This window comes from Neopsephotus bourkii, unplaced genomic scaffold (genome assembly GCF_033783945.1).
Source record: "Neopsephotus bourkii isolate Nb327-2 ecotype Australia unplaced genomic scaffold, CSIRO-AGI_Nbou_v1 NB_1820, whole genome shotgun sequence".
In the NCBI taxonomy this organism is placed as follows: Eukaryota; Metazoa; Chordata; class Aves; order Psittaciformes; family Psittacidae; genus Neopsephotus; species Neopsephotus bourkii.
This window is the reverse complement of record NW_026902293.1, coordinates 307,240-379,328: the sequence shown is the minus strand read 5'-3', so window position 1 is coordinate 379,328 and position 72,089 is coordinate 307,240. Positions and strand designations below refer to the sequence as shown.

The 72,089-nt window shown below is 38.3% G+C and overlaps 1 protein-coding gene across 3 annotated transcripts; it reads left to right on the top strand.

The window, feature by feature from the left end:
- Positions 1–14,750: 14,750 nt before the first annotated feature.
- PCMTD1 (protein-L-isoaspartate (D-aspartate) O-methyltransferase domain containing 1) lies at positions 14,751–58,268 on the top strand. 3 transcript variants are annotated; one of them, XM_061342944.1, is made up of 6 exons: positions 14,751–15,022; positions 33,683–34,109; positions 37,642–37,744; positions 49,385–49,556; positions 51,138–51,261; positions 55,601–58,268. In XM_061342944.1, the coding sequence occupies exons 2-6, from the start codon at positions 33,803–33,805 to the stop codon at positions 55,969–55,971; spliced, it is 1,077 nt and encodes a 358-aa protein (XP_061198928.1). In that variant the 5' UTR covers positions 14,751–15,022; positions 33,683–33,802; the 3' UTR covers positions 55,972–58,268. The 3 variants fall into 3 exon arrangements, with proteins under 3 accessions (XP_061198928.1, XP_061198930.1, XP_061198929.1); XM_061342946.1 differs by lacking the exons at positions 33,683–34,109; positions 37,642–37,744 and having other exon boundaries at positions 14,910–15,022; XM_061342945.1 differs by lacking the exons at positions 14,751–15,022; positions 33,683–34,109; positions 37,642–37,744 and adding an exon at positions 41,284–41,432.
- The last annotated feature ends 13,821 nt before the right edge of the window (positions 58,269–72,089 follow it).

Sequence of the window (72,089 nt, the reverse complement as noted above, 5' to 3'; positions counted from 1 at the left end):
CTGCTAGCACAGGGATGTCAGCAATGCAAAAAACCAGATTCATGCAGTTTGGCCAGCCTCTTGCCGGGGTTGTCAGACTCTTGAGTGATGGTGTGGGCTTTGCCACTATCAGCTGCTTCCAAAGGATCAATATACCACAACAAATGTTCCTTTTCCAGCCTTTCAAAAGAAGTCTTTATCAATGTGACTTTTTTTTTTTTTTTCCAAGAAGAGCAGATGAGGATGCTCTTGTGAAGAAAAAAAAAAAAAGAAAAAAAAGGCACAATTCTTAAGACTGGAAAATGCATACTGTCTAGGGATCAGAAAGGATACTTTGATCATTCTTGCCAATTACATACCTGTTAGAGGCAAGTATATTTACATATTTAATATTCAGCTATTCTCCAAAAACTTCTTTGATCAAATAGACATGCTGTTTATCCTCAAATGCTGTGCCAAAATCTCATCTCTAGATAGCCTAATGTGTGAAGTGATGAATTTGTTTTCAAGTCTTTTACAGAATGCCTTCCATTTTTCACTTCAGATTAAAACACCTACCCTTTTAACAACTTTATTGCCTCTCCTGAACACTATCTTTAAATATAAAAGACATCATACCAGAATGGTTCCCTTAGGGTTTTGCCTTTTGACATTTCTCTATTTATAAAATATCTAAGAAGGAAAACTAATGGCATTATGCTTGCAGCAGTCCTTTTCTAAATGAATAGAAATGTCTACATATTCCTCTGTGACAAATTTGAGTGTGCCTTACAGACACAGATCCTGACTGACCTTCACTAAGTCCCTGTAGCAGTGGACTTGGAAGCTTGACTAGCCCTAGAATGGCAAGTTCTGATTTAGGGCTTCTGCACTCATTGAAAATGGAAAGATGACTTCATAAGTTTGCAGAAAAAAGTACATATGTTTTGACAGAAGCCAGTCCAGCAGCAGAGGTTTTGCAGCAGAATCGACCCATGTCTGTTACTCAGAGTTAGACATGACAAATTCCAACGAAAAATGTCATATTTCTGTGATCAGATTCTCACTGAATACATGCTTTCCAAGCAGTATCTAAGCTTTTAATTCATTTCTTCTTCTTTTGTACCACACTTTCTCTTAAGTTTCTTCAAAAAATTCTTTCCCAAAATGAAAATCCACCCAAGAGTGTATTATACAAGAGACACGAACACAGCATCACGATTTCTTTATGTATTTAGAATATAGTATTTGCTTTGAAACTCAGGCTGGATCCATGTTTACTGAGGAAGTAACTGGACATTCCTTTCCTTACAGTACTATGCATTATAACAGTAGAAGGTTAAGACGATTTGTGAGTATGGCATACAATACAAACTGATAACTAAACTGTAGTATATCCAGAGTTGCTGTCAGCAAAACACTTCTTGCTTACAGCCCTACAACTGAAGTATGATAATAGAGTCTCTCAGAAAAAAATACAATAAAAACCACAAGTAAAAAAAAAAAAAAAACCAAAAAACCCCCAAAACAAAAACCACACACACACACAAAAACCCTAAACAAAAACAACAAAACAACCGCCCCCCCAAAACACAAAAATCACAAAAAAAACCCAACAAAACAAAACATAGCCCCCCCCCAAAAAAAAACCTCCCCCAGAAAAAAAACACAAAAACCAAAACCCAACCCCTTAGAATTGCAGTAAGATTTTATTTTCAAATCCTACAGAATAACTTTAGTATTCTTCCAGAATACTCCTCAGTAATGTCACTTCTGGGAGAAGAGGCTTTGTACACAGGCAGATCTGGTCTATCACAGCACAGTAGGCTGGGTCCACCCATCAGCGGGGTGCCTCATTAGGACTTGAAGGAATAACTTAACTTGTACAAATCAGCAAATAGTAGAACTTACTACAGGGATACAAATAATAGAAATTTTAAAAAATACATCTAATTGCATTTAGAAAACCTTCACAATTTACAAAGATAAAATCAAACAGCCTTCAGCAAGGAGGTTTTTTAGGGCTTTCTTTCCATTTTTTTCTTTTTGCCTTTAGTCAAAAGACTCATTTTCTTTGCAAAAATGTTCTTTTCTACCTGGGACAAATTTGTAGAAACAGATTTACTGAGAAGAATTCTGACACTTTCCTGGCAACTTGCAGTGATGCCTGGTGAAAGTAGCTAAATTTTGCTGTAGAAGAAATCTGCAAAAATTCATGAAAACAGCTTTTGAACTCATCCAAATGTCATTCCCCTAAAGACAAATCTAAATAGAAATTTCAGGATTGTAATTTTTACTCACTTTAGGAACCCCACTTGTATACTGCCTATACAGGTTAATATTAAAGTATTTAGTGTTTATATTAAAGTGTTAATAATAATGGCTTGGTGTCCCCGTCCCCCCCCCCCACACACACACACAGAGGAAAAACATTGAGATCAATGGTTGATGATTTTTCTTTTAAAGCTGCCCAAACTGGTTATCTATCATAGAATTTTGCCAGGGGGCTGTTTTGCTTCTAGCAATTTCACCTTGAAGTTTCCAAAATCTGTTAGATCTATGGAAGAATGAAGAAAACCAATATGGTGGGTATCCCTGTTTTGCCCAACTCCCTGTAATCAGACACAGGCAAGTAAAAGAGGGGGTCCAAAGAAAAGGTAAAAGCTGTGCCCCTGCATATCATGAATTACAGATTAGTCTCCTTTGCTTTGTAAAAAGTGTAAGGCATGTAGTGCAAAAGCTACCAGAGGACATTACCAGTATTTCAGGTGCCCTACAATAGCAGGAAACTTACTCTGCTTAAAGGAACCAAGCAGGACCACACACTAGCAATTTCGTCTATATAATGACATTTTGGGGGGCTTTCTGGCGAGTGATTCAGTCATGCAAAGAAAGTCCACAAGAAATTTGCAGCAAAGCAGCATGATGGGGACTTCAAGCTGTCCCCATCCCCAAAACTCATCTTTAGTGCAATGCTTTTTATATCCAGTCTTGATAATTCATGTCCTAAATGAACTTTAGCTGCCTCTCATTTAAATTCTTCATGCGTACAGCCTGTTTAAAGGTGCTTCAGATGACAACTTAACAAAGGCTGATCTTGTGAAAACAGAACAGAACAAAATTACAAGAAATTAAAGTACTATTCTTGGGTTATTTTTTTGTACTTCTGAGAAATTTATTTAACCTTGCTGTGCTTCATTGTACTCTCTATAAAATAAGGATAATGATATGTGCCCATGCTATAGAGATCTGGGAAAATAATTATCTTTACATTGAAAAGCTATGGAAATGAAAAATATCATTACTTCATTGTTACTTCATTGTATCAAAAAAAAATTATCCTTCAACTTCCATTAAAGTCTTTAGAAATAAATATAATGAGAGTGCACAAAAGTAATGAAGCCATAGCCCTTTATTTTCTCTGTGGGTAAAGGTGTTTATGTATATGAATTGACTGGCAGATTTAAGTCCTTTCAGGAAAACACTATCTTCTGTTTGAAGGAAGAGGAATCCCTAACAAATTGCTATCACCAATTTAAGTTCTTCCCAGACATTTTGTAGTGTTTCAGGTATGGGATCCTTGGGGTTTTGCTAGCATTGCAATGCTGCTCTAGTGATTACACTTTGAAGAAATAATAAACTGCAAATAAGCAAAGGATATCAATCTCTCTGGTGTTAATGTCCCAGATGGGAGGAGAACAACAGTAGGACACTGACAAAACACAAATCTCAGCTTTTTAATGAACTTTGCTCACTACAGTGCTGACATAAATAAGGTGTTTTCTTTTTGTTAACTATTATTTTATGACAGAACCAAGGTCCCACTGAAAATCAGTAATAATCAAGAATAATGTAACATAACATCCTCCTTCCTTTGCACTAACCAATGTCTGTGTTTCTAAAAGCAACTCTTGCAAAATCATAAGTTGTCAGCAGAAAGATTAGTACATAATATCATAAGGTCAGAAGGTATTTGATCCATAAAAGGGAGTGTTGTAAGAGCTGAGCTACACAGGTGAGACACAGTAACAAAACCATATAATAACATTCCCTGTTACCAAAGAATTTATGCTCTATTATTAGGCAGAGGAAATAATGAGGCTATTTTGTAGGTTACTGACTTTTGCAATAACACCACCTTTGGGCATTACTGACCACCTATGACTATGTGCAAGAACAAGCTGAAGAATCTTTAGAGGGTGCTTAAATAATAGCCATCAAGGAAGTTTACCAGAGTTATTTATTTTTACATACATATATATGTATATATATTTAATAAGCAGTTATGGCTTTGGATAAAATGTAGGTATTGTGTGAGTCTGAAGCTTTGGAAACTGGTTATAGATGCTGGAAAGTCTACATCTTGTCCCACTAAGAATGCAATTGGCATTATTTGAACACTGGGTCTTTAACTTTCCATGCTTTCATGTCTTTTACTTTTCGTGAAATAAGGATCATATTCCATCCTGCAACTGTAAAAGTCTTCAGACATTACAGTTCCCTGCAGCTCTGAGTCACAAATCGGGTACTTATTACAGTCTGGACATTCAGTATCTGATTATGTTTTGAATCCCAAGTTCTGATTGGGAATGCTGTTGCTCTTCAGCAACAGCTAAATTTGTTTTAAAAGGCCACACAAACACTATATACTTAGTTTGTTTCTGTTGCAGAAAACTGATTAGCCTGTGATAAAATAAATTAATTCTAATGTTTGAAGGGGGTCATTGAATTAAAAGAAGGTTCTGTTAGACTTCTCTTACATTTAATCCCTAGAATAAAGAAGAGCTACTGTTATCTTCTGAAATTATCCTTCCCGGCTGCAGGGTATAAAATCAGTATAAAGAAAGGTAATACACTAACTTTATTAATGTCAGTGATGCTAAAGATAGTACCAAATGAAAGGCCACAAAAAAAGCCTCAGGGTCACTCAGCTCAATGAACTTGCAGCAGCAGCATACCCACATTATACAAGCTATCCTGACAGAGTCTGAAGAGCCCAAAAGTTCTAAGCAAGAAATTTCACAGAAATTTTTAAGGATCTGGGATAAAGCTGGATTGAACAATGCCTACAGCAGCTTCTCTCATAACAGAGAACAGCAACAACAAAAAAAAAAAATAAATCCTATACTAGAATCCAAGACAGTGCCATTTGTAAAATTATTCAGAAAACTTTTAGCTGTCTATGATGCATCTTTCATTGTGGCTTTCTAAAATCTGTGTCTAGTGAAATATTCCAGCAAATAAGATCCTTCAACCCTTTCTTCTTCACAGCTGAGGGAAAATTACTGCAATTCCTTTCTCTTTTCTCGTAGAATCATTGAACACCAGGTTAGAAGGGACCTCAAGAAACATCTGGTCCAACCTTTCTAGGCAAAACGACCTAGACTAGATAGTCAAGCACCTTGTCTGGCCAAATATTAAAAAGTGTCCAGCACTGGGGAGTCCATCACTTCCCTGGGCTGATTGTTCTGTGAAAAATTTTCCTCTGTGTCCAACTGGAATCTCCCCAGGAGCAACTTGTAACCTTAGTTGTGTCTGATCTTTTTGTTTTGTGTACCTATTTTTTACGTAAGTGCATAAATTCACCCTTAATACAGATGTATATGAAGAAACCCCATGAACCCCATTGGATATCAAACAATTTCATTTGTCATACAAGCTTTAGCTAAGTACTTATTTACTTACTGGGCAGTTTCTTGTGGCTTCTACTGCCCTAAGGATTTGAAACCATTTGGATACTTTTTATAAGTAGGTTGTAATCACTAACTTTGGGTTTATGGGTTAAGATTAAAGTGAAATTTAATTTTTGTTTTGCTGTATTCTCATTTTCTCATTAGGTGCTTTCTGCAGCCTTCTGTAAATTCTCAGAACCCAGTTTCATATCATATACTTTTAGTCTCTTCAATTCTTTGTTTCCGGTCTTGTCCTTTTATCCCTCATCCTTCCTTCACTCTTCACTTAATCTTCTCCTACCTACCTTTACATGCTGCAAATTGTGAAAATAATGCAATGCTTGCTCCTGCCATATAGTTCACTCATATGCATATTGTTCCCCATAGACATATTCAATTATATAATTTCAAAGGCAGTATTTTGTCTAGCTAATTTCTGATCTAGTCTCATGTTTACCTTACTCACCATTGCTTCAAAAGCTGAAGGAATAAACCAGGGGAGAATATTCAGTCCATTTAATTTCTTCTACTAAATACCTAAAGGTGTAGTGTACAATCACAGATGAGGAACTCTGGGAAAGTACTTTGATTAGCTGAGACCAGATCCACCCCAGAGATTCTGTACATCTCTCTTAACAATCTAGTTTCATATAATTTACTAAATAATGTGCTCCTCAGACACAGTTATGAAGTTTCACTTTTACTGCCCCAGCCATCTGCACATATATCAAAGACTTAATAATAGTCAACTACATCATCCAAAAAGCAAAAACACAAAAAAAAAGTGTAAAACTCCTGCCAAATTTGGAGAAAAATATTATTTTTTCTTCCCCCCCCCCTTTTTTGTAGAAAGCATCAAGAGTTTGGAGGAGGCTAAAAGAAAATATTATGTTCTGTTAGAAGACCTTTAAAAAGCAACCTGCATGTTGCATATTAAGCACAAATCCCTTAATAAGTCTGCTGGATCTAATGTATTATTTCTCTGTTTCTTATAAAAATTGTTTAAAATGTAGAATATTATATCCTATAAACTTAAAAAAATTGCATGATAATTGTAATGACCTCTATAGCAGAAATGACTGCTTCCCTGCCTTTTTGGTAGCCTGTTGGTAAAAGGTAGTTTTATACAGTCCAAAGGAAAATTAAATTAATGTTTATAACACTCAATCCTATTGCTTAAGAGATTTGAATACTTACAAAAAAAATCATATAAAATTATCCTTTGCACTTTGCCAAAATATTAAATATGTTAGAAATTAAAATAGAGACATTTTGATTTTTGACATATTTGCAACATGCATAATTTTTCTCATCTTTCCTACTCACAGATGAAAGCAGCTATAAAAATGATCAGAGGAATGGAGCACCTTTCCCATAAGAAAAGGCTAAAAGAGTCATGGTTGTTCAGCCTGGAGAAGAGTCCAGGAAGATCTTATTGCAGCCTTTAGATTTTAAAAGGGGCCTATAAGAAAGATGGTGAAAAACTTTTTATCAGGGCCTACTGTGATAGGATGAGGGGTAATGTCTCATAAATTAAAGAAAGAAAGGAGATTCAGGCTCAATGTGAGGAAAAAATTCTTTACAGTGAGGGTGCTAAAACACTTGGAACAGGTTCTGCAGAGGTGGTAGATGTACCATCCCCGAAGACATTTAAGGCCACTTTGGATGTGGTTCTAGGCAACCTGATCTCATTGCAGGGGGGCTGAACTACACGACCTTTCAAAGTCCCTTCTAACCCATACTGTTCTGTGGTTCCACAATTCTATGTAAGAAAGATACCTAGTAGATTGTCCTTCCAAGTAAGTGGTTGGTCTTAAAAGCCTCTGAAATTATTGCACATAGGCCAGCTGACTATCAGTAACAGAACTAATGATAGTGTATTATCAGCCCATATACAGAAGGCTCTACAAGTTAAATGTTAATTCATGTAAGTTAAATTACATATTTTTCCATATTTGATTAACAAAACCAGACAAAATTACAGGCAAAATCCTGACATTTATCTACATCAGAACAAAATTTTTGCTATTATTTAAGATACAAAATACAGTAACTTCCTTTAACATGACTCATTCAAGAAGAGACTGTTTGGCTTCAAACTATTAATCATGGTGGCATATGATTTTTCTCAGTTCAAAGGACTATGCTGCTTCTAAAAATACATCATTATAAATTTAGCAAAACACCCTATTGATTTAAGAAAAGAATGACAAAGAGAGTCTGTTGTTGAGTCACTGTCAGCTACAGCCAGAGACAAATCAACATATTTCCATGGAGAATCTCTCATGCTTGCAGTTTACAATCAATGAGTAGGACAGAGGTGATAATATATGACACTTTCTGCTGACATATTCATTTTGTACCCTAATATACCTCTGAGATAATTTTCAAATAGTTGAAAGCAAAAACACTAAAGGAAGACATTTATTTTTCCATCATGGGTCATGGGAAAAAAAAGTAATGAAAATGAAAACCTTTCAAAAGAGAAGAATTGTGTAATATACCCTATTACTTGTAAAATATCATGACAGATAAACAGGTTGCTTCTATAAATGACAAACACTTGTCTTGATACAAAATTCTAAGATTTTTTTTTATATTTGAATGCATAACTACGTTTTGCAATATGTCAACCATTCTCTAGATGTGATTAGTTTATTATGTCTATGAACAACATTTAGTTACACATTTATCAGTGACTACAGACCACTGGAACCCTTCCATTGCTACAATCTCAGGTTTGTTCTTAACACGAAAATCACAAGCAGTAAACTGGAAAAGTAATGTGAAGACCAGACAGCCGATCATGAGAAACACATCCTTAAGACCTGTGTCTATGGCCACAGACTCCATTTATTTCATTTTCCAGTTAATTTCAGTCATTTTTATCTTTAATATTTTTTCTTCTAGCATGTGTTTTGAATGTTTAAAAATATGAACTGAGCATAGCTTATGTTGTGACGCTAAAATAACACTGTTGTCTCTGTGCCAAGCTTTGTTGGCAGCCAGGAGCACTCCCAACATAGCTGCTCCAGGAGGCCTTAGAGTGCTAATACTGACCTAGTAGAGGATTTCACAGCCAGAGAAGAAAAGCCTCCTACACTTCTCCTAGCCAGATGTATGAGGCACATCACTTTTGGTAATTATCATGCTATTCTTGCTTACTCAGGGCAACAAAAGAAGCTACTATTGTATTACATTTTGCCTGATAAAGCATGTAAGAGTTGTGATCACTTAAATGGGGCATAAGAGGTGGAATGAACTGACAGATTACAGGTATTCCAAATATATGCATGTGACTCAAGCCCCAACACATTTTCCTTGGAACTGATTCTGTGTGCTTCAGAGGAGCGTGATCATGATCTACATACAGCATGTGTAACACTGTTCAATTGCTTAATGCAATTCATGTCTGAAAAGAGTGTATTTCAAAATCTACAGAAAGAAAAACTCTATCCCTACCTTAGCAAGGTTACAGTACCAACTGCCTTTCTGAAGTGGACAGGAGAGGGACAGTGTGCAGTTCTAAAAGAAAATTAAAGTGGCAAACAAGTCTTACAGACCAGTAGCAATATTCTGTGAAGTAATGTGACACATAGACATGGCCTGGAGTAAATGATGATATAGTCCTTTTTGAAGATGCCTTTTTCAATTAACTAGCTCTGGCACTTTTGGGAAATCTTATTCTGATCTAAAGTTTGATAAACATACAACCACTTTTATCTAAGACAGTTATGCTGAGTTTGTTTATCCAAATTGCAAATTAACAAGGCCAAAGGTGCAGAGACACTAGAACTTGAATACGTAGATCCTATTGGTCGTGAAATCTTTCAAGTCTCACCTGTTAAAGCAACACCATATAAATGTGACTAAATTACTTCCAGAGCCAGGTCACACCTGAAAGGAGCACAGCTACATAGCTGTGTAGGCAGCTTCAGAAATCCGCATCAACAGCCTTTGAAGCCTGCTTGCTATTTCTCTGCTCTTCAAAGCTGGGGGTTACAGTGTGACACACGGCTGTGTAGTCAGACTACCGCATTACATATTCATATATCTATGTGTGGGTTGGTGCTGTATGCGCAACTGAATGCACTCAGCTTGGGTTTGGCACTCTAGCTGGGGGCTGATCCAGTTCTCTTCCTGGGAACTTGAACACTACTTACTATAAAGCTTTGGAAATAACACGGTGGCTGCTGGGCTACAGATGAGAGTCACAGATGAGAAGGTACACTCCAGTATCTCAGAGCAAAGAATGCAAAAATAAAACATTTTAAAAGTACGATAGGCATGCCAAACATTCAGACTAAAGGAAACTGCTTCCCAGCAGTTATTTAATTAATTTTCCCTTTGTGTTACTTATAATTTTCTCAGTAATACAGTATTTCTTGCTCTGAGACAAATGTCAGTGTGGGAAGACCAAGTCTGCACTTCCTCATTTCAGAGCCCTCTACCTGAAACAAGCTATACCAATGACAACATATGACACAGTGTTAAGTGCATGCTCACTGTATTCACCTGAATCACAGAATGCTTTGGGTTGGAAGGGAAAGCTCAGCCAGTTCCAATTAACCTGCCACAGGCAGGGACACCGTCCACTATTAAATTAATTGCTCAAAGTCCCATCCAAATTGGCCTTGAACGCTGACAGAAATGGGGTAGCCAGAGCTTCTCTGGACAACCTGTTCCAGTGCTCACCACCCTCACAGTAAATTTCTTCTTAAACCTAAATCTGAATCTACCCTCTATTCAATTTAAAGCCATTACCTCCTGACCTATCACTACAGGCCCTTGCAGAAAATCTCTCGAGGTTTCTTGTAATCCCCCTTTGGGTGCTGGAAGGCTGCTCTAAGGTCTTTCTGAAGCCTTCTCTTCTCCAGGCTGAACAACCCCAGCTCTCCCAGCCTGTCTTCATAGGAGAGGTGCTCCAGCCCTCTAATCATCTTCATGGCCTCCTCTGAACTCGCTTGAGCAGGTTTATGTCCCTCTTGTGTCAGGGACCCCAGAGCTGAATGCAGTTTTGCAAGTGGGATCTCACGAGAGCAGAACAGAGGGGGAGCTCTCTTTAACCTGCTGGCCATGATCCTTTAGATGCAGCCCATGATATGGTTTGCTTTCTGGGATTCAAATGCACATTGATGGGTTATGTTTTGCTTCTTGTCAACCAACACCTACAAGTCCTTCTCCCCAGGGCTGCTCTCAATCCATTCTCCACACAGCTTGTGTTTGTGCTTGGGATTCCGCTGACCCATGTGCAGGACCTTGCACAAAACTGCCAGGAGCGATATCTATTGTAGAGAGCAGAGTTGCAGAAAACTGCAACTGCTACTTATATAGCATATATTTTTTGTACTCAACACCTGTATAACTGACCAATCAAAGCTTGTCAAGAAAGAAAATCCACTAAAGGAAAAGAAAGAAGACAACTAAAAGAAAAATTAAGAGACAGAAGAGCTCAATGCATATATTGCATGAAGACAAGAATAATCAGGAAGATATCAGTCTGAGAAGGCATGCAAAACAGGCATAGTAAATCAACTAAAAATAAGTTTTCAAGAAAAATACTTGTTTTGTATATATTTTCTGCAGCATTTGAAAATACTTTAGAAGCTATTCAGTAACACTGAACGTAAAGTTGAAACTGACTGAAATCAAGCCAACTGAAATGCAGTGATACCTAACTGGTTTTAATTAACTAAACTGAGATACGCAAAAAATATAAGCAGTGTAAATTATATGTTGTTATTTTTTATGTTAACAGGATTATATTCAACACATGCAGTTTGCACCACTACTTTTAAGCTAATGTCAATTCCAGGGCCAAAATGCTGGTTTAGTCAAAACCCCATTTTTTTTCCTGCATAAATAAGAAAATAAATACACACAACTACTCAACTTATATGACATCTTTATTTGGAAATTGTTGTACACATATAATTTTCTGCTCAATACCCTATCAGTTTAGTTTCAGTGCTTAACTTTAATGATCACTAGTAGCACTTTCAAATTTATCTAAAAAATGGCAGCCTTGATTACATACTTTTCTATTAGGCATCTGAATGCCAAAACCTTCACAAACAGCACAGAACGAAGACAAACTGGAGTCATTCATCTAGTTCAGCCTTTCTTTATTTGCATGAGAAGAAGCTATCAGGACAAAGTATCAAAAGAGTAAATAATGCTTAAATCTACACAGGCAGTAAAAAACTCCCAAACTTTTACAGAATAATGAAATTTTGGGAGCATGTTAGCCTAGGCAATCCATTGTTTTCTGAGGGTGAAAGGATGTTCACTGTACTTCAACTAAGTAGTGCTGCACATGGGTTTTGAACTCAAGTATTTTATACAGAGCTGTCATGTAATACTGAGGCTGAAATAACATTTTTGTTAAGAATATTAACTTACACTAAAAAAAAGGCTTATCCACATTATGCAGATCTCTAAAATACTGTGACAGCGAATATCTTTCACATCAAGAGGCAGAATTTACATATTGCAACAGAAAACATGAATCTTACTTCTAGTTTGACAATGAACACAAGTTAAGAGATTCGGAGAATCATACATGCTTTGAGTAGAATTCTTTTCTAGACCTGATTGTGGAAGCTTCTTTTCAGCTCTGAGAGAAGGCAGCAGAACGATCTTCCAAACTGGATGACCATGTCCACTGTAAATGGAAGAAAAAAAACTGCATCAGTTCAAGCATTACACAGTAACATACAGGGAAAAAAAAATACCTGAAAAGTTCTCTTAAAATTAAAGGAGCAAAATACGGTCATAACTCCTGTCCTGAGTGAATATTAAGTGCACTTTGCCAAGTAACGAGTGTGTGTTGGTCATGCAGAAGATCTAGATGTGATGAAAGAGAGAGGGAATGAAACCCAGGAAATCCTCATACGTACAATAGGTAGGGAATTACACACTTATTACATCTCTCTAAAAATTCTTAATAGGAAAAAATATTCAATACTCAAATCCAGCAAAAATTATTTAAGTTTACTATCTGAGGGCAATGCATATATTAATGTAAAAATGAAATTTGTTTCGCTTGCCCTCCATTTCTCGCATGCAAGAAGGCATCAGTTACAGAAGTAACAGCATGGCAACTTGTAGGACTATGTTAATCCTTCAGTCCAGCTAAAAAAAGAATTGTCAGACATTGCCTAGCAGAAATTCTCCCCCTTATGTTGCAAATTAGCTCCACCTCAGTTGTTGCCATCTATAACCATTGTGTCCCATAGGTATTAACTAATTCCACCCCACAGCAGAGTAATACTTATTCCTGGCCACTTACCAGCTACATTTATGTGCACCTCATTTCTCAGGGATTTCACTTAGAAATCCTGTTCCACCAGTACTCAGACTTTGGCTAGAGCTCAAAACTTTATGCCTCTCAGCTGCATTTCGTAAAACTCTCACTGCTTAAATCATTCCAGATAAATTATCATTGTAAATGCCACCAAGTTACTTAAATTGCTGTTTTTATTATAAAATCCACTCTAGGTCTTTAGGCTTCTGTATCCGGTAGCCTGAAATCCATAAAGACTGCACCTTTTGCTTGATCATTTCATGAATATGAATTTACTGCTCCACAAATGTAAACATAATCCATTTTCTGATACTGATCTCTGGTGTTTCTCATTCCTTTCCTCAATGGAAAGCTGATTAGCCACACTGCTGCAAGTCCTGACGCCTGTGTGTGTACTTTCAACTTTTCAAACACCAGAAGCAGCCTACTTTCCCTACTCTCTGACTTCCCAAAACTCATGTCGTTCTTCCAGTCCCCTTTCACACCAAACATGAGATGATGACTTTAGAAACCTCACTTCAGAGCTCAGCATGACTCAATACTTTTGATCACCTGGCCTTCACCTACTTGCACAGAGGCTCCAGGGTAGCTTGAACTCTTCTTACTCCTGTCTATTCCATTCCACAGTACTTCCTTCTTCCCAAAATTCCTCTGAGCTTTCTCTGGGATCTCTCTTCCTCCCGTAGTTTTTCAAACTATCTCATCTTTCAAAGCATTGGCAACACTGAAGCCTCAAGGCCTTTCTCCAGGGAGAGGCAGTGCCACCACCATTGTGAGAGGCCTTACAGAAGTGGCACCTGAAGAGATGCTGGCCTCCCCCTTGCCTCTGCTTGTTGGAGGAGGGCAAAAATGCCATAAAACGAGGAGGCAAGGTGAAAACAAAGCCATTTAAAAGAATCACAGAATCAACCAGGTTGGAAAACACCTTTAAGATCATGAAGTCCTGCCTTTACCCCAGTCTGCCAAGCTCACCACTAAACCGTGTCAGTAAAAGCCCCATCTATGTGCTTCCTGAACACTTCCAAGGACAGCAATTCCACCACTTCCCTGGAAGCCTCTTCCAATGCCTAACCACCCTTCTCGTGAAGAGATTTTTCCTAATAACCAATCTAAACCTCCCCGGCACAGTTTGACGCCGTTTCCACTTGTCCTAGCATTTGTTAATTGTGTGAAAAGGCCAGCCACCTCCTCTCTCCATCCTCCTTGTGGAGAGTGATAACGTCCTCCCCCGAGCCTTCTCTTCTCCAGACTAAACAACCCTTACTTCCTTCAGCCGCTCCTCATCACACTTGTGCGCTAAGCCCTTCACCAGCTTCGTTGCCCTTCTTTGGACCCGCTGCATTAACTCGTTATCTCTCTTGTAGTGAGGGGCCGAGAAATGAACTCAGTACTCGAGACGCGGCCTTAGTAGTGCCAAATACATGGGAATGATCACTTTCCTCGCCCTGCCGGGCACCAGGCACCTTAAGCGTTTTCTAACGCTTTCTAACGAGTGTCCCCCTCTGCCCTCCCGCAGCGTTACCGCTCTGCTCCCCGCGGCCTGCCCCCACCCCCAGCCGCAAGTGTCCTTCCTCAGCTGCCCTCAGGAGCACCTCTGGCCGCCGCGACACGGGCGACGCGACCCGCCCCGAGGGAGGGGCGAGCCTGTGGCCGAGCGCTATCGCTAGCGCAAGGATCCCTGCGTCCCCGGGAGACTGATGACAAATACCGTGAACGCCGCCCCCTCATTGGCTCTCAGGCTCACAACGCGCAGCCAACCACGGCTGGACGCGGAGCGGCTCACCTCCCCCTCCTCCCGCTTTCAAAGCCGCCCAGTGGCGCGGAGTGGGACCGGCCGTTCGCGGCAAGGTCACGTGACCGTCTGTTTACATCCTCTCAGCTGTTGGGGCCCCTCCTCTCTCCCGCCGTCTCTCACACCGACACCAGCGGCCCGCGGGCCCCTCCGCTAGGCCAGGATAACGCCGGGGGCACGCAGCCCTTCCCTCCCTCGACGATCGCCTGCGCTGCCGTTCCCGTCTGCGTTTCCCCACAGGGCGGATCTCGCTGCTGCTACCCCGCGCAGGGTCCGGGATCCGCTGCAGAACGGGTGAGTGTCCCGCGGGAAGGAGGAGGAGGAAAGAGGGAAGAAAGGGGGGGAATGGGGCCGCAGAACAGCGTTCCCCGCCTGGGCTTTGCGGCGCTGGGGGGAGCAGCCGGGACGGTGAGTAGCGGCTATGGGGTGATGTGGGGAGCGCGGGAGCCTGACCCCTGCCCTCCCCTTACCCCCTTCCGCTCGCTCCGGTTGCCATTGTCCGGTTGGCCCCTCACGCAGGCGCGCGCTGAGGCGCGGGGGGGTGGAGAGGGGGAGGGAAAGGGAGGTTGTTTTCGTGCAGCCGGGACAGGGCGATGGCTTGGTGCCGCTCGCCTCTGCAGGGTGGGGAGAGCGGGCGGGTGGGGGCCCTTGGTAGCCCTCTCCTCCTTTACCCGGCTTCCCTCTCCATCCCCGCATCCTTTTGCCGCTTGAGTAATAAATAGTTTCTGGACCAAAAAGGGTTGGGAGGAGAGGCGGTTGGTGTAGTTATAGAGGTCCGGGGCAGGTGTGAGGGGACGGGGAGTGGGACGAGGTCGAGGGGGGCGGGAGGGCTCCAGCCTTGAGATCTGGAGGCGGGGGGAGTGGGAGGGTGTCGAGTTAGAGGTAAGGTGGAGGCAGCGCTCGGCCCCCGCTGCGGCTGTGAGCCCTGCCCGCCTACTCCTCCTGACGGCTGGGGGTTTGCCTTTGAGGGAGTGCACTGAGAAATGGATTTTCCTCCGAATTCTAGTAACCTCAGGGCCTGGTTGGGACTGCATCTTCCAGGCCGAGACGTTTTGGAGGAGGCAAGAGGGGTGTGAGGCAATGTGTTGTTTTGATTTGTTCCAAGAAAACCCTGAGGGCTAAGGAAGGGTATTTCGGGAGAAGAGGTGGTGTGGCAGCAGCGAGGGAAAAATATGTTGTTTACGTAAGTCAAGTGTGTGAGGCGCAGGGTAACTTTGCTCGCCGCCCCCCACACAGCGGTGGGCGATAATGGCTGCTGCTGCAGGAAAGGAGGAGGCTGCCCCTGGCCCCCGCTTTGCCATAAACGCACGTTTTCTCTGTTTACATTGTGGTCTCTTGTTTTGGCTGGGAGCAGCGTAAGGGGAGGAGCAGGAACTCGCTGCGGGGCGGCTACCTCCTCCCCTCTGTTTTCTTTGTTATTAGCTGTTTGGGGGAGGCGTTCTGGGGTCACGTCGGCCTGTAGCTGAGCTGCGGACTGCGGTTAATGTGATTCCTCGTTGGCCCGAGATATCGGGTCGCCTCCTGTGCATGTGTAGGCCTTGTCTCTCCCCCGTCGTTCCCCTCCTTCCCCCGGCTTCGGCAGTTGTCAGCTGCTCCGAGTGAAGTTGGAGGAAGGGGAAGGGCGGAGGGGGGAAGGAATCTTGGCATTTATTTGAAACGCAGGCAGCAGCCTAGGCCTGCTTTGTGCAGCTCTGTCGGCTTTGACAGCAAAAAGGAAAAAGAAAACTCTCCTGTGGTGGAAGGGTGTGCGTTGTGCGCAGTTTTCTTTGTGGAAGACGAAGGAAAGCATCTTTAGGGTCTGCAGGAGAGACGAGCTGGAAGTACTAAATTGCTGCAGTGTGCAGCGAATGCTTGTGTCCTTGTGGCACTTAACCAGTGCCCACGTAGCTGCTATTGTCCTAATGGGTGGGTATTTTTTTATTCCTGTCAAGTAAAAGTCAGGCATAGTTGAACTGCAGACTTTAGTAAGGAAGTAAGGTTTCTTCTGAAAGTGAGCAGTAGGTTGAGACACACACAAAAAAAGACATACGGGTATAGGGCTAGTCAAGTACTTGGGGGAATTAAGGGAAATACCCAGTTCCTCTTGACCGTATGCCCTCTGTATTAAGGATAATGCTTTTAAGTGAAAAAAAATAATATAAAATCCTTAATGTTAGTAAACAGTGAGAATAAGAATTCCTTTGTAACCATAATTTCTTATTCATCGTGGTGTTTCCCCCCCCTTCTTCCATGCCCCACAAGACCCTTACTTTACTCTGGGCAGACCCCTTCTGGAAGGAGTTAAGCTTGGATAAATGGAGCTGTCTGCTTTAGAACTCCTGCCTGATTTGTTGGGAAAGTTTGAAGAATACTGTGAATGTGTAGGTGGACAAATGCATAAAAAGAATCTGTTTGTACTTCAACTGACTTTGGGTGAATAGATATAATATATGAATGTAAAAAGTGTGTGAGTGAGGTCAGAGTCACAATGCGGCCTTTGGAGATGGACACTTAGCCAGATGTTGTTGCAACAGTCAGTGTCCCTCAGAAAGGCAAGGAAAAACAATTTGACGTTGTTGGGAGGACCACACTGAGGAGAATGTCATGCAATCATAGAAACAGAAAAGAGTTTATAATGCTAGACAGCCTTGGATGGCCAGGTGTTATCACTGGGTCTGTGCAGGATTAAGTTCCTTCCTTCCATAATCTCCAGTCTTCAGAATTCTTGTAAAAAAATAGTTCTGCCTCTCCTAATCTGCATTTTCTTTGTGTTTTCTTTAGTCAGAGTTTGCACTGACTTGCTTTAGATAATCGATCACCCAGTTTCAATTTTGCAATATTCTTATTTATAATCTATGAAGTCTTGCCATTTTTATGGTCCTGATCTTGGCAGATGAGTGATTTGTATTGCTTAGTCTTCTGTTTGACTGTCAGTGACTGCCCCAAGCTGAAATAGCTCCTTTTGAAGAGGAGCAGACTGCCAGCTATCTAATTTTCCATGTCAGTGCTGAGCCATACCGGAGCAGTCACTTGACTGTATTTCTGTAAACTTGAAATGCAGTTGCTTTGAGATGGTGTGTATTCTGAAACTGCAGGTACGTTTAGGCATGATGCCAGTGCAGGTGGAAGTTCCTGAAGAGAATATTTGTCTGTGACTTACTTATTTTTAAGCAACTTGAAGAAGAAACAATAACACAGAGATCAAATTTGAAGTTCCTGCTTCAAGACATGATCAGTAATACAGTTTCGCTTGTTTGTTTTTTTCCCCAGAGATATTCCTAAAACTCAGTAACAGGGAAAATGATTTTTCTGTGCAGTGTTCCAGAAAGGTTTATGCCAGGGTTTTTAAGTGTCCCCCAAACCAAATACGTTAAAAGCAATCCTGAAAAAGGCATTATGGGAATGCTTATCTCAGTCTTCATGGTGAGAAACACCTGAGAATCCAGTAATTGTTTCGGGATGAGAAGTGTATTTACACATGCCTGTTGTTTCCATTTCCTGCTTTGTTCCCATTTTCAGCAGGAGTGTCATAGAGATCTGCTGACCTGAAAGTGATGCTCTGTAACTGATCATTAGCTCTCTGTGTAAGAAAAGTGCCTTGAAGTCTACAACACTTGACGCTCCTGCATGCAAAAATCATTGAATATTATCATATTTATTACAATAATCAGGTGTATGACTTGCCTGAGGCGTTCCAGGAGTCTTCTGGTAGGGTCAGAAGTTGATGTGTATGCTGCTTCTTCTCCAGGCAATGAGTGTGGGTTTTTTTGGTTGGAGAATTCTTTTAGCATGTCTCCTCTGCCAGTTGTTTTGGGGGACTCTTAAAACTGTTCCACTTCTTTCTTTTATGGAGTTCTAGGGAGTAAAGTAGTTTATATTAAATATTATGGGTATAATTACATGAAAACATCAGGAAGTAACTACTGTGCTCCAGTTCATTTGGGACTTATTTGTGTGCACTGGAGGTTAATGAGAGCCTTCAGATCTTCTTAATGCAAGCTCTTAAAGTAGTTGCTGCTGCTGTGTTGTTTCAAGAAAATCAGGCTGGACATACAGGCCTTAAAGAAAGGATACTGTTTGTATCAGCTTAGGATGCTGAATACGTTTTTTTTTGCAGGGCTGAAAGATTAGCTGACTTCTGTTTAGAACAGTAGTGTTAGTTCTCTATCCTTTTTCGTCCAGTTATATCATTCCAACTTCATGTTCCAAAGTTGGTGTTCCTGCTGTAGAGTTGACAGTGATGTTAACTAATCGCAAGGCGCTTGAAATTCTGACGAATGTATGTGTTTGGATTCCTGTTAAATGTACTTCTGATAAGAAGCTTATTGGAAATGTTGAAAATACAAAGTAGAGTAAAAGTAAACTGAAGGCTGAGATGTCTTTAAAAATGGCAGTTAGTCCTGAGAAACTGAGAACTGAAAGCAAAAAGCATTAGAAGCTGTATGTAGAGAGAAATTGCGGTGTCCATCACTTGTGCATTGTGACTGTAATTGGTATGTAACTTTTTTATTGACAAATTTCATCAATCCTTTAAATTGGAGCGCAGAAATATAAGTAGTCCTTCATTGTGATGAAAAATCATGGGTTTAGAAGTTGTCTTAGCTTTAAAGAAAAAGGGAAAGGAAAAAAAAAAAAAAACAAAAACAACAAACACCCAAATTCCACACTCCTAAAATAGTTTAGGTATGATAGCAGGAGTCACCGTGGTAACTGTCAAGCTACAGATTCTGGTGTACTCTCATGTAGGGGAGTTTTGGAGTGGGAAGGTGACTGTGGAGCAGGGGTAAACTTTGCTGGTTGGAGGGCTGTCCTGCGGCAGAAGAGTCTTAGAGCTTACTGCTTAAAAGAAGGATTTAATGATGGCTAATTCTGGAGTTCTGGCTTTGTTTTGTGTTATATTCAGTGAAGAAAGGATATGAAGTTTGTTAAAAGTGCAGAATGTTGAGTTCTGTGAGTTGCAGAATTGGAGACTTAAGGTATTGTGAGTGTTGTTAAGGTGATGAGAGAAATTCTAAGCCTCAATATTCTACAAGTATTGCAGTTCACTCCAGATTGTCTCAAAGTAGTATTTGCTGAATTTAGATTTGCAGTGTTTCTAGGAAGTAAAAGATGACAAATGGAATTAATGTTTAAAAACTTGTTTGAGGAAACAATCTGGAACTTGCCAAAACACCTTAGAATTAGGTTTAAAAAGTTACAGGCTTAGAGCAAGTGGTTTGATAGTGATGTGGGATGTCTCAAATCTTGTGTGAAGGACATTTGTATGAAGGTGGTATAGTTAGGGCATCTGAGCTGTCAGCATGGAGCTGTTAGGTATGAGAGTTTACTGGAGGCCTACATTCTTCCGAAGTGGAAAAAAAAGATAGCAGACAGGATAAATCTTAAGTAGAGGTAGCCAAACAGTATGAGAAGGGACAGCCTTTGTCTCTGTTGTTAATGTGCAGCTTTGCTGGAGATTATGTGTGTTTATATGCCCACACGCACAAAGCATACCTGCACAACCAACCTGTTATGTGGCAGTGTAGTGACTGAACAAGTTCTGTCCTGAGGGTTTTTACAACCTGGTGATGTCAGACTCTGCATTCAGTTGAGGTTACAAGTTAATCTCCCATGTTTGGTCTCTTTCCTGGGTCTTTTGACCAACAATACCTTAATTTTTATCTGCTTGCTTTTCAAGTCCCAACTGTTGGAATTCCTTTCAAAGGACATACCCCACAGCTTCTGTGTGGCTTAAATCGCACAACAGCAGCAGTTCTTCTTGCTTATTTGCAGGGAAGCAAGGATAGGATGTGGGCAAAAGAGTTTTATGGTGTGTTACTTGACACTAATTGTTACCATATCATAGGCCAAGTAGCCTGTAGTTAGCATGAGCACCTAAAATAGCACTAGAGGTCTGTGTTAAAGCACCTGAGTCACATCCCAAGTACCAAAGGCTTGCTGTTATTACTACAAAAACTTTGTTGCATGATTGCTCAATAGATAGTGCTTATTAAAGCTGTCAGTAATCATGATTGTCTTCCTTTAAAAGAAAAAACAAAACCAAAAAAAATCCCAAACCAACCAATTGGCTTGTTAAAGTCTTAAATGATAGGCACATATTTTTAATTAAGCAGTCTTGAAAACTGTTCTCAGGATGCATAGCTGCATATTTGTGATCCTTCAGAATGTTCCACGAGGAGGCATCTAACTGTTAATGGGAAGATTTTTCTAGTTTTCTAGATGTTAATCTAAAACTGTTTTTATAGATTTAATGGTGGGAAAGTCAAATCAGAGTTCTTGCACAATAGTAGTTTAAGGTGTAGTGAAAGGAAGTATGCACTAATACAGTAATCACAAAATACATCTACTCCTGAATGTAATTGTTCAATATATGTGTACTGGTACTATCTTTCAGGTAAATCAAATGTTATTTGTCATCAGTTTCTGTTATCTTCAGGAGTGAAAGGGAACAAAATTTCAAAGAAAACATCTTGGAGACGACATGTCTTAATTATTTGTTCCTATAAAAAAAAAAAAAGAGAGACAAAAAGGTGCTTCTCCAAAAAGAGATGCCTGCATCAATGTATGGCTTCCATAAGTGAACTGGATGAAGTCACTGAAATTGTTTATGGTAACAGTCAGCTTGTGAATCGCATTCAGCAGCTGATAGCCTATAGTGTCCCTGTCCCAAATGAAATGCTTAATTCCCATAAATTTTAACACTGAAAACATTGAAAGAGGAATTGGGATCATGTGGTTGGGAGAAAATTAGAAGTGGTTACTATTTTGAGAATTTGTTAGTGTTATTTCTGTAGCAAATGCTTTCAAAGGTATTCAGGAATTACCATGTGGTTTTTTTTTCGATAAATACTTGAAAGAAAAAGCCAAATGGTACTCGTCAGCCCAGTCAGGATCACTGTGCTTTGTAACAATCTATATATTGAAGTTAAAGAGTTGGAACCAGTATTCTGGTAATCATAATTTCAACACAATTGGTTTTGCTTGATAGGTATGGCTAAAAAGTATGCAAGTTAGCACTGCTGTAAGAATGAACTCTTGAAGTGCACTAAATGAGGTTCTCAATTTCAGCAGATAAAGCAAAAGGTTAGTATTCCTGCAGTACTAATAATTTCAAGTAATTGGGAATCAAAGAAGCCTAGAACCATGGAACGGTTTGGGTTGGAAGGGACCTTAAAGCTCATCTAGTTCCAACCCCCCCTGCCATGGGCAGGGATACCTTCCACTAGACCAGGTTGCTCAAAGCCCCATCTAGCCTGGCCTTGAACAAGGATGGCGATGAAAGCACTGTGTATTTCTAGTAGGACATCAGTTTGCCATTAAAGGGTTTCATTTCCATCTGAAAATGTTTACTCTTGTGTTCATGTTTGAATCTGTCAGGTGGAATTTTGCTGGATCTTCTGCTGGAGGATGTGACTGCTGTTTATTTGCAAAACTCTCCACTTTACTTTTTTGAGAATGAACTGTGGTTTTGTTTCCATTCAATATAGTTGCCTGCTGTCCAGTTTATTAAGCTTTGCTGTGTTCTTCCTTAAAGAAACTCTAAAGTTGGTATTACTGCAGTGAGGAGGTCAGTGAAACTGGAAGGACACAGGAAAAAGAATGAGTTGCTGAGTTTCTTTATAACTCCTGTTGAGCTGACAGTTGCAACATTATAAATCACATAGGCCTTAGTCTCCGCTTATTTACTTCATTTAATTATGCATTCATTATGACTAAGACTCATTACTGCCAAGTTTCCTGAGATTCTGTGGTAATGTCTGGAGTAACCCAGTTGTGCAGAAAAACTCAGCGTAGGATTTGGTTTACCAATTCTGGGGTGCTCTGGATAAGCTGGTGTTTTTCGGTATATAAATACAGTAGGTTATGCGACTGTAGCAGCCTCTTGTGTTATATCTATAGACTATGCTTCTCTCAGGTGAAAACTATCTGCTTTGTATGACTGAAAAAACTTGATGAGGTGGGATTATGGGAATGAAGATATGCTTACACTATGCATCTGCACAGCTGCTACCTAAGCAATAATAAAATGTGCTCAGCCTCCATTTCTTGGTGAAGTATTTGCACGAATATTTTGAAATGGTCACTGAAGCTTTCCTAGATGCTTCAAATACCCTCCACAATATATCTGCTGTTGTTTGTACTGTCAGTATATTTTAACTTTGGAGCTGTATTTGCAATAGTGCTTGATTCATACCTGGGAACAAAAACAATGGTGCAGAGTCATTTTCAAGTTAGAAATGTGCTTATGTGTTTTGATTTTGCTTTTAAAGAAGGCCATAAAGGGGTTTTGTTCAAGTATTTCTAGTCCTTAGTTTAGGCATGCATGGCCCCAGGTCCAACCAGTAGTGAGGCTGTGCACCGAGCCTCACTAGCACAGAAACACACGTATTCAGCATGTATGTGTATAAATACATAGTTGGCCACCACATTAACACAGAAAACACTAATGCAAGCATAGCCAATGCAAATGGCCTTACCCTGTTGCCATTTCTGTATGGTAGAGCTGAATGTCTACTAGTGGCAAAAAGGTGCATGTATATAGTATGGGTCTTTCAGTTACTGGGTTTAAACATTCTTTCTGCCCTGGAGCTAGCCCTTTGCTTCCTTTATCCCCCATTGCCTTGTGCACACGCTTGCATACATTCACGCTCAGCCACTAATCCCAACCACCACAGTTTGTCCAGCAGCTCACTTGGACCCACCTATTCTTCCAACAGCCAGCTTCTTCAGTTACCACACTTGGACAGTCTGCCCTGTTCCTGGTTCCCAGGCCACACTGTTGGTTTGCTTGCTAGTCGAGCTTGGTACTCTGCGATCACATCCTGACTTGCAAAAGCTCACCTGTGCTGTTGTTTGTATTCAGGCCTCTGTGATCCATGAACTACTTGCCTTACTTGTAGATGGGCATATACACTGAAGAGAGCCCCAGGGAAAGAGCTATGGAAGGAGACTAATGTACAGACAGGACAGGCAGCAGTGATTTGGGGGAGAGCACAGCTAGGCATGCATATACTGACTTACAACCTGTTCACAGGTGGTCTGTGCTTCTTGTCGCCATTGTCTGTTTTCCCATGCTTGTTCCTCTCCAAGTCATTTTGATTCCTCCCTTTCCTCACCTTTGGTTTCTCCCCTGAGCATTCTATAACAAGATTTGTGCAATCCCCATATGCTTTTCCCCTGCACCCTGTGATAAACCTGGTAGCCCTGTAAGCAGTCTCAATCTGAAAAATATCCTGGAGAAGGCCAGTGGTGGTGGGGATATGAGAAGAGCCCATAGTTTCCCTGTGATCATCCTCGGAGCAGCTGATAAGGGTGTTTTGATGGTTTCCCCTGACCAGGTGTGACTCTCTGTGCCTTTTTGTGTGCAGAACAGCTTTTTATTGCATGATCTAATAGGGTTAACTTTGATAGCAAATCATTTGCAAGGCCAGTTGAAAATGCATGGTAGAAGTTACTGGCTAGCCACAGAGGTGTGAATTAAAGTGACACCATTAGAAACTCAGTACTTCTGAAATGTTACTTCAAAGTAATGTATTTTAATAGCAGCAAGAACTGGGAGAATGCTAGAATGATTGCATGAATCTTTCTGGAACAGGCTTTGATAACAGGCTTTGGTAAGAGTGTTAATACTATAACCTTCTTGCAATTGTATAGAGACTCCTTTGGTAGATTTTAAAAGGAAATTTAGTTCATACTTGTACGTTGAAACATACTTGAACGTATGTTCATCTGTATGTTGAAAGTTTTGATAAACCCTCACTTTCCTTCAGTAAGAATCATGAAGGGATAGTTAATCTCTGATACATAAAGTAAGCATTGGACATCTTAAGAAATAGGGGTTTATGGACAAGGTCACATCACTTTAGGACATGCTGTTTATGGTTTTATAGTATGTCTGGAGAATGAGGCAGATAATGGGTCTTAAAGTGTGAGATAGTTGGTGATATGCAGGATTTGGGGATTAAAAAGAAAGGTGCGAGTAGATATTCATGGTTTTCTTTGACAAGATAAAAGTAACTGCTAGTGTGCGGTGTTTTGGTAAAGAAATTACATTTGAAGAAATGGTAAATCCAGAATGATGCTTCTGGAGAGCTGCATCAGTAAAATAATTTTGTCATGGTTCTGAGGAAGAGAAGCTGGCCTACTCATTCTTCTCTCTTGAGGATTACAGGCCCAAGTAATAAAATAATTTCTCCAAAACATACTGTTATGTTGCACTGTACTATTTTAAGAAACTAGTAAACAGGATCAGGACTTGATTTTATTTATTTATTTATTTTTTAAAATGTTATAAAAGAATGCATAATAAATAAAAGTTGAGATTCTCAGGCTGAAAGTAAATATTCTGATAATACAATATTAAAAGTTATTTGTTGTGTTTATTGCATGCTATTTTGTTGTTTTTAAATATATCTCTAAAGATCATAAAATCCACAGATTTTAACAGCACTGGGAACTTGATAAAGTTGGTTAATACTTTTGTTTATTTAGCCCCGGTGTTTTGTTGTGGGTTTTTTTTGTTTTTTTTTTTTTTTTTTTAGAGACTGCAGTAAATGCATAGCTCAGAGATGAGGTTTCAAGTGTCAGGAATGTAAGTATCTTCTATTTTTACAGTTGACCTCATTTCTGTTTTCTTTTGCTAAAGGCAACAGGCATATGTTTTGTTGCTGCTGGGAGCAAGTTATTTAAATAACTTCAAATGTTTGTGTGAAGTAAGCTTTTGAACTTTGGCACTGGTTGAAATAGTCAATATTTTGTCATGGGCCACATGTTGCCTACAGAAAATAATACGAAATGTGACTGGATCTGCTTAAGAGCTGTAGCTGCAAAAACTACGTTTGTGGTAAAAGGAAAGTGTTCTTCAGTTCTTGTACTAAACTTGCTTTGTATTTCATTATAAAAGAGGATTCTCCCTCCCTGGTTGTTACTGGTTACTCTCTGAAGGTGATAAAGTAAAGGAGTATCACATTTTACTGTGGTTTGTTACCATTTGGTCATCACAAACTAAATTATTAAGCCTTTCCTGAAGAAGAAACAGGTTTTGTTTCAAAAATACTGAATACTTGGCTTGTTCTTTATGTCAAGGTGTCTTAGTTTACTGATGATTAGCATAATGTTAAAATTTGCAGAAATGTTTGTTACTTTCATGCCTTTTGTGTTTTCAGACTAAACACATTAGATTTTTGTTTGTTTGTTTGTTTTTTAAAAGCATCTTTTCCAGTGCTTAACGTATTACTGTAATGGCTTATATAAACCTGCTTGAAATGAGTATTCTGTTAAATACTCTTGTACAAAGCTGTGTATTGTGGCAATGAGTTTTGCAGTCTGGTCACTCTTTAGCTCACTAATTCCTGTGAAATATGTGCACAGACAACACTTATTTTTCTGAAAAAAACAGGTGCGCAGTACCAACTTGGTGAATATCAGACATCTGTATCTATTAAGCATCACTGATTCATACCTGTCTTATGAAGTCCTGATATTTTAAGCTTGATAGCAAAGAAGCTGCTATTACCTTTTAACTGCTCTTTGTCTTTATAGAAAAGCTTCTCATCTTTTGCCTTTCTCTCAGCCAGTCTGTGATAAACGAGTATTTGACTTGTTTATACTGGACAGACTTAAAATAGTTGTAGCCTGGAAATAGACAGAGCTCTAGGCACACCCCTGAGGAGCCAAGACCTTTAAAATGTGTGCTATAAGAGGACTGCCAGGTTCTCTCATGGACACTGCTATTTGAGGAAGGATGGGGATCTTGTGTTATATTGGACATTGGGTAAAGCTGACATCGTTTGCTTATGAGATCTTTTAGTGGAACTTCAACAAGTTACTAAGCCACTTTGGGCTACCCTGGGGTGAGACCATTTTATGCAGTATCCTACAAATAAAGCACCACCAAATGTTTTCAACTGTTGTGGGTATAAAAACAATATTAATTAAAATCTGTAGTTGATGGGGTACTTTAAGGTACACAGTTCTCTTATAAAGGTATGCATACAGCCTCTTGAGATGTAATCACTAATTTGCATATAGCTGGTCTCTAATGATAAGCAAGAGACTGGCAACTATTGCATTGTTAACATCTGTCACTGGGGAAAAAAAAAGCATGCTGTGCAGCTTAGCTCAAGTATTACAAGCAGGAACTGTCTAATTCCATCACTCAAGCTGCATCATACGCTGCAATAGACACTGTCAGTCAGGTATTCAGACTTTTGTTAGCAGTTAACACTGCTCTCTGAAATCCTTAAAATAATCCAGCTTTTTGTGTTTGTTGGCTTTGTTTTTTAAATCTTACTGACAGTATCAGTAGACTAACACATAAGTTTCAGTTTTTCTGATGATACTAGCTAACAGTATCTTGCTGCTTTGGAAAATGATTTTCAGAGCACATAAAGGGCTATTATCGGCATTGCCATTTATTTGCTTCAGAATATGACAGAGAACTGGTTATTAGTATTGTCCATCAGTAATGGATAAACTTTATGCCTGACAGACTAAAGTCTTCACATGTTAATAATGTCAAGTGCTTAAAATCTCATGAGACTTTAGGAAAGGTGGGCTAATCTGAGATTCTGGAGCTGTCTATATCAGCTCATCAGCCTCTCATCCGTGGAGGCTTTTTCATTTTACAGATAGGAGTATTTCTAAGGCAGATACTGGCTGAATTAAAACTTACTGTGAAATTAGATACTAGCAGATCAAGAAGACAGTGTTTCTGTGCTTGTTCCCAGTGTAAAGCTTTTTGTAGCAAGAATGACTAGATTCATAATATTTGTACCTATGAAAATCCCGAAGTTCTCATGTATTTGAGGAGAGAAGGGGAGCAATTTTGTTCAGGAGACCAACAGGTACTCTTCACTGTCGACTCATGAGTCAGTAAACTGGGGCAGTGGGACAGCTTTCCTGCCTCTCAGCATGGAGTTTTTGCAGGATATGATTAAGAAGGGTCAGGTAGTGGCCCAGAGGGCATTTTAGGATGTGAACACTGAAGCTGAGTCTGTGGTGATTATAGAGGCAACTGTTTGAGAATCATAAGCACAGCTTCAAATAGAGACGGCAGCTGAGGACTTGCTGTCTTTAGAGAATAGGGCTGCTTGAGTATACCTTTAAATTTCAGAAACTATCCTGTACTCTAGGTTTCACCCCAGTATGGCAAACTGTGTTTCTAGTTATCTCAGGTGGAAATGGTGAACTATTTTATTTCTTTGTTTGGAAGTAGGCATCTGGAACACATTTATGTAGTGTCACAGGTGGGGAAACTTTGAAGAACAGCTTCTGAAGCCTGGGAAGCTCAGCAAACATGTTTTGATTGCTCAGATCCAAAGAAGTAAGGAGGACTAAGTAAAGATGTGATATTAAGCTATGCATTAGAAGGAGGTATGTAAGATTCTTTATTTCGTAATAAAAGATGATGAATTTTAAAGTCTTTATCAGTGTACCTGAAAACAGGTCTAGCATATGGAACTGGTATACGGAAAATATTCCTTTCAACTTCCAATCCATACCACATGTGAAGAGGCTAGATAGAATTTCAGATGAGAAAAACAAATCCAGTGCAGAAGAAAACAGACTGGGAAAGTATCTGTGAATTGTGTTTTTGTCTTTTTTTTTAAGTTTTGTTTGTTCTTAAAAGGTAAGGGAAAAAGTCAAAAGGTTCAATAGAAACTCTGCAAGGTTAGTCCAAAAATTACACCCTTGTATAACAGTCAAGGTCATGGTCATTTGATCACACAGTTTGTGCTGATGTGCTTGTTGCTGTTTGTGACTCTGCTATTTGTGGAGTGCTGTAAACTTCAGTGCATCTTCTGAGAGTAATGTAGTACTATGTGTGCTATTTGGTGTGTTCAGGTGACTGGATGTGGAGGAAGAATGAGATCAAGCACACACCTGGAATCTTGTATAAACAGCTGTTGAAGGCCTAAACAGGAGGATCAGGGCTTGGGCTTACATCAGACTTTACAAACATTTTCTGCCCAAGTAGGTCAATGCATTTCAGGTTAAGTCAGTAGTTGTAGCTGTTTACATTCATTTGGCTTAATGTTAATCCTGTGGTCTGTTCCTTGTTCCATTGCTGTATTACAAAGAACCTTGAAGTATGCTTTGTAGAGTGCACTGCATCAGAGAGCTGACTGTACTTGTTTTTGTACTTGTTTCTGTTTAACTTGAAGAGCTCCTTGAAGTGATCCACTGAGCAGTAGGCTAGAAGTGAATGTTTTTGAGCGAGATGAGTCTGTAGACTTCAAAAACATGCATTTCCAATTGAGTTTTCCTTAATGCCCCAAGTAGTATGTTACTATATCCTGAAAACAAGTTTTCCTTTTTTTTTTTTTCTGAACTATTTGGAGTGACAAATAGCTGTGAAAGAGAAGGCAGTTCAAGTAGTATCTAATTTTCCAAAGCACTTACCTTTTATTGCATTCAGTAGCAGTTTAGCAGCGGGGCATATGTATGAAAGTTTAAAAAATGTTTGAAAACGCTTTGTGCTGACATACCTCTGTGTCCCACAGTATTTTGATATTTGTAGTCACCTACTACAGTTACTCCAACAAACACTTCAGATCTTGGTTTTCTCTAGTCTTTGCCTGGTGAGGTTAATATTACCATTTCTCTTTTACTTTCAGACAGTAATCATTCTGTTTATTCAGGAGGTCCTGCTGAAATCTTACACTTGGCTGTTTTGCTTGGAGTTGAATTTCTTCTTGGTGTGGCACTGTTACAGTACTTGGAAGGAAAGGAGAAACTAAAATAAAATTTGAATCCTTTTGTTGTAGGAGTTGGTGGATGGGACAAGGACAGGTAAAACATGATCTCGAGTTCATTACAGCTGCAGGAGTGCCACAAATTGAGTCTGAACAGAAGGAGGTCTAACGGTTGGTGGCCTGGAAAAATTAAACCTTTCCTGATCAGAGTGATGTTGCTGACTTCTACTCTGAGTAAACTGAAACTGTTAACTGAACTAAAGTGTTTCAGGCCCTTGTGTGCATTTGTGATTAATTCCATCCTATTGCCAGTCACAGAATATTCCTTCTGTGGGAAACTTAACAGCTGACTCCTATGTCTATATTAATGCATAGCTCAGTGATGTATTGTTGTCTCTTCTCCTTCTTGGGTTAAAGGAGAAGGTTCACCAAGCAATTTTGTATGTCATCTGAATTTTAAAATAATGTATTGCGGTCTTGATTCAGTGTGGTGTGCTCCAGGCTGGTGCCTTAGTGAAAATAGTTCTGGAGACTGGAAATATGTCTGATCCTATTTATCATATTTTTTTCTTCTGTTTTTAATCCTTTGAAGCAAGATAAAAGTCAAGTTAGTAGTCTCAAATAACTTGTATTTTTAAGGGGTCATCTGTGTGGAGTCAGGATGTATCAGTATCACAAGATACTGTATTTGTAAGATACTTGACATTGTGTGGATTTAGCAGAGGCAAGGTTTTGTCTGTCAAATTAATTGGATACCTTGCTAGTATGGTATTTAATTTGTATTTAAGAGAGTGCACAAGTCCTTAGTGACCTAAAGAGGTAACTTGAAGAGCAAATGCAGTTATAAAAAATTCTGAAACATGCAAAACTTGTGATCCTTTGAGAGCTGGCAAAAAACCACTTGGCAAACCTTTTATCTGGTTACTAAGTTCTTGGAATTTTGTGTAGCTTGTGAAATAGATTCACATAGCTAAAGAATACCTGTTTGATTAAAGTGACAGTACTAAAAATAAATCAGAAATTATAAGGAATTTAAATTGGTTACAAGTTAGGTCAGAAACAGGTCAGAGTTGTGGTACAGTTCTGTGGATTTTTGCAGGAATTGGAAAGTGTGACATTTAATGTTTATTGTGAACATAAACTGCAAGATGAAGTGTTTCAACTTGTAAAAAATCATGAATAGCATGAACAGGGTTTTTAAATTGTAATTTGTTTTTATCAGTGAATGAACTTTTTGTTCAAGACTATATTGAAATTTTAATTCCTAACCTATATGTTTTTGTTGGCTTCTTTATTCCAGAGATTTCTGAGGCTAAAGGTAGTTGCTGTATTTTGTTATGTGCTCTTCCTGTCTTCTGAAATTTATACAGCTTTTGGTGTAGTATGCATCAGAATGCTGCTTGTGCTCTTCGTGAATTGCATTTTAGGTATCAGTAGACTTCACAGGATGACCTCTGTGAGCTTTGTAGCTATGTAGAAGTTCTATCTTAGTATGTTCTGCTCTCTTTATTTTGGTCCTGGGACAGCTATCACAAGAAAAGCTTTGATTAACTTGTCCTTTTTTCTCTGGCTGTACTAAAATAGCTTGTGAGGTGGTTTCTTATGTGTATTTAAAACAGTAGAAAATGTATCTGACTTCATATATCTGTTGTGTCTGTTAAAAGCAGGTATTTTACTTTCATAAGGTAGAAAGTTCAGAAACATAAAAGCATTGAAGGAAAGTAAAATATTAAAAAAATACATGCAGCACAAGAGGTCACTTTTCATGAAAAGCTGTTTCTCTTAACTTCGAGGATGTTTTGGTTTTTAACAGCACCTTCCACTTGAATAGCATTTTTGCTGTATTGCATAGATGTAGAGCACCACTGTTGATTAGTGAAAGCAAGTCAAGAGCAAGATACCTAAAAAGCAAAGAGTATCGCTGCCTAAATAATGTCACCTTTTCCAGCCAGGAGCAGTGTATCCAGAGTAAGACCCAAACTTCAACTGCGCTTCCAACTAGCCACTGTTCTGCTGTGTAAGCATCGTCTTCTTGAGAGGAGGCTCTTGTTTTCTTGCTGACGTTCCACAGCGTCATGCTACCTACATACCAGATGTTTTCTGTTCTTGCCTGTGAGATTCTGCGTGATAAACATTAAAGAAGGTGAAATGCTTGGTGGGTGTCATCAGCAGAGAGTCTTGTGATACCACAAAAACTTTAGCTGGCAGACAATGCCAGGAATTTAAAATTACAAAATATCTGAAGAAGTTAACTCTGTTTTAGTGTAGTGGCTATATTCAAATTAGTAAATGTTATTTATGGGAAAGAAATGTTATGTGAGATTACGAAAGACATTATTTGACGGAAATCATAAAGTTTTAGATTGCAAGAACAGCCTTTTGACGTCTGAGGGGTTTGTGTATGTCTGCTCACCAGCTGGGTGCAGATAGTTGGTGAAGCTCTCCATCTGCTGGTGCGTGGTGGTGAATGCATTCTGCAGGTAGGGCTGGAAGGGGTATTCCTGTTTTTCAAATGGAGCTGCAGCATTAGTCTCAAAAGTATTCAGTTCTTGTATTTATTTTTTCAGTTAAAATTATTTCCAAACATTTCTCAAAACAATGATGAACATTTTGAGGGTGATTCTGTTGCAAAATCTCTTGCTTTAGTCACTGTAGGACTTGCTATCTATCGCTTGGTTCAGTAGTTGATTGAACTTTTAGGTGTGATGCAAGTGCAGCCCATAAGGGCTGGAATACATTTGTAAAATTTTCAATTATTTCTTTTTAATTTTTTTTTTTTTTTTTTTTTACTTAAAATTCTCCCTCAGGTTCCATACTTCTGTCTGAATTGTCCTTCATTTTTTTCAGAATTAGACATTCTTGTGTAATTAAGCATACACAGACCTACTGTCTGCTGTGGAACACGAGGATGCTAAGTGTGAAAGTTGTGTTGCAGCGATCCCCAGAGTGTAAAATAGGGAATTGGCTTCATTCTGATAACTTAAATGAGCTTGTGCATCTGGATTGTGTTTCTGAGTTCCTGATTCACAAATAGGCATGTACAAAACAGGAATTTGCTGAATTGCATTGCAGTGTTCTTGGATAAAAGATTGCATAATATTTTTTAAAAAGTGCTTGGTGAAATATGCTTGTTTGAAGAGGCAGGGGGAATTTATTTCAAAGGTGATATTCATCAATGCAGTTAGAGTCAGGTTGTGTCCAGGGTTTTTTTTTTGTTTGTTTGTTTTGTGGGAGTTTTTTGTTTGTGTTTTTTTTTGTTTTGTTTTTTTTTTTTGTGGTGGTTGTTTTTGTGTGTGTGTGTACACGTGTGTTTTTTCTTCTTTAACAAAGTTACCTGGAGCATGCATCAGGCTCATGATGGTCTTTTCTTTTGGCTATCTAAACTGACTTTGTAATTAATATTAACAATTGTCTCAGTATGAGTACTCTATTTAGAAGTGGTGCATTAAACTTCTTTTCCTTTCTTCAAGTCTTCTGTTGCTATTTTACTGATAATTCATGCAACATTAGAATTTTAACATCTGGATTTTAGGTGTTTAGTGATTAATAATGTAGTAACTGCAGATAAAGTACGGTTCTGAAGGAATAACTTTGAAGTGAATATGCTGTGTAGAATTCATGAAACTTGCTAATTCTTAAGCGCCAGCAAGTTCTTGAAAACTTTTAGGTACTTAAGGAATTCATGCTCTCCTAGTGAATATTGCAAGCAGGAGGAGCTCAGGTGTGCAGAGGGATGTCCTGTGCTGAACCCAGAACAGAGTAATGTGGGTTTGTGTCTTCACTGGTACTGTAGTTCAACTCAGAACTGAACACCTGAGAAGCATTTCCTGGACATCACTACTCACTTGGCTTTGTCTCCCACTGAGGGTTGATTTCGAGGCATATAAATCCAGTGTCTTTCAAATGTAGTTAAGTTGATACATGCTCCCAAGTGCTATTGGACACTTAGAATGGGACTACAGCTAGTCCAAAGGTAGTTGCTGTTCCCCCCAGATATATGTAATATATGTGGTTTTTAGAACTGTAGCATTTTCAGTCTGTGTAAACACTTAGGCTGCATTACTAGTGCTAGTGTAGGTAGCCTGTGTGGACATAACAAAGCCAAGCTGAAAAATGTTTGATAGAAGGGCAGAATTTTGATTAAATACTATCTGTCCTGACTTTTAGTAGTTCTGCTTCGTAAAGTGATCCAATACTAATAATATTTCATCACCTTCTAAGAGTTGTTGGTTTGTTTCTCTTTTGAAACTCAAGTTATGTAAACATATCTATTTTCCAGGATTCATTTGTGATGTGCTTCTGAAAGAAGAACTGAGAATCCATTACATACTTCCACTTTTGGGAAAACTCTTCTCCTAATGTATTTTGCAAACTAATTGAATTATCATAGAAATTCGGCATGGGTGGAGCTGTGAGTGCTGGAGAAGACAACGATGACTTAATTGATAACTTGAAAGAAGCTCAGTACATTCGCACTGAGAGTGTGGAGCAAGCCTTCAGAGCAATTGATCGTGGTGATTATTATCTGGAAGGACACAGGGACAATGCTTATAAAGACCTGGCCTGGAAACATGGAAATATACACTTGTCAGCACCCTGCATTTATTCTGAAGTCATGGAAGCGCTGAAGCTTCAGCCTGGATTGTCATTTTTAAATCTGGGTAGTGGAACCGGATACTTGAGTACAATGGTGGGATTAATACTAGGTAACTTCAACTTTTTAATACACTGTTCCTCCACTATACAGGGTTGTACAAGTCCTTTAAAACTTCACTTTCTCTTCTTTAAAAATGACAGTACTGCACCTAGGACTAGATGTTTGAGATGTGTTGTTAAGATGCTGTATGTTATCTACAGGTTGTTCGCTGACACTGTTGCTCAGTGATAATTCATGGAGTGTTTTGGAAGAGGTAGCTGTTCCTGTTTGCCTTTCTGTAGTCTAAAGTTCTCATTTGAGTGGAAACTGTCCTTTCGTTTAAAAGGAAAAGGCAAAAAGGAACAATTTGAGAAGTATATTTAGAATACAAAGTATATTTACCAATAAATTTGTTTTTTTACAAATTAATTTCATTACATGAAATAACTTCATTTATTTTAGTATGTGGTTTTGATATGTGTAAATGTATTGACTGTATTACATGGAGTTTTCATATTTCCTTAGTTGTAGAAACTGTGTTGACAGGTACTACACAAGTTTTTGCATCTCTGTTTATATACACAGCTGAGGTGTGAAGAGTTGGTTTGTTAATTTTCAGTGAGTTACTTTCTGTCATCTGTTTTTATTTTTTAAAGAGTAGAAATTATCCCTAGTAATATATAACACAAATGATTCGTTGCCATCTCCAGCAGTGTCTTTTGTTCAGTTAATACTGATCAGTTTGAGATTCCACTGTTCACTTGTGGAAACAGGAATTGTATTTATTCCTAGGTAAAAATAAACTAAAAAAAGATAATCTATTCTATTAGTACTTTTTTGCCCTTTTCAAGATTACTTGTGTTTAGGAGTAGTTACTTCTAATTAGATTGTAAGATTCTAAGTTCAGCAACCTATTCCATTATTAAAATAATTAGTAAATACTGTTTTTTTTTCTCTGAAGTCTTTGCTTAGGGTAGCAAATAATGGTATTAATTTATTTCTTTGTGTGGAAAACTTTATTAGTGCATTATTCTTTCTTAACTATGATGTTTAAAAAATAAAATGTGCCTTATATATTGCAGTTGTACCTGTGTAGTAATCTGACAACTTTTGAGTGGCTGTTGGTTACTATTGAATGCTTCTTGGTTTGACCTCCTTATCAAGCAGAATTCCTGTCCTTCAGAATATTCTATGCAGAGTTGAAGAAATTAAACAGGAAAAGACTTGTCTTCCGCAGAGGGTGAGATTGGCTGACAGCATTTGAGGAGCACAGTTACGCTGCAGACGTTCCCATGCAGACAGCTCAGGTGCTGATACTTCTCTAGCAGTGCTGAGGAGCCTGGAGCAAGCGGCTGCTCAGCTACTTGCAGAAGTAGACTTTCCATGTTTCTGTAGTACTGTACCTAGTCTTCAAAGTCTACTTGGTTTTATAATGTGGTTTGAGTGCTAGGGTGAGACATGGAAGGTATAAAGACAATTTATGTGCCTTTCTTACTCTACTCCATTTGATAAAATTACTAGTTATTTTAGTGTAAGTTTTAAGCCAGGGAACAGCTGTTTTGACAAAAAAATCCACACAAAAAAACATGAAATTTTCTGACAAACTATAGGTATTTTTAAAAGTTCACATTTTTTTTTAAACCAATTTCAGTATATGCTGCAATTAGGAACAGAACCATGTGGGTTTTGACAGTAGTTGTGTATCTTTTAATTTGACAACATAGTGAGTAGTATTTCTGCCACATTGGCACTGTCAGAATGACTAGATTAAATTAGCAAATAATTCAAAGCTGGTAAACAGTAAGTATAGCAACATACTAAAAAACCTCCCCCACTCCATTAAGATTAAATTAGCTGTTGCTGGTATTGTAAAAATGGAAATGTGGTTCAGACTAGATGGTGGAATTTTTAGCTTGTTATGATGAAAGAAGCCAGTTGACAAAAGACAGTATCAGAGAAGTTGGTTTCACACTTTAAGACTAGTTGACCCTTTACTTAAATGAACAGCTGTAATTTTTTTCCTGATAAAAGAGAACATGTTTATCATATTTCTGTTCAAATTACAAATACTATGGTGTATCATTATGTGGTGTCTTGTATTCATAGATTTAATTCCAAGCTGTTGGAGCAACTGACATTTACAGGTTTTTAGTTCTTTGTTTATCAAAATTGAGTTTTGAAAAGAGTGTATATGTGAATTTTGGGATGGATGATGTTGTTTCATTTTTTAAATTAATTTAATTTGAAATTAATGGCAATCATTTTTTAATTAAAGAAAGTGCCTTGGATGCTGGTGCGTGCTCTAAAACTAACTACACTGCTTAGAAACTTCATAGGCTTTTACTACGCAAGTAAATAATTAAACAGCTAGGAAATAATCGTGTATCTTAATGCTTTTCTCAATGTGATAGGTAATAAACTAAATTTACAGTAGCTGTGAGTGTCAACAGGAGGTACTAGCTTTCACAAGTTCTAAGAATATTCCTTGAATGATCTCTTGCCTGCCAACAAAGAGCTTTTATAAGCACTGTCTATGGTAACCTAGTGGATTGGTTTTATTTCACCTAGTAGAAAATGTACTATACTATGTTAAGAATTGCAGTTATTCGTCAGCTTAGTGACATACAATATTTTCTTTCTTGCAGTAAAATGAAAGCTTTCTCAGTAATCCTAAGTCTGTTTTAGTAGTGTGTGTCCTAGAAAAGACAAATTGAGTTTTGGTTGGAGTAACATCTTTGAGCTAAACTTTTAGGAAAGATTTAAAATGCTGTTGAGGCTATAAATACAAGGTTTGTCTCATCTTACTGATGTTTACTTTCTCTTCTTCCCTTTTTCAATTCTGTGCTCCAGTGACTAAAGTCCCTGGGCTACTTGTGCATGTTAAATATAGAATCCCCACAGCAAATGTGACTGTCTGATTCAGATTTCTTCTGATGTGGATAATCCTCATAATACTGTCATCATTTTTTTTGTTTCTGAAAAATAGCGTTAAGTATTGGCATGCTAATTGATTTGGAAATAAACTTGGATCAGTTGTAGGAAAGCAGTGTTACAATTGTGATGAGTGAACACCATGTAGTAAATTTCAATGTTCTAGAAATTAATTATATAAGTAAATGGGGAGCAGACTTCCGATTTTGGAACCTACAAAATAGAAGAGCAGATGTGGCTGAGTTACAATACCCAGTCTCCCAAATTATCAAAAGATGTGAATTTCGACATCATAAAACTTCAAAATCTAAAGACAAAAATGCAGACTAAATTATAATTTGAAAATGTTGTATTCTGACTAAAACTGTTGAAAGTTTCTCAGACTTTTTCCCTGCATATTCCTAAAGAAAATTCATTCTATAGAATTGTTTTATCACAGTTCTGTCCCTGTTTTTTTCATTGATCCTTTGGCCTTTTACCTTGCTTGTAAGCTTTGGTAATTCAGATGCAAAAAACAACTTTGGTGGTGTTTGGAGACTTGTGTGTTTTACATGATATTAGTACTTTCACAGATGAAAGGTATAATACTGTTCTATTCAGTCATGCTGTGCTTAAAGGAACAAAACAACAAGCCAAACCAACAGAAAACACCCTGCTGTTTTTATTTACAGGACCTTTTGGGATAAATCATGGAATAGAGCTTCATTCAGATGTGGTAGAATATGCCAAGGAAAAGCTGGAGAGCTTCATAAAATACAGTGATAGTTTTGATAAGTAAGTATCTAATTTGTCTAGTTCACTTTGCAGCAGTGTTTTTGTTTGTAAACTGAACGTGTCATTACTTGAGTTTAGGGAGGGGAGAATAGCATCACACCACCAAAACATAAAGCTCCCAGTTTGCGGCACTAATTGATGAGGTAAGTGCTTAAGACAGCACTCTAGAAGTGTGGGAGTATTTCTGCTGTGTAATAATTAACAAAACTGGTATGTACACATTGGCATGTGTATGTATATGCATGTACATGCATATGTACATACATACTTAAGAGAATGATGTAGTACATCCATGTCTTTGCATGTATAGGGTTATTTGTATCTATATGAGTTTTTATTACATAATTGTACATCATCTTTCTGTAAAGAATTAACTTTTTCTAACCTGTAACTGTTGATGTAGACATGAGTGAATTTATCTGATTTGTCTTCATGTTTATTACCTGAAAAGATGGACTTACGGGCATTAATTTATTCTCATATACCATTCATTTTTACTGCTGTAATTCTGTGTTACAGGGCATTGAACGTTATTTCTTCTACTTAACAGTTTTTTATTATTACTTTGAAGCTGGCCAGTAAGAATCTGGATCTTGGGCCTCTCTGCCTCTGTGAAAGGAGAAGCAAGGGCTGTTCTCTGTAAAAACTTTTTTTCCCCTTACAGGCAATAAGTTCTCCAGCAGTGGTTATAAGGTAGCTTCTGAAAATGAAGAAAAGCTTTTGCACTGTACTAGCCTAAGAATTGCGTGTTCTACTCCTCCTCTCCACGTCAGCAGGCAGCAGAGACAATTCTTTCTATCCCTTTACCTCTGATGTGCTTATGAGCTGCTGCGCTCTTGGTTATGTTGGTTGGAGCTCAATCCACTTTTTCCACACCCTAAACTTTGAGAGCTGTGGTCTGACCACAGGCCTTACTCCTTAATGCTCCTAAGTAACAGAAAGTTATCATCCTGTTGTTATCTGTATCTGAATTAAATTCTGTACTTATGATATTGACTAGGTGATTCCAGTACTATTTCTAAAATAAAATTATATAAAGGAAAATACACGTTTCATTACTACTACTATAATTTTTATACAAGCACTTGTTAGATGAGTTTAATACATAACAGAAGCCAGAATAAATAAAAGTTACTTCAGTAAGGAGCTTTATTATATACTTCATATAATCCATCTTTTAAAAAAGCATGTGAAATGTGGTTACTTATGATCATTAATAATATTGCAGTAGTGGCCCTTTTAAGTTGGATCTCTTTGCCAGCTAATCAGTTCCTGTACTCCTGCATTCCTGTAAGTTTGTCTACAAGACATAAAAAAAGCTGGGTTTGATTGAAATGTCTTTCTGGTGATACATTTATGTACAGACATGGAAATTGAGTGAAGGGGTAGCAAGGAAATGTTACTGTTGTTTAAGCAAAATCTGATTAGGATGTTTCTGTAAATGAGTATCAGAGCACTAGGGTTGCTAAACGTGGCAGAAGTGAATGTCAGAGTTGCATGTGTATGGTGTTTGAAGAAGTGATCATACATAGTAAATGATCTAAATACTCTTAAAGGACAGGTGGCGTATTTTACTCTGATTTAGCAAATATCAGCCCTGGGGACTGTTATAAATGCTGTGTGCTGTTTGCAATGATAGTTAAATTGATCTTTAGTTTTACAGTGCTATTCCAATGAGGGAGAGAAGTCAGCAGGTCAGTCAATATGATCTAGGCTTCATTTGTATGTTGTATCTCGGCATATGCTGTTTAACAGTCCACCTTTTCCTTACAGGAGCAAAATACTAAGTAATGGCTACAAAAACATCCTCCTCACCAACCTAACAAAAATTATACTTCTGTGAAAGTGCTTTTTGATACAAATCCACTGGGTAGTAGCTGCACTACAGCTGATGTGATACTGATTGGCTGGTTGAATTTTGTGGTTTGAGGGGATTTGTAACTTGTCTGCACAGCTGATTCTAACTGCTTTCTTTGTAAATACTGTATTTTAATGTAGCTAATGAAGATGATGTGTGGGTTTTTCTGTGGTGGGGTCTTTGTATATTCTAATATAAGCAAATTTATACAACATGTCTTCAGTTTTAATCTGCCCCTCAAAGTAATATGCTCAGGGTCAGTATGTCTGGTTTAGATTCTTGTTTCAGTAACTTTTCCCTGCATCTTCATTCATGAGTAAAAAATATTCACCCAAAACTGTGTCGACTGGCATCTGAACTTAACTGCTGGTTTGGTCAGCTTAGTATTTGGACAAAAGACCACTGAAGTTAAAGGGAGTGTGGCATCCGTGTGATGTTGAATGCTGGTGTATACCTAGCAGATGTCTTTACTATTTGAAAATAGATTTTATGTGGCTGACTGGTATGAATGAAGTTAATTGTCTAAACTGATGTGTGTGTGTGTGTGTGATGGGAGAAAAATGTCTTAAACTTTCCAGCAGCTTCTAATGAGGCATGTGGGGGACAGAAGGAGCATAGGGACCACGTTCAGTTTTCCTGGCAGTTAGCAGAGTTACGTGGATTGGGAATTCTGTAAAACTTTGCATTGCCACTTCCCAGCACTCTTTGTTCAGTATATAATGTTCTTCAGTCTGGTCTGAATACTCTCAGCCATCTTCTTTTGAAACAAACTGCGTTTAATCTTATGGGTACATACATATGTGTGAGCTTCAACCTAAATAAATGTTTTGAAACTCTGTGGTGTTCCTTTGCTTGGTGCACTAGGCCATTGGCTTTGCATCTGACTTTTGTGTGGAGCTGGGTCATAACGGTTTAAGTGGGTTTTCGCTTGATGAAATGAAATATTACTTTGATGCTATTTTTACTGGGAATGATCCAGTGCTTTGTGGCATAATGACTTTTTTCTTGATTCCGGTAAGAATATTGTTGGAATGTAATTAAAGCTTGTTTTTTTTTGTTTTTTTTTTTTTTTTTTTATTGATTGGGGTAGGTGCTTGACCAAAAACTGGAAGCAGTGTAAAAATAGCATGTCCAGAAGGATTTGAGGCTCTCTGTGCTTAAAAGGAGGGTTGTCTACCCCTGGAAACAGGACTTCTCTCAGTTTTGGCCTCTTGAGCTGTTCGTTGGAGGAAAGGCTTTTCAGATACCTGTTTCCGAAAGAGAAATGATTACAGTAATCAACTTGTATCTGTATCCATATCCCACCAATCTATAAAAATAGTTTTCCTCTAAATGGAGATGGAGTTGTTCTTTCTAAGAGGTAAAATGCTGTCTTGGTTTACTTGAGAACATATGTTTGCCAGTAGAAGCAAAGGAGGAGTTCCATTTGAAAGTGTTGTCATGGTTGAGGTGCAAAGATTTCAGGTGTAGACTAAAGAAAGTTGTCTGAGTCTGAAATATGTGCAAGGCTCTCTTTGTTCTTAAAATCGTCAGGGAGTGCATGCCGACTAAGGGGGAAAAAAATCATTCCTTAAGAAGGCATTATCTGAAACACATATGTGCAAGTACCAGGCCCCGCTTCACCTGTTTATTGAAGGGGAATGTGTTGTCTTTTCTGCTCCCAGTCAACTTCTAGACCTAGAATATCCAGCTTGGAGAGAGAGCCACAGGGCAAGGCTAGGTTGCCCATCTTCTAGCACCCTATCAAAAACCAAACCTGGGTAAGCTGGTGAAGTCTCTGCTGTGAAAGAAAATCAACCCTTCTCAGGATCAAAAGAAACCACTTCAATGGTAAGTGACGAGAACCCTAGTACTACTTCCGGGATAACTGTTATGGGTGAAACTTCTTCCTGAAGTCCTGTAGTAGATTGTGTTGGCATTGAAAAACAGTATGCTTAATATTCTAACAGAATATTCATTTGTCTTCATTGAAATTTAGGCTTCCTGCTAGGACTTTGAAGGCTCACTTTCTTTTCATTAAAACAGATTTGAAATGGAAAGTTTGGAGAGTTCCTTCTGTATGCATAGAGAAAATAAAGCTCCTTCCTTCCTATGCAGCTGGTTAATCATTGCAGTGGAAATCTAAGCAGGCAAATCAATCTGTCTCCAAAGTTCCCTGATGGCTTTCTAATTTTAAATCTTACTGATAACTTAGTTTCAAATAGTGTGACTTTTTTTTTTTTCCTGGTGAATGAATTCTTGCTGAGGTTTAGTCTTAACTGGGACAACACAGGGACTGAAAGAATGCCATTGGGATTCTTCAATGACAGAGATAATGTTAAGCAAAAAGGAAAGGAAGATAAACGTCTGGAATATTCCTTCTTTAATTTGGACATAATAGAAGTAATATTTCTAGTCCTACACCTTGTAAACCAGAATGCTCAAAAAATGATAATTTAATCCACTCTTACCTAGGAAGGAACTAAGCCTGCATTTTTAAAGAATTTGGTAGTTGCAGAAATACATATTTTTGCCCCCTCAGAATTGTACATAAAATGTCATTTAGAAATAGGTAACATTGTGGAGACTGCCTTTCATTGGAAATCTGTTATTGTAACAAGTTTTGGTAGTAGCATGAGCATCTGTTAAAGAAAGTGAAGACAACACTTGGTGCTTGTTCCTGTAAAATGTGTTGCTCCAAAAACCAAGACAATTTTGACCTATAAAAAACACTGCTTCAGTAAAAGAAGAAAGCAAATACTCCTCTGTTTATGTAAACAGATAAGTTGTTTTAAGTCTTCTAACCATGGGGCTCTGACGATAAACTGAAGTTAACAGAATTTTTTTCTTGTACCGGTATTCCTACATACTTTAAAAAGTATTCCTTCAGTACAATTCTTCATTTTGCTACTATAGTAGTAAAAAATGAACTTTACAAATTTAAACCAGTGTTGAGGGGAGAGTGAGATAAATCTTAAAAACCAGTGTTTCAGTTTTTCTTAAGAAAAATAATGTGTTTGTTTCACTTGAGTGAAAGTGATGACTATCAGAAATTATAAAAAGATTGAGGTTATATAATAGAAAAACAATTTTATTCATAAGAGAGGACAGTTTTATCTAAAAATGAAGATGACACATGCAAGCAAAGTAGAGGTACAGGTTTCTTACTGCCTGGAAGCTGAAAAGAATGTTAGAGGCAAAATTACTAAATAGAAATTCAACCAGCATCATTTTAGTGCTGGTAAAAATAATTTTATTGTACTTAGATACAGGGGACTTAAAAGTTGCCATTGTAGGTTTTGGTTTGTTTTCAAAGATTGAATATTTTTGTTTTCATTTATTCTAGAATTTTAGTTTACATGCAGAAGGTCTCACAAAGAACAATACTAATAGGTAAAATGTAACTTTTCCACAAAACGTGCCAGCAATCTCTGAATATGCATTTATACGTGAACCAAAGACTGCTTCAAAGATGTTGAAAAAATGCTTGAGTACAGTTAAATGGGTAATGGAGACAAAAAAAGAACTTTCCATCTTGTCGTGCTGTTGTCCCACTTAATAGGGAAGAGCAGCCCTTAGAAATTGTGTTCCCCTATTAGCTGATGCAGGTTTTAAGTTTCTTGGATAGTGATTTAATCTTAAATAGACATCACTGGCAGGATATAACATGGGAAGTATTTATTAAGAAACAAATGGGAAAACACTTTTAAATCCGATTGATACACTAGTTCTGAAGCACTTTTACAGTCAAGTAAAACGAGAAAGTCTAATGAAGCATAGAAATTGGAAAGCATTTCATTATTCTGTGCCATCTTCTTGTGGCTTCTTGTATTGCACAAAGCCGTGTGAGTATTGACCTTTGTATGTGGTTCTCAAAGAAGATAAGTTTTATGTCAGTTTAAAACCTGAAATACTGGCTAAATTACCTGAACACTTCTTCATGGTTTCTTTCAGTGAATGCATCAGTACTTAAATAGGTTCTAAGAGTACTTGGAGTAAAATTACCAATTTATTAAATTCTTCTATCTGACATAGGAGAGGCTCTGAGAGGCTTGTCTTTTTAATGCAAACAAAGGATTCAGAATTTTCTAGATTAAATTATGTATGGCTTTTCAGTCCTTATCTTAAAATAACTGCAGGAAACAATAATTTTTCAGCTGCTGTAGCTGTGTTTTAGAAAGATAGGCCAGTGTTTTGTAGGTGAAGAAAGTAAGAAACTTATAGACTGTTCTACTAGTTCTATTTTCTCTCCCTTATTCCACTATCTTGATGAGTCCTTTTGTATCAGATACTGGTCAGCAATATATTAGAATTAGAAGAGCAGGATATTAGTTTAGGACAAAAGTAATTCTTACTTCTTTGTCACAGCATAAATAGTTTAATGCTCTAAGTTTTCAGAGGCTACACATTTGCAAATTGATTTCAGTGTCTAGTTATTAATGAATTTGGTTTAAGGGAAGTTTCATGTAAAGCTTACAATCCTTACTTACAAACTTACAAAGTTCTTACTTTGGATTTACTATTCTATTTTGGAATATCTATTAAAACCTGGTTTTGTTTTGTTTTCTTTTTTTCTCTGATTTTTTTGTGACATTTGCGTTGCAGTGCTTTCAGATTCTTTGTTCCAGTGTAGTACCAATGTGTTAACTTGCCAAGCTTCTTACACATCATTAAAGTTGAAGAGTAGTCCTTTGTGCCTGAATTTAAATACATGAATTTCTTACTAGAGGGAATGACTTGATGGTACTGAATGAGGTTTCAGACCTTTTTGGAAGGTTTGAGTTGACTGACTGAAGGAGTGTGGATGGGAAAACAGAATATTTTCATATTCTGATATTTGTATTTCATATTCATGTTCCAGTATGAATTCATACTGGAATAGGCTTTCTGCTAAGGGTTGTGAGCAGCAAGCTGAGATAAAAGTGTGTTTAGTAAACATGAGGATAGGCAGAAGAGTACTCTTAGGTGACACTCTGGTATGAATGTAGTGGTTCAGAGGTGTAAATGTAGTTGGACTGTGCTGGTTTTTAAGAACTAATTAATTTTTCTCCCAGCAAAGGACAGGCATAAGTTGTTCAAGCGGTTCTCGATATTGTACTTCTTAAAGCATCTTGTAACATCTTACTGTTTCCTTCAAACATGGGCCTGTGGATGTTGAAAACTGGTTTTCCTTTAAATTATTGGATTTTTTTTTCCTTCTATTGAACTTGTTTCGTTTTAAAGAATCAAGTATGTATTTGCACCTAGTTTCATCTTGAAGAGACATCAGGATAACAGCCTGCATTCATGAAGGTTGTATAGGTAGAATTGCTTAGCCCAAGAAGCATCCTGTACATCTTCAGAGTTGGAAGTAATTAAAGGGTCCATTCTCTGGGTGTGTATTGTGGTAGGAGCAACAAATTAACCCCCCTTTAAAACAACCCCTGCTGTTAGGGTAGATTATTTTACTATTCTCTCTTTTTTAATTAATGTCTTACTATCACACGAGTATTAGATTGGTGGATATGGATACAAGAGCAACAAACTTTTAATCTTAGTTCTTCATTTGTGTGCTTTCTTTTAAATGGATGTTCATTTTATACCAGAGTGTAATGCTTCATTGTATTGACATCTGTGGGGAATCTTACTTAAAAAATCATGGGCAGTAAATCTATGACTTGATAATTTTTAAGTTGCTGTAGCAGACAGAAATGCTCTTAAAATTCTACAGACTTTTTTCCCTTTTTTTTCTTATTTTTTTTTTTATTTTTACATTTAGCTGGAATAAAAATACCATGCCTGTTTTGAGGATGAGCTTGAAATGTTTGAGGGACAGATTACAAAAATGCAAAAGGTGGAAGGGACACAATCAGGTCAACAGATGTTCTGTGCACTTGAAACTGCTTGATTACCTTGGACCATTGCTAAACACGATCTGTGTGTGCTTAAATTTATCCTGTGACAAGTGCTCATTTAAACAAAAGTGCTCATTTTCTGTTGCTATGCTCTGTTGGCAGTTGGTCCTCTCACTAGGATCAGCTGAAGAACCTAATGTGATTAGAACTTCTCCACATCATTCCAGCACTTCATTATTGCTTATTTTTGGCATCTGATGCATGAAGTAAAGAGTTTTTTCATGTTACCTATATAAAGGTCTGCAAAGACACCCTCTCTTTGGTGGAGATAAACAGATGGTAAAGAACACTTGGCATCTGTTAGTTCAGTTTCAACGTGGTAACAAAAAAAAAGTAATTGTGATATATTGTCTCATCTTGATAGATAGCTTATGTGATTGTCAATACTGCATATTAAAGCAATAAGCCGTTTATTTTCAGCAGATTTATTAATCTAATAAAAGATAGCACTGTGCAACACAGAAGGAGATTGAGTATCTGAAGTGTTCTGATATCCCAAAGGCAATAAGAATAAAATCAACTTGTTTGGTATAGTGACAAGTAGGATTAAAAGAATTTGGGTTTGATTAGGGCAAGTTCCATAGTAAAACAATGTGCTTGATAGGACTTTCATACTGTAAGACTAACAGGCTTGTGATGCTGCTGCAGGTATTCTTCAAATTGTTTACTCCCTTGTATTTGCAGTATCTTTGTATTTAAGTTTTAGATAATTTCCTGATCAAATGATGGAGTCTTTTTTTATATTTGAGTAAAGCTGAAATTAACTTTGCTTATTTTGAAAATTATTTGGGCAAGTTAGTAGAAAGAACATTCTGAAAATTATACTTTAGCCTCTGTTAGAAGGTTTTCACAAGTTACTGGATTAGATGCATTTATCAGCTCTCATTCAGATGCATATCTTTGTAATAATGGAATCAGTTGAAAATTCAAGGAGTGGGCAAAGACTTGTGGCATCACTGGTGAGGTTTACGTTACAGGGCAGTGTGGAGAAGTAAGGTTCGCAGTTGTATGACTTAATTAGGTTTAAAAAGCCCATAATACTCTGCTAACTATGATCTCTGTATGCCTTTATTGTTGATATTTTGTCACTGCTCATACCATAGCACGTGAAGCAGTTGGTTTTGTGGGAAGTGTGAATGAAGAGGGTTGGCTTTTGAATTAACTTACTGCTATGACCAGAGGCAGTGAATGACCTTTTACTCCCATTTCTTTTACTTACTTTTTAGCTTTCTGGACAACAGGAAAGCTACATAGGGCAATTACTGAATTGCATATGCTTGAGTGGGCAACTAGCATACCAGTGCAGCCATACCTGTTACCACTGTATGGCCAGGTGAGCTGAGGAGACCCCCTTATTTTTTAATCTGCCATGGACTAAAGAGAGGTCTTCAGGAATTATAGATACTCCAGTCTGTGCAGTGTTTAGGTTTGCTGTGGGAAATTAGTCTTTTGTTGAAACTTCAGCTGTTGACAAGTTGGGTTGAAGTTAGCTGAAGCTATTTGGGAGGGGTAGTTTTTTCAAGTAAATGGACTAATAAATAACCAGCTGTTGGGGTTATAAGCCTTGTGTCTCCAAAGAACTGCTAAAAATGGGAGTACAGTCCAGCCAATTTGTTTCCATAGGCAGAGTTGTTCTGTAGTGTTTAACCCATCTCATTCTTATAGGTGTAATACAGAAATTGCTTCTGTGCCTTCATTTGCCCTTCAAGCCATTCTGGTTGCAAGCTATGGAGCTAAATGAGAAATTACCTTCAGCTTTTACAGTGTTTGTAGAGACCACTGTGAATTTTCATCCGCAGCTTGTGTATAGAGTGTTTTGTGTCTGGGGAATATTTTGTGGGGTTTTGTTTTATCTTGTATTTTTGATTCCTTGGGGAGTTTGGTGTTCCTGCTTGTTTTAAGAGGGCGTGAGATCACTGGCTTCAAGAGCTTTAGGGTAGTTTTTACTAGAGGAAGAAGCCATCTTTTAGAGGAGCACTCTGAGAAGATCAGAAGTAGTTGTGAAAGTTTCCCAGTTAGGCAGGCAGGTTGTCTTTAATTTTTCTACAACTATACAGAGACTTGTCTCTAGATATAAAACTGCATTTTAGAAAAGTACCATGTTCTCTCTCTCCTTGCCTCCCACCCTCTCGGTCTTGTGTTTTTGAAACCCACAAAAGTACTTTACTCAAACTTTAAATTGATGTGGTGATGCTTGACTTTTAAACTGCAGGCAACCTGAAATTAAAGCTGTAGCATGAACTGCCTGATTGACCTTCACTGAATGTAGAAAGCCACATGATAGTGCAAGTGCTTATGAAATGAGATTGCTTCTTTAGCACAGTCATCAGTGCCTTCAGTTTCAATTTCTTCACAGCATTTAATCTTGCCTAATGTATTTCTAGGTCTTTCTGTGTTAATCTGAAATTGCTTCAGCCACAGCTCAGGCTGGGCTAGCTGCTCAGATGTGTGCAACAAGGCAGTCATTCTCCACTTCCCGCACCTGCTTCGTTTTTCCTCTTTAATCTGTTTGTAGCTTTCAGTATTTCCTCTGGATTTAGAAAAAGAAATGGCATTATGGACTGATGGCCACATATAACACGACTGCTATGCAGTAATTGGTAAAGGATTCTAGTGTCTGTCTCTGAATGAAGTATTGTATTGTTTTCAGGGTAAAGCATCCTGGAGTCTTGGGAAAAAAATATAGCTCCAGCAAAAACTTCAGTTTAATAGAATTTAGGTTTGTTACTGGCAGTGTTGGAGATTGGAAAGTCAGCCAAAGCCTTACAGTCAGCATCCCTAAGCAATGATAGCTGCCAAGTTTTGCTGTAACTGAAGAAATAGTTTTGAATGTTACCTGGTGGTGTCCTGGGATTTGCTACTGCTAGGCAAATAAAACAGCTCTTTTCTGCTGACAGTCAGCTGGAAAGTCAGCATTGTAAAATACAATGGCAACATATATTTGAAGAAGTTTTTAGAAAAAAAAGTCATTCCTTCTGGATGAAGTTTGAGATGCACTGGATTTTAATACTGCTGGATGAAGTTTATCAGCTATTTCATGCAACATCAAGGTGTTGACTTAACCCCCCCCCCCCCGGCAGCCATAAATCTTTTCTATAAGTAACTCTAACCTCTCTTCTTAATTTTAAAGTGCTTGGGGAAAACGTAAAGTTCCTCACTGAAGGAAATCTTTGGCAAAAAGGTAAATTACTTTCATTTGGATGTCACAGCTGAAGCAGTAAGGTGCTGCAGAGATTTGAAAGATGTCAAAAGTATCAGTGTAATGGAGATTATATGCAGCTTTGGCACTAATCCTGTGTGCTGTACAACGTTCTGTTGGTATTTTATGCAGTGACAAAGTATACTTTCAGTCCTTCCAACTTCTGTATAAATTTAGGTCCACCTAAAAGCAGTTTGGGTAACTTTCATTTGCTGGTGAAAATTAAGATAGATGCTTCTGATGCATTAATATTTTCTTTTTCTGTTTTACTTTTTTCTCCTTGCTTTAGGGGCTTTCAAAAAGAAAGGCGGGGGTATTGAACTTTCAGTATTTATTCAACATCTTGGGTATTGCGTGTTGTTGATGAATGTACTGTTGTAAAGACTTTTACTGTACGGCTTGTCAGGTTCTGTTAGACAAATATATTTGCAGGTAGGAAGTCCGGTGATGCTTTGAGGCCTTTTCTGTTTTTCATAATATATAACTGCTTAAGAGTTTTTCTTTGGTCCCTGATGTGGCAGAGAAAAAAAAAAAAAAAGGTTATTTTCAAAGTAGTATCGCCTTAATAGTATGTATGCTAATCTTTCTTTATTACATAAAGGAAAATATGAAAGATATTTTTCTGTCTTTATCTGGACTGGCTTTTCTTAAAGATCCTAATTTGAAATTTGTCCCGTCTTTTTTTTTTTTTTTTTTTTTCTTCCCCTTAGATTTGAGTTCTGTGAACCTGCCTTTGTGGTTGGTAATTGTTTGGAAATAGCCTCAGACAGTCACCAGTATGACCGGATTTACTGTGGAGCTGGAGTCCAGAAAGACCATGAAAACTACATGAAAATTTTATTGAAAGTTGGAGGCATTTTAGTAATGCCTATAGAAGATCAGGTGACTTAGTGACAATTTCCCTTTTTATCTTTTAGTATGAAAAATACATAATTTAAGGAATGCTTTTAAATGTATATTTGACTAAGTTAATGTTCAACTAATAACTTGATTCAGTGTATTTGTTGCAGTTAAGCAGATGCTAGTCTTTTTAATGAAGTCTTGAACTTTTAAACTTGTAGGAAGGCATCGGTATCCTGCTTCCAACAAAGTCTGTGGCAGAACTGTCTTCAGTGATACTAGAAGTCCATTCATAGTATTTTCAGTGTATTATACCTGTCCCAGAACTGCTTTGAAATTTCTCTGCTGCAGTTTTCAGTCATAACTTCAAAACAAAGAAACCATTCTCTAAACCAAGATAATTTATTTCTGATAAATATGAAATAGTTGTGAACTGTGGGATATTGCAAGGGGAGGGGAAAAAATTGAAAATATGACATAATTTTCATCAGATTTCAGTGTTGCTTCTCCATGTTAGATTAAGTGTTTTTTCAGACAGGTGTATTACTTTACTAATACTTCACACTTTTATCACCTTTACTTCTTAAAACTCAAAAGTCTTTACAAGGGACAGTTGTTATTCTCCCTGTTTCACTCATAGGGAAATAGAGAAAAGCACATTGTGATGTCCTCCTAAATACAGATAATTACTAAAATTCTTGTTGATAAACATGCTAGTTACTTTTATCTTTCAGAAAGAAATGTCATGTATCTGCTTTCTCAAAATAATTTAAAACATAAATAATTTAATTTAAACATAGCCTACGTGATTCAGTTTCATATTTTTTTATTGGCCTAAGATACTGTCAGTAGAAATCGATGGAATCCTCCGTAGAAGTAGTCACAGTTTGAAACCAAATGAAGACTGTGACCATTTCTATGTTATATACAAATGGTTAGGGGGATAGAGCATGTAAAGTAGAAGGAGCAGCTGAAGTATCTCAGTTAATCTAGCCTGCAGTGAAACAGCTAAGGGGGAGCATTTAATTCTCCTGACCTGGCTTCCTAAAGGGTTGGAGAATTTACCTAGTAGACAGGAATCCAGTTCTCACAGGTGCACATCAGACTGAAAGAAGAATGTTACAGATGGCAGCATGTATCCTGTAGGGTAGACAGTTTTTCATAATGAAAGTGGTTGTACACTACAGCATGTTGCCTAGACAGATTGGGGAATCTTAATCCTAGGAAATCTCTTTTTAACTTAATTGGAAGCGCTTCTGAGTTGCCCAACCTAACTTGAAAGTTAGTCTTATTCAAGCAGGAGGTGGGACTCCAGAGCTTGCTTCCAACTGGAAAGCACTCTGTGAACTTTTGGAAAAAATGAGAAAAAGCAAAACTTAACGTTGGGCCTTAATTTTCCAGTTGCATCTCTTCCCATTGCCATATTCAGTACTCTGAATGTACTGTGTAATACTTCAAGGTATATGAAAGTCCAAGGTATGTGAAATCAACTGTCTTCCATGAGATGGCCTTTATAAATCTGAAGCAGGTCAAAATACCAGTGTATTTGTACACCAGTCTGAGTAGTAGTGAGTACAGCAAAACTGTAACCACTGATTTAATTTATTTTTGTTTTTTACGCAGCTAACACAAATCTTGAGAACGGGACAGAACACGTGGGAAAGTAAAAATATCCTTGCTGTTTCGTTTGCTCCACTAGTGCAACCAAACAGAAATGACAACGGCAAACATGACACCGTGGGACTGCGTAAGTGTTGTTTGTGCTTACTCCTTTTGCAGCTTCCTTTGATGGCTTGCTAAAGTGCCTGCTGGTGGTTGTTTGAAATTGGAGAGACTGTGCTGTACAGACATGAAGTGAAAGAACAGGAACATACAGCTTAGCAGAGCATATGTTTTTGTGTTTCTGACACTATGTTCTGTCTTGCTAAACAGTTAATATCCTGAACTAAAACTGTACTGCTTCTAGCTTATTTTTGCAGTCTTCTTTTCCTTACTGGTTCAGGTTTTTTATTTCTAGGGAGGTATAGATAAAATAGCAAATAACTAAGTCTGTCAGGAGTGCTAACTTTCTGATGGTCTCCCAGAGGAATGTATTTCTTCTCTTTGCACTGAAATGGAAGGAGCAGTCCTAAACTGCAGCTGTGGTATGGTAGTATATTAATAGCTCTGTGCTTGTGTCTGTCTGCAACTGATCTAGTCATTCCTAGCTGTATTTTATTAGTCACTGGGGTTGGCTTTCTAGCTGCAGTGCTTTGAATTGGGTTCGTAAATGCATTTTGAAAGCCTCTGAAAGTACATCTGTTGCCAAGATAACATGATAAGGGGAGGGGGAAAGAAGTGGCAGATAAAGGTGTAGAGTTGAAATTCTCTGTCAGCTTAGACAGGCCTAGTTGTAGAATTACACTAAGAGGTTCAGTGGCATGTAGGAACTTAAGTAAATCCGAAACCCCAGAAGACAACAGCTTTTCTCTCCTGTTTTTTTCTGTTAACATATAGTCAAAGGGACCTAAATCCCCTGTCCTCCTTGCCTCTTTATTTCTTCCATGCACATTTTTTAACAACGAAACAGATATAAACCCCTGAGGCTATTAATTTTGAGAGTGTATGAGAGCTTGCCAAGGATAGTGCTTTGTTGTATTTACCTTTTTTTGTTCAAAGTAAGGAAGATCCTTGATCCTTTCCTTTAATTATTTCTGCAAAAGAATTATGTAATTTTTGTTTTGATGCTTGGGTTTTGAGACCTCAGAAGGTATTTCCTGAAATTAATTTCTTAATCCAAGGTTATTTCATCCTTCCTCCCCTCCTCTGTTCTTTGCTTTAGATGTAGTCCGTGATAGATAGGCTGTGTCATGGTAACAGGGAAATACAGAGGTGGCTTGCCAAACTTTCTGGTCTTACTATGATTTTATATGGTGTAGTTCGCCAGAATTCAGAAGAGGATTTTCAAGTGTTGTTTATTACCATTCCTGAAGTTTCAGAATGAAAATAGTGCAGATCAGTAGTGTTCAGAAGTAGGCTTCAAATTACACTGTAAAGTGCAATCTGTTAGGCTTCTTTCCACTGCTCAAGCTGGTCTAGTTGTATCATAGAATCATAGAATAATATCATGAAGCTTTAAAAAAAAAGGGGGGGGAGGGAGGGCGTAAGAAGTAGGGATCTGAAACTCAGGAAATAAAAATTCTAGCAGGTTTCTCTTTTATATAGTATTGTCTGTTTGTTTCAAATCCAGTAACATTATCCTTCTGTAAACATCAGTAAACATTATCCTTCTGTAAACTTTAGAAATTGCAGATGTTGCTACTAAGTAAACATTGAGTCTGTGCCTTACTTTGGACATCCATTGACTAGTTTCTGACACAGATGTGTTACATATAGACTACAGTTATAACTCTCATATGTATATAGAGCTTAGTAAAATATCTGTCAGCCAGTCATTCCCAAAGTAGGATCTCTTTCTCATAGAAAACTGCAGAGGTGTTGGTAAAACAACTTAGTTATTGGTTAGGACACACTTCACTACTACTAGATAATTGGAGAGAAGTGGACATTAGGACACTAAACTTTCAAAAATTGCGTCCTGTTCTTTGCATTAAAAAATTATAAATAAATCCATTAAGTGAGTGGTTTGATTAATGCTTTTAGCAGACAAACTGAGACAGGTTTGCAGTAAACCGCATCCAGATTCTCATCGTATGTGTAAATGATTTAAGATTACTTATTCAACACCAGAGAGGCTACACAGTGTGGCATTGCAAGGACAAACCCTTTCTTTGGGTAGACTGTAAGATATGTGATAAAAGGTCAAGCACCACTAGCACTGGTAAAATAAATATTCTTCATTTCAAAAACGTTCTGCACTTCAGCAGGATGTTAACGTGATCACACAGATTTGTGCTCTTAACTTAATGTGGGAAGTAAACTTGCATTGATCCACAGTGCACTGTATGTATTAAAAATCTCTTAATCATGAGTCTAGTACATCCCTGGTAAGTCACAACGGTAGATTTTATTGAAGTTTAATTTTCTTTTTTCCATTTTCTTTAATCATAATGAAGGAGAAAAAATGAAACTTCTTAGGTAAAGGGTTCGTTAAATCTTACTATGGTTTTAAACATCAAGCAAGTTTGAGAAAATCACTACTCAAAAACAAAAAAAGTGAGTTCTCTTTCTTGGTCAGTTTGGCTTAAATCCATGAATGTCAGTGGAACTTAAGACTACTTCTGTTACATGAAGTTTTCCCTAGGTATCCTCCTGAGTAGTTGTGTATTCAAATGGATTTTAATACCTGCATAGGAAAGCTTTGTGACTGTCTCACTGTTAAGACTTCTTAACTATCTTTTCTACCTCTTTTCTACCTATCAAGCATTTCTCCAATTCAAAAAATGCAACAAGTCTGAAGCTTTCTAAAAGAAGATTTTATTTGTAGCTTGTGTGTGTGTCTGGAATTCCTGAACATAAGTGCAGGAGTTTTAGGCCTTGACTTCTTTTATGTACTACAAATTGTTGGTAATTACCATTTATAGCTTATGATCTGGAATGTGACTGTGAGTGGCTTACTTTGTCTTTAAACCTTTTAGATTATTAAATTATTATCAAATATTATGTAGTAATATTTTCTTCTTATTATCAAATAGCATATAATAATAACTAGCACTAAAAATACTGTATTTGTTTTATTTTACTTCACAGAATAAGAAAGCTGAGAGTTTGCTGTTATTAAACATTTTGTGGGACACAGTGTTTCAAAATTTCATTCTATCTTTTGAAGGAAATAGTTACTTTTGTTTCTTTCTGATTTTATGAAGTCTCTCTTAGACAGTTCTGTATATGGGACCAATGCCTGCTAGTCCATTACTTCAACTTCATATGCCTCCTGCTTGCGTTTATTGTGATTGTCAGTCTGCAATTCTGTCTTGTTTAGCTTGGTATTATAAATGTATTTTGCATGGTTAGATAGGGTTTTTGTTTGGTTTTGAATTTTGAGTTGGTTTAATATTAAAAAAATGGGGCTTGGTTTTTTTTTGGGGGGTGGGGGGCTGTTTGTTTTTTGGTTTGGGGAATTGTGTGGGGTTTTTTTATTTCCATTGGCATGAGTTGAAGTCAGTGTTGATGGTTATAAACATCCTTTCTGTCTCAAGTATGAGTACCTAGCATGCAACTGAAGTCAATGTATGAAATGATAGATCTTGCTTGAAATACATTGAATGTTTTGGGTTGGCTGTTTTGGGGTATTTTTGGTTGTGTTTTTTTTTTTTTTTTTTTTTTTTAGCTGAAAGCAGTACTGGGTGTGTGATTATCAAAACTATTTGTGCGCTAGGTTTTTTCTTGCTGTTGGTCCCCATTAATTTTATGCTACTTTGTATAGTAAAAAAAAAAAAAAGTTCAAAAGGCTGGCTTTTTTGGTTGGTTGTTTTCTTGCTTTTGTTTTCCTTGGAATTAGTCAGCCGCAGATGGTCTAGGGCAGGCATCCACCAGCCCAGCAATACGTCTTCACCACCACCTGCCTGTCTGTCACTGGAAGATATGTGGCTTTGGCTTTTTCTTACCTTCATTTTTTTTTTCTTTTCTGTCAAATCTTCAGTAATTTTGATCGTTTTCTGCTGCAAAGCTATGGGTGACTTACCTGGTTGGTCAGCTGTGAAGTTGACATGGCCCTCCTTCCTAAGTTGGATTCAGTAGGAAGTAGGGAAAAGAATAGTGAGTAGAAGAGGGAGCAGAAGAAAGGCACTTGCCTAAACAAATGTGACACAGGGTTAGAAATTGTATCGCATCAGCTGATCTTGAAATAGTGCCAGCAGTAGGTCCCAAGATGTCCCAGGTGCTAAAAGGTGACAGTATTCATTTGTATGCTTTCTTACATTTATGTTAGTAATCTGTTCATACTTTATACTTCTCTTGTGTATATACCGAAAGACCTCTTAATTTCCTGAACTGTGCAACAGGGTTTGTCAAGGTGGCTCTTCCTACCCTTGTTTCATTTGCTTGCACTAAAGTTTCAGTTACTCTTGAGCTTCAGTCTTAGCTGCAAAGCAGTAATTTTTGTGCTAGAGGGAACGTAGTATAACTTAGTTTCTTTTCATTTTTAGCTCCATGTGCTGTTAGGAATCTCCAGGACCTCGCTCGAATATATATCAGACGCACCCTTAGAAACTTCATAAATGAGGAGATGAAAGCCAAGGGTATTGCTCAGAAGGCTCCTCCAAAACGAAAACGCAGGAGATGTCGCAGACGCAGGATTAACACCTATGTATTTGTTGGTAATCAGCTCATTCCTCAGCCACTAGATAGTGAAGAAGATGAAAGAATGGAAGATGATAACAAAGAGGAGGAGGAAAAAGATCACAGTGAGGCCTTGAAGCCAGAAGAACCTCCTCGAAATCTGTTGAGAGAGAAAATCATGAGTCTACCATTACCTGAATCTTTAAAAGCATACTTGACCTATTACAGAGAGAAATAAATAACTTGGTTTAAGTAGAAATAATGCCTACTGATAGTTCCTTTTATTCTTGAAAATGTAGCATTTATTAAGTAGGTGGACAAATAATTATTAGTATTTCATCAAGACTGAAGTACAGCGATAAATCATAACTTGTGTCTATCTTGTCTTTGCTACAAGGAAGACTTGCATTCAACAATAGAATCCCTTTTTAAAAATCTATTTTTCTTTAAATTTTGAAAATGCTGTTTTAACTCTGATAGAAATATATATTCCGTTATGCAGCACTAATCAATATTTTGCATGGTAAGTCTTTTTTGATCCCTAACAGATTTGTATTGATAAAAGGATGAGTGAAATTTTATATATGCTAAATAGTTGTTAAACATGTGCATCTGACTTGATGAACATTTTGTCTGTATTTATTACTATCAGGGGAACATTTTAAACATGCAGACACTTACCCTCTAATGTCCAAATCAGACCCTTTTATTTTACTATGGCTTTGTTGCAATCATTATTACTATGTTGGTATAGATGTATTCCAACAACACAAGTGCAATAAATGTATACAGACACTGAATGAGCTGGCTTTAATGATACATGAAAATACAAGTTCTGAAATGTCAGATGACCCTGCTATTTGTGTGTTTATATCTCTTGCCAAAAGATCTGGAGGAAAAATTAACAGCTTCTCTCAGAGCCTTAAAGAAACACCATATTGAATAAGAAGCAGAAAGCAATGCTTAGTTCAGCTCTGCTTATACTTAACTCCATTCTACACTTTCAGTATTTCTGACTAGAGGTACCTCCTCATTTATGGGAAGTTTAGGACAGTACATTTTGTTTCTGCAGCTCACAGCATTGAGTCAAAATGTTTGGTAGTACAAGACTGTAATTTAGATTTCAGCCATCTATATTTACTGCTTTTAAGTAGAGGTAGAATTTCAACAAAGCTTAGTTTGTATTGCTTATTGGGATAGCTGTAATAATAGAAGTTAGAATTTGTTCCGCAAATGCACTTTAGTAACTGAATTTTATACTTAACATGCATCTCCAGGAAGGTAGACTTGTGCTAGCCTTTATTTTGTTTCTGAGCATGGCTCTTAGCACAAAAATATTTATAAATTCATTTGCATCTTTTGGAAACCTAAGAGTAGCAGTGCAACTGTGGGGACCCACAGTAGTGCTGAGTTAAATCGTTCTACAATTTTTCCTCTTCTAGTTGTGATGTTACTTGCAGTTCTCATTTTTAACTTTGTTCACTTTTACCATCTTAATTTCTTCACACTGTAGTAACATAACCAATGAGGGAAACTGTTTATTAAGAACTTGGCATGATATGCATTAAAAGCCACAATCATTGGAAGCATATGCCTGTTGGACCCAGTGAAAAACATTCCTCTTGAAATATCCTGCATGATACATTTTATAATACTGGTAAAAATTTTTTGCTGTAATAACAATAAAACAAATAATCCTGTCTTTCTAAAACAGTGAATGTTCCTGGTCCAGGTATTTATAACCAGCCAGTATTCATGTGGTCTAACAGTCCAATATTGACTTCAAAATACATAAGCATTTTGTTGCATCCAAGGAGGAAGATAATACATAATCCCATGATACTTGACTCTTTATGGTTCATTTCATGCTGTAATCCCTGTTTTTTAAGGTACATCATAGTAATGTTTTAGTGGAAATTCATGAAGGCCTGTTGTTACCAGCATGTGGAGTTACTTTCAGCAATGTATTTACAGTGTAAGTGAACAAAACTATTTGAGATATTCTGACTTTATTTTAAAAGCAGAAACATCTAATTAAGAAATAGTTTTCCCAGATAATGATACTAATAGAGTAATTGTGATGCTTCAGCTATAAGAATTGAATATAATCTTCTTTGAAATGGATTATTTTAGATGGAGTTGAAATAACATGAAGTTTGAGATGGTTTTTGTCTCTCCTTTTCTTGGAATCGACATCCATAAGCTCAGGAGTATGAGATTACTAAATATTACTTAAATATTTTAAGGACTTTATACAGGATGCTTTTGGAGAATAAATTTCTGTATTGTCATGCCTGTATGCTAGGAAAAATGGACAGCGGCTGACTTGTCATGGTTCTTCTGTATGTAAGGTTTTTTTGGAGTCACTGAAAGAGAATGTTCTGTGTTTTATATGTTGATTTATTTTACACTCTTGAATTTATATTTACATAAATAAAAAGGTAGAAATGCAAAATGAATTAAAACTTAATTTTTGCCATCTTAGTTGATGATGGGGATGTTGTTTCAATAAAATGGCTTTTTTCGGTTTGGGGTTTTTTTTTTGTGGTTTCTGCTTGCTTGAAAGTATTTTCACTTATTTGGAAATCCAAATACCAGTTTGTTCATAATTAGGTCAGTAAATTTTTAATAAAGGGTATTCTTGAATTTCAGAAATGCAGTAATACACCTTCTTGCTGAATTTCAAATTTTTGCAAAGGTTGGAAGATGACATGTCACTCATGACTCAGGAAAAAACATTCTGGGCCCAGCACTGCTTTCGAAGTATGTAGCTGGAGAACCCAAAAGCTACGCTTGAGTTTCATGGTTGGGTTGGGTTTTTTTCCTCTCAAAATACTGAGATTGGTTTTACTGTCAACAGAGCAACTGTCTGGGTCAAAATAAATAAGGAAAACTTGTGAGGTAAGAACAGTAAGGGTGGTGAGCATCTACCAGGTCACGCTTTCTATTGCAGTTACCTCTTCATGCAGCCCTGTTCCATTACCTATAGCAGGGAAAATACAAGGTGGGTAGGCTAGGCTGACTAGCAGTACTTCAGTTGTGGTCACTGTAAGGAAGGATGTGATGAGTTGGAACTTGCACAGATTTTTACCCTTGGTCTGGAGGAGAAATCAAGACTAGTGCAGTCTTTTCAGAAACCCCACTTTTTAATCCCATGTTGTTCAGGAAATACTGAACAGCTGCGTCAAAAACTTGGCACAACTTTCATTGAAGTAAACCTCAACAGTTCTGTTAAGCTGAGCACTGTCTTTTGCTTGCTTAGGTGCAGGCCATTTGAGACTGTTTTCTGTTTTGTAAATGCTATCATCTTTGTCTAAACTAATTTTTAAAGTGCATCTTTACATGTCAGCTTGAAAGCAAGTAGGGAATGTAATCAAATATGCTGTGTTCTGATTAAAGCCGTTTTAACTCGAATATTAATCCATATTTCCTTGAGAGTGTCTCACCATTCATGTAATTGAGTAAAACTGAAGGCTTCTACTTTTCTAGGGTTTACTGATCAATTAAAAAAAATAAAGGAGTGTGTGCTGAGTTCATAGAGGTTTGTACAAAACTCCACCTTAATGAGCTGCTAATTATTTTGGCAACACTTTAATCATGTATGAGGGCCGTTGGAGTGTGACTGGAAGAGTAAGGCTTCAAGGTTGTGTTTCTTGCTATCATTCAGTAAAAATAACTCTATTAAAATCTAGGTGTCTGGCTTGATAAATGCCTCTCTCCTTGGCTTCTGTAGCTTTACAGTGTACCTGTAAAATTGTTGAGTTACTTTGCCCAAGCAAAGCTGGCTTGTTTAGCTGAAGGCTTGCACCATGTTTATGGTCAGTATGGGACCAAGAATCTGATACTGATTAGTGCTGCTTAACATGATGGTAATGTTTTCTTTCTAGTCTTCTGTTTTGTCATCCTTTCTATTCTGTGGTGCTTTAAGCTGGTTTGTCAGGGGAGCTGAAGAGCTTTGACACCTTTCTGTTAAAACTCTTCTCTGCTGGCTGCGAACTAGGAGTCTATGAATTACTCGGCGAGGATGTCCTTTTCAAGTTCTTGAGACAGTGTGTTCAGTTTGATCATGTTTCTCTATACTTTGGTTTTGAAGTCTAATGGCTTCTGTTCATGTCACATCTCTGAAAATTGGGTTATTTAAGCAAGGAAACTGACTAGGAGCCTTACTTAAGACTCATTCCTGAAATTGTGTTGGTAAATGGCTGTTCTCTATTACAAATCTATATGACAGTCATTGTGTCTGAGAGTGACTCTTTCCATCTTCTGATAGAAACAGTCATGACTGAAGTGATTATTTTTACTGAAGCTTTCATGAGATTCCTAGGTAAGATCTGGAGGCTCATTAATCTTTAGTTCCTAGGCAGGGGTAGGTAGGTTCATCTCTTGAAGGTGTTGCAATAAAAAACAATTCTTTTGGGCAGAGAGATCTATATACACATACAGACTGAGATCTTAAGAGTCTAATTCAAGAATCATGGTTAGTTTAGCCCTAAATATTTTAGAAAAGAATAGTGCAATTAGAATACTTTTACATAGAGGAAAGAAAAATCACAGTAATGTAATTTAGAATGTAACACATGCACTTCTTTATTTCTGCTCCTTCTCTGGGAATCTCCCTTTTCCTCAAGTGTTAAACCATAGCCTACAGCTGCTGGAAAGGGTTAATGCAGAGTTCTGCAGTCCATGGGAAGATTATTTTATTGATGTTCCTGGTTCCTTCTTACTTTCTTGGGCTCGGTTTGGGAGTCATTTATGTTGGATAATGTGCTTTTTCATCTTCTTTTTTCTTCTATTGTGCCAGCTTGTATCAAAGTTCTATATGTATGATAATCTGCGTATGTTAGGTAGGTACTGTATTTTATTACCCCTAAGAACAGTTTTACCAGGCTTTACATTTTTATTTTACTGGCCATTATAGAACTGCACAGCTGTTGTATCTCCTCATACCAAACACCAGCCTCATCTATTGCCATCCCTTTCTAGTGTTCACCTCTGCTGCTTCCTGTGTCCTCACTTCTTAGGGCCTCACTGTGCTCTCATACCTTGGCAGTGTTTCCTGCAGTAATATATTGTGTGAAAATTATAAATTCCTTGTTCTGCCACCAGTAATAGCTTGTTAGTGTTACCTGTGTAAAACTGGGCTTGTACCACACAAAGATTTAAGGTGAGCAAAACTGGTTACCTATAGACACACTAGGTCAACTAGAGGGGTTGCTGTCACAGCTAAACAGCTATGGGCAGGTGAAGGAAAGCTCAGGTACAGTGAGTCCAGGAGCCTTGCAAACTCAATGTAAGTGCATGGCCTGCTGTTAGGGTCAATACCGTATTAGACAAATAAGCCTTTTTATCTCTACTTCACTAAGTGATCAAAAAGCAGCAATAAGAATTTGAGTGGTGGGGCATTTAGATGGGGGAAGTGACTGGTACATTAACAGTAGCAACAGATCAGTTACAACATAGAAAAATTAGCAAGAAGTTTGGATTCCTGTTTCAATACTTTCTGCCCATTCCTATGTCTGTACAATTGGTAGGCTTTGTATATGTTAGCTTGAAAGGAAATTTTGCTTAGTGTTTTGACCAGTTTAAATGCCTGGTTTTTGATCTTTTGAACTTCAGCTTTTGTCCAGCTTTCAGTTTGTGTTCCCCAAATGGTACAGTGCATGTCTGTGCTGTAATCAGTAAGAGCGAACATCTAGTGCACTATTTTTGTACTGTTTGCTCCACATACAACACATTCTGTAACTTTGGCTTCCAGCAGTCTCTTTACCAGTAGTTTCAATCAACATCCTGCAAAACTGAGTAAGTCTGTTATTTGTACTGCTTGGGGTTTGATTTGGATTTTTTTTGTTGGTTTGGGGGTTTTTATTGTGCGTTTTTGTGTTTGGGATTTTTGTTTGTTTGTTTGTTTTTCCCCAACTTCCCAAGATTCCATGGGTTGCTTTTCTACAAACTAAAAGTGTATCCCGAAAACATGCTTCCTAACCTTGCTGAACATTCCGTTGTAAAACATTGTCCACAACGAGTTACGCCAAAAGAGGGCAGTATTGCCCTACGGGAAACGTAAGGGCTGTGTGCTGACAGCTGGTAGAAAACACAAAGTATCTACATCTATGTTTTATAATGAAATATTTCTTTGAATTACTTGCTTAGATGTATGTATAAAGGATGTAGGATCATTCTCTGAGTCTTTTTATGATTAAAAAAAACCACTGAAATTTCTCTTTCAGGGATATAGTAGAATAGTTTTTTTTCTAGGGCATGTTTTAATGTAATCTCAGTCTTTTCCAGAGTTGCTGATGTGGATAAAACCTTACATTCATAGAAATCCAAGGTACCACAGTGCAAAAGGGTCTGTAAGGGCTTGACTAACTGTGTAATTGGGCATCAGATGTCTTCAGCTGCCGGGATTGTTTTGGATTTTGTACTAATGCTAACTTGAGACCATATGTGAGGTCTGGACATTTGGGCATGTGCAGAAAACTGCCATGCATGATATAATCCATAACTGTTCTTAGCTTAGAGACCTATGTTATGCAGGAGCCAGGTGCTGTTGTGCTGCTATTCCCTGCTGTTATATTGCTGCCGCTCATCTCCTGAGCTGGAAAGTAGGAAGTGTGTGTTACAGAGGTATTGGCTGGAACTGAGACTGTAGTTGTGAAGCAAATACGCATTAAATGTTCTGAAGCATGTGTTGCTAAAGCCTGGCCCCAGCAGGACAGTGTTTCTCAGAGTCATAAGCTGAAGGGCAGCATTTTCAGAGCACTGCTTCCTCCTTCTGCCAAGGGCCCTAGCAAGAGTTTTGTCCATTCCAGAGTCTCTAGCTAAGGCGCAAACAGATCCCAGTCCTACCTTCAGTGTTTTCAGCATCAGCCAAACTAGCTATCCAAGCCTCTGCATAATGCAAACTGGCAGTTTTGCAGTCCTGAGAGTTTCTAGTCTCTGGCTGATTTCATAGTTGCTGATTTCAGTTTCAGATGAGTTTCAGATTTACTTCGGAAAACTGGGGAAAATATGAAATGGTGGCCAAAAAAAGCAAGTGTCATGTTTAAAGCATGAGACAAACAGATCTGTCATACTGTTTGCACAGCATGATCTCTGCTTTGCTAATGATGCCAGTGCTGAGATTAGCATTGGCAACAATCTTACTTGGATGCAGCTTCAACATTTCTCGAAAAACAAAACACCTTTCTAAGCTATTGTGGTACCAGGGGAGGATGAGAATATGGAATGTTCAGAGGCCTGTGAGGCTTTGCATCAATGCAAAGGTTGACAGGCTTGTTTGCTCAAATAGCACAAGGTACATGAAGTGCTACTAAGCAGCTTTCACACTGGAGTTTGTACATGCTGAGATGCGGAAAGGGGTAACGAGGCATCTCCTTATGAAAACCTCTAGATTCACAGCTCTTTTTTACCCTCAGTCACTCCCTAAAATAGGGTTGTGTGAACATATTGTAGCAAACCATTGCAAGATCATCATCTTAAGTACCTGAACTTGGTGACTTCTCCAAATACAGAAACTGGGATTCTAGATTTTCTTTAACCCTTGCTTTTTTTATCCACTACTGATCTCTTGCCTTGTGTCTATTCCATGGACTCCAACGGTCACCAATTGCAAGCCACTACCTGTAAAAGATGCTGGCAGGAGAATGTAATCTCTAGGAACTGATCACAGATAAAACGTTAATCATCAGCGGATAATGGAGTTGAGGTCATTTTCAGGCAAATACACATTAAAAATAAGTCAAAGGACTTGGAAGTCATACAGGCAAAGTTCCACAAAAGAGTTCAAGTGTCCAGCTGCTGCCTGAAGCCCCTAAAATGAAGGTTTTTATGTTCATAGGTTCTCAACTCAGCTACTACCTCCAATTCCTGGCTCACTGATATAACTTAATTGTCCCGATTGCCAGTAAGGATCACAGAGCATGTATTCCCCAGTTCAATTTGGCCTCAAAGCCCAAAAGGCTCCTGCTGGATCAGGCCTCAGATCTCAGAGGTGGTGAATAATGCTATTGCAAACAGCAGGAGATACTGATGCAAGTGATCTCTCAAAACAGGAAAACAAAGGTTATCTATGAAAGTTCCCTTGTGACAAGTAAGAGATGTAAATTCAACATTGGGAGAACTTATGGAAATGAATGACAGCCAGCTTTTCCTTAAGCTTCCATATTTGTGGCTGGTTGAATCAGTTCTTATGTCATCATGCTGATTGCTGTGAATCCCATGCTGTTCCCCACAAATTACCTCAGATGTGTGGTGTACAGGCAGCAGGATACCAGGTCTCACTTAATCCATTTGACCCTTCTGCAAGAAAAAAAGCCTCAAATTTTCCCCTCCACCAAAAGTTTTGTAAGCTTCGAACTCCCCAGTGGGACCTGTTGGCTCTGATAGGTGGTAGTTGGGCAGCTGGTACGCACCCTTGCTTGACTTCTCTCCTAGTCTTGACCAAAAGTCTGACCAAAAGAGATACCAATTAGTTCTCCCAGATTTGTCCAAATAACTCGGGGGATGGCAGGAAAGCCTTTTTAAATGCTTGTAACATTTCACTGGTTCAAATCCTTCCATCTTCTGTGGGTTGGTCTTGTTCACACTGAAACCTCGGTTCTGCAAACTTCATTCTCCAACTCCCTTGCTTTCAGGGTCGAATCTAAAATGTATATAAGGCCTCAACCCCCAACACACCACAACCCATACACCCCCCACAGTCTCTGAAAGAAAAACCCACTAAACAACAGCCCACTGAACGTATGTGATAGGACCCTTGCATCTCTGTTAAATCACAGTGTTTGAAATTCCTCTTTGTCTTTTGGATGTGTGCTAGGTTTTGAGCTATAGGTTATTCTGTGTGCAAGATGAAAGGAAATGTGGTTATTCTGAGGCTCTTCAACCGAAATAGTTTACATTTACATGGATTTAATTCAGTAAGCATTAGGTCAGACACAACTAAGAAAATGTTTTAGGTGGGTAGGGTTCTCAACTGGGCAGAGAAGGGACTTGAATTTCAACTTTTGATCCAATGTGTGTTTAAATATTTTATTTTCAGCACCATTACAAGAAACACAGTAAATCCAGAAAAAAACAGGTAGGTTTTCTATCCAAAAAAGGGAAGAATGAGTGATGGAGAGACAAGGATTTGGCTGAGACACCTCTAAACGCAGTTCTGGGGAGAAGAGAAATGGGGACCACGTAACACAGGCATGGAAAATGGAAGGGGAAAGAGGAAAAAGCAGTGGGAAAGGGGCAAGGGCAGAGCCACAGAAGTGGGGACAGTTCTGGAGGGAAACAGGTAAAAAGTAGCACATATGCAGAGATCGGGGAGGCGAAATGGCACTGTGGCTGCCCCTGAGAAGGGAGTGGGGTGAACTTGCTGTTAGCCATTAAGTCCTGATGGGGGCACCAGCTCCTGCTCCCTGTGGGTTCTGGCCAGCCCTTCCCCAGCCAGGGCTCACCATGACCACCCCATCTCCCTCCAACACAGCAGGTTTCCTTCAGGGGAGCAGAGAAAATACTAGAACACTGTTCCTCTTGTAATTCAACTACTGAGGAAAGAAAGAGCTGACATATACACTTCTTATGAGACAGGAGCAGCACAGGCATCTCCCAGGTGGATGCTCACCATTTCACTCTCAATGAAGATAAATGGTAGGACTCGATGAAATGCTCTCTTCCTAAAACTGAAAATTCAGACAGACCTTCCAGTCCCACCTTTTCTTCAGCCTTTCCTTTTGGTTGAATGCTCTCCCTGGCCCTTGTGGCTCCCCTGTTACCTGTCCCCAGCCTTGATTTTGGGGCTTCACAGCCATGGAGGGAGAGTGCTTAATGCAGCATATCATACACCATTAAGTCTGCAGTTGAACAACTGGCCTACTGAAGGTGCGGAGGGGGCTGCTGTGAAATACCGCTTTGGTATGGGGCCCATCAGGAGACCCTGAGTAATTAGAGATGCTCTGCACCATAGTCCAGGGTAACCATATTGATTTTCTCTGAAGATGCCAGTCTATTCTCATTTTAATGCAAAGCTGAAAGCAAACAGCATGTCTCCAAAAGTTTCTTCTTAAAACTTTAGAATGTTGTGGGGCAATAGGAGTGCTGATCTGTAGGAATATGTCCAAATATTAGGGAGTCCTGTGCAAAGCTAATGCTAAAACTGTGAGATCGAAGCTGTTTAGTAGCTCTAGCCACAAATTTCAAATCTTAACAGTGTACCTGAGGAAACAGTGTTTTTTAGTAGCAGGGATGCAAGAAATCTAGGGGGAACTGTAGGCTCCTTCTGTGGTCTGTTTGTGACCATACATGTCATCAGCCCATACCTGTTTATCCATTGGGAAAATGTTTTGTGTCACTGAACCCATCTGGCAAACACTTTTACAAGAAAAACTACTTCACTTTAAGAGGCATTTTATTATTTAAATTAAATCTTATTTAGCTGGGCCTAGGTCTTGGTACAGGACAAACCAAGTTAGCGAGCTGCTTTCCTCCTAGTTTCTCTATACAGGGAAGCAATGGGGAAAGACAAAAGAGTGAGGAAGAGCAAAAGAGAGGGGTTTTGCCTGCCTAGGCTGCAGAGAATGTGATGTAGCTTTTACACTCTGCACCTAGATAGCTTCTTTTGCTGGTCACAGCCTGAGTTTGTTACTGTCTCCAAGGGATTTTGGAAGCGGACTGTGTTTGCCAGCTCTCCTCTTGCAAGACAGGTTGGCATCAGCAACATGTGCCTCCTCTCTCTGTGGGCATGTGCGCAGCTGAGTTGTCCAGCCTGGCTTCATTTGCTTTTCAGGTGAGAAGCAGCTCTTCCTCTTCCTCCTCCTTCCCTTGGAAAAAGTCTCTGTGCCTTTTGGCATTCAGACACCTTCCTTGGACATCACCCCAGGCCACAGGGTAACGGCCCTGCTCTGCTGGATTTCAGTACAGCTCTGAGACCACTGGCGATTGCTTGGGTTAGAAGAGTTTGAGTGGCAAAGAAGTATGGGGCTGGGGCTGGGGGAAGGGGGAAGCTGTCCCAGTGCATGAGCAGGACCTCAAAGTATGTGAATTTCTGAAGATACCAAAGGTGAAAGTGCAGCAGCTCCAAAGTGCTGGCAGGACCTCTGAGCAGAGCAAAGGGCAGCAGTAGCAGAACAGAACACTCTTTGCCTACATGAGAACTGCTTTTTTTCCACATCATGTGGCTGCATCACACAGTGCCTGGGTGCCCTGCCTGAATAAAAAAGCTGCTGGATACTCTGGTAATATAAATAGTAATAAATGTCTTTGTCCATATGGAAGGTAAAGTGTGCTGCATGGCAGGCTTGAGACCACAGTGCACTTGCTGGTGGAGGGGACGATGTGCATTTGAAGGTTTGGGCTTTGCCGTTTCTCCTTGCTGCTGAGCCAGGATACCCTTTTCTCTGCTCACAAGGTAAGCCTCCCACACCATAGGTTTTAGAGTGAACTTCACTGCACAGCCAGTAATGGCAGTTCTTTTTCAGTCTGATTACTTCTACTGTCACTTAGTTAAGGTTCCCACATGTAATGTTTGTACATAAGAAGGGGGTGCTTGGAAATGCTTGTTTTGTGGGAGTGTATTATGACAAGAAACACTGCATAATTATTACAGAGGCAGGGGAATATCAAATGACTATTATTTCAGAGTATGTGCTTGTAAGTGATTAAGTTTTTGAGCCTGCCACCTTCTTGTGAGCTTTTTAAAATCAAAATCAGTTTGACTGTGACTGACTAAAGCTGCTGTGAACAAACATCTTCGGTTTGCCTGTGCAGTTCTGTGTGTATGGCTGGGATGATCTGAGTTAGGAACTGTGCTAATTTGCCTTCAGGAAAGACAATGTTGAGAACTCTGTAATGACTGTTTCTGTCTTTATGGCTTCAAGATCAGCCTGATGTTTTTTTGCAAGCTGGGAACCAAGTGGCAGTTTATTAAATGGGTGAGCAATGAATGTCTGGAAACTACAGGTGGGTGAAGGGACTTCGGGTTGGATTGGACCACAGTTGAATTAATCTTCTCAAATACAGTGTATTACCTGAAGTTACTAAGCAATAATTTTTATAGCCACAATGCTGCGTGTTGATCCTTCAAAATCTCTTTACTGAAGCTCAGATCGATGTAAATTTCACCCTACCTCACCCACTTATTTCTCCTGACAAAGAAAAGAGCAATTTACATTCACAGCACCTACCTACAGCTGCATGCTGGAGGCCTTAGTTAAGAAGTTAAGTCATTTGTGAATTATGTTGGAATTAATTAGTGAATTACAACAAGGTTATAAAAAACATTGCTGTTATTTATACTGTTTCAGTCACTAATCATTCACGCAGGGCCCGCGCGTCAAGCTCATTGCACAGCCTGTGTACCTGTTCACAGACTTAGGTCAGATCCTGCCCATCATTCTTTCACGAGGGAGCCTCTTCTGCAGAAGGCAGTGAGGTCCTATGAAAATGCAGCCAGTTTCCTGAGCAGCTTGGCTTGCCCTGTCAGAGCCAGGGATCTGCTGAGATGCTGCCCAGAGCTGAAAAAAAATGTGGAAACATGTAATAGAGAGGGTGGAATGACACTGGGAAGACATTATATATGCAGTATGCAAGACAGCAGATGAAAAGCCTGAAAGAAAAATCACTCAAATGTCCTTTTCCTCAGTGAATGCCTGTGAGGTATTTTTGGTCAAAAGTTGTGTTATTTGAGAGGGGACCAGTCCCTTCCAGGCTGCTGCACACGAAGGATCTACCACCTACCGTAATCATCACTGCTGCATACCTTCTACAAGAAGAAGCGTTGCCTTTTCTTGGTAATTTTCTCTGTCTGTGGTGCTATATAATAATAATCAGTGCTTTGCACAGCCTGAATATGGGATCTCAAAAGAGAATTAAGGCTGAGTTCTCCACAGAAGGTGGAATATACATAGAAATTAAAACTCCTGGGAGCAGAGAGGTTTATTTTAAAGTATTTAAATTAATTTAATGGTAGAAAAGGTCTGCAATGTGTTATAAGCAACACCTTGAACTCCCACAGTGTACCATTCTTCAGGCATGTGAACTAAAATGATACCAGTGATAAAAGGTCCACTCTGAAACAGATCTGCTTACTTACCATGAGCAAAATATCACCCAGCACTGCAAACATACCCACAAACACATTAGGGAAAGGTTTGTGTGCATTTAATTGGCCCTGTTTACTTTATTTATTAATTTAAGCTTTAACCTTATTCTGTCAAAGTGTACAAAACTAGGGCTGTTTAAGCATAAGCCAAATAAACTTCAGCTAAATGCAGAACTACATCTGCTTGAAATCTTACCCTCTAATATCAACCTGATTACACATGCATGTGACATATCATTAAAGTCCCTCAAAGAGCATGAATTCCATTATCAACCCGAAAGATACCTAAATCTTCTCTTTTTGAATGGAATCAGAGCACTGGGAGATTGAAAAGATCCTGATAATAAACATAGGGTTTTTTAGATGCAAACTAACTGCTTTCTAACAAAGAGTCTGACATCATCTCAACTGTTTCAGCTGAGTGCTCTGCATCGTTATCATATGTAATGCAATTCTCTGATGAATTGTATTGGTATGTATACAAAATTTAATCAACAACTAAAGGAGAAGTCAGATAAGTAAGTGCAATACTTGGTTTTCATTTGAATATTGCAGTGCTTTTTCAAATATAAATTTTAAATACGTGTTTAAAAGTTGGAGATTTATTTTCTATTTTAGGATGCCTTTCATATATTTTGGAATGCATTTCTCTCACTTGCATTGTGTCAAATCTTTATTTGATCTATATTTGTCATGTTTTGCTTGGTGTAGAAATAAAGAAAATACCTATTCCTTGAAGAAATGAAACAGGCTGGTCAGAAAGATACTTTTTCATCTTGAAGAAGTCATTTCTGCTTTGTCAAGAGCAAAATAGGTTTTTGCTTGAGATGTGACAGTTCTCATTCCAGCTGTTAACCTATCTGTTTTATTGGATCAAAAGAAATTTGTTTTTCCTTAGTGGGAATGGTCATTGAATATAGCTTTGTTTTTCACATCTTGGATGATAGGCTTAGATCAAGTGTGTGTGGGGGGTGTGTGTCTTTCTTTTATTGTGTACTGTTACTGTCTGAGCTGGAAAACCTTTCAGTACGGACAGAAACAATTCCTTTGTGAGATGGTTATGAAAGCATTTAGTTGTAGAAATTTTGTGAGATTGGACCCAATTTGATACCTGGTTTCCTGAATAGAGTCTGCATTCTTCATCTGTCCCTTTACAGCTGGTGTCAAACCTGACTCACTGATAGCCAGCTGAGAATGTATTTTATTGTTCTGTTTTGGGGGAGTTATTTAATGCACTAATTCTGTCTAATTATGAATCTCCCAGTGGTTGTGGAATCGCTTGTCAGATACTTATCTGAACTGACTTTAGAAACAAAGGAAGCATGGATGGTGGTTATCCAGTTGCATTTTGTTATGAACATTCCTGTATCTTACCTCTCCAAACCTGAAAGGAAGCAGCAAATAAGACATGAGAATTTTGTAGCAGGATGCCAGATGTTTCGGTTTGAGATTCTTCATGAAGATCAAGTCATTTTGGATTACAATATTTTTTTAAAATGGGGTATGCTAACAGAAGTGGCATGCAAATGTTCTTTAAATGTGTATTTTGTTGTATGGTGTCATGCGGCTGGACAAATTTGCTTTGGTAATGTCAGTGTCCTGGACTGTGGGAGAGGTTGTCAGCTATAACTCAGGAGAAGCAGGATGCTTTGACAAATGCATGCAGCAACCAGTCATGTTTATGCTTAAAACTTCTGTATGTACCTGTTTATATCTTTCTTTAGTTCTCAGCAGTACAGTTTGGCAAAGGTGAAGTTTTCTCTCCTCTCCAACACTCTACCTTGATTTAAAAGTTTCTGAAAGTATTCATGAGTTGAGGTTTAAACTTGACAAATTGGTTTTAGAGAACTAGTGGAGCATTTTGTACAACATTCCCCTGTACTTTTAAAAAAAAATTTTTGTCCCTTTTTTTTTTTTTTTTTTTTTTTTTATGTTAGTAAGACATATACTCTCTGTTAGTGTAAGGGTTCCTGATCTTCCGAGTAGTTCTATCTAAACAAGACCTAAGAGACTCCTGCTCTCTTCTTTCCCCATCTATGCTGGCAAAATATCAGGATGCATGTAAGACTGTAATCTACTGGTTCAGTTGCCATTCATGAAGATCTAGTCATATAGGAAACGATTAGAAGAAACTGAGCTACTGGTAACGCAGTGAACCAGCTGCATACATTAAAAACTAGGTTTATAGAAAAGCTGCCTGAATTAGTAATTACAAGTCAAATTTAAAGTGTATAATGTGAATACATTTAAGGAAACTTCAAGTATACTTCTTGCAAGCAAAATGTCTCTGTACCTTTTGCAGGTATTGGATGCTTCTAAGCCTGTGTTAGATTTCCCCAAAGACCTCCACGAAGTATAAAGCAAAGCATCAAACAAAAATAGAGAATTGTTCCAGAACAAATTCCAGCAAACAGTTTCTCCCTCTCCATTTTGCCCTATTTGGAAAAGTTTCTTGTAAAGGTTTCCATGTCTCTTAGAAATCTATTTTTCATTCTTCTTTTCCCTGGCTGACAACTTGTTTTCTAAAAAAAAAGATGCACTGCACACAGATGATGCCTGGGACGTGTGGCCTGTCATTCATGAAGAGCATAGAAAACACTTCCAACACGCTCAGCAATGTCACTTTGAAAAACATTTTAATGACACCTTTCCTTTTGCAATATGCAGCTAGAAAAGTAAAATATGCAAGGAGAGATGGATAGCAGACATCACAAGAGAATGCTTTCAGGGGAGAAAGGAAAATATTTTAGCAAAACTTGCCAATTTAACTATGCTTGTAGCACAGTGTATTACATTTTTACACTTTCTTTTATGTATATTTGTGTTACACAAGATTAAACTGAGAACAGATTTTATTTTATAGAATAGGGGAAAGTGCAGTGTATTTTCATTTTTATGTAGTTCACTGGAAATTACTTAAAGAATGTTATCACAGAGCATCATTCAAAGCTTGTCAGTTACCATGCTAGCTGGTATAGCTAGTATGGTATATATAGTGTAGATCTATAAGACTATAAACTTCTCAGTTTCTGGGTATCAATATTACTTTGTTATGAATTCACTATTCCTTTAAAAAATTCTTTTATCAGTTGTTTTCTTGATATAGTTCTTTTGTTTGTTATTGGGTAGAGGTGTAGACAGGTTCATGTGAGATAAAAATGCATTTATTTAAAGGCAAGATTTCTGAGCATATAGAATCATAGAAGCAGGCAGCTTGGAAAAGCCTTTTAAGATGAAGTCTAACCATTACCTCAGGACTGCCAAGTCCA

Bases quoted from the DNA above. Each gene is read 5' to 3' on its own strand.
- PCMTD1 (XM_061342944.1), top strand. From the start codon at position 33,803: ATGGGTGGAGCTGTGAGTGCTGGAGAAGACAACGATGACTTAATTGAT. The intron at 37,745-49,384 runs GTAAGTATCTAA...TCTTCCCCTTAG, and splicing joins TACAGTGATAGTTTTGATAA to ATTTGAGTTCTGTGAACCTG. The intron at 51,262-55,600 runs GTAAGTGTTGTT...TTTCATTTTTAG, and splicing joins ACATGACACCGTGGGACTGC to CTCCATGTGCTGTTAGGAAT.